Source organism: Ixodes scapularis, unplaced genomic scaffold (genome assembly GCF_016920785.2).
Source record: "Ixodes scapularis isolate PalLabHiFi unplaced genomic scaffold, ASM1692078v2 PGA_scaffold2__306_contigs__length_199485367, whole genome shotgun sequence".
NCBI classification, from domain to species: Eukaryota; Metazoa; Arthropoda; class Arachnida; order Ixodida; family Ixodidae; genus Ixodes; species Ixodes scapularis.
Genome location: NW_024609857.1, coordinates 145,521,243 through 145,593,331, shown reverse-complemented (window position 1 = coordinate 145,593,331; position 72,089 = coordinate 145,521,243).

Below are 72,089 nucleotides of genomic sequence, written 5' to 3'. Positions count from 1 at the left end.
TGTTATCCTCCTCCGACAGGTGGCGTCTCCTCGTTTTCAAAATGCCGCGCAAGCTTCAAAACAGGCGAACTTCTGTTGAACTTTTGTCAAACTTTCCGTTCAAATTTTGAAAAAGTCGAACGTGGTCAAGTTCTAACCTTGACAGGTTCGTGACATCCCACGAAAAGACCTACGCCCCTCGGCTGCTTGATCTCATTGAGCTTCGGGGTGTTTTGCCACTCGGGGCTGTTTTATTTGTCCTTTAAACAGAAATACTTGAGGTGACTCCATCAGTAACAATAATGTCAGGGGCAGGCCTGGTTTTCTCTGTGCTACTGAATCAGATTTGGTTTTAAACACTTGTGTATGAACTCGCGGAATGTTTTAGTGTTAGTATTTAGTTATCAAAGAAAAAATAATTTCTAACGAAGCTCCAATTGCACAATACCTTGTGTAACGATGTTATTTTTATGCCGATCACTAGTACAGCATGTAGTCTACCCGATTAGCTTTTCTTAAGAAAAAATCTAAGCCTTACTCAAATATAAATGTTCACAACCCATTTAATCATCAACTATGCTATATTGCATTAAGCTTTAAATTGTGGGACCATTAGATTTCATTTTACTCTCCTTTCAGGTTCCTCTGAAGACACCATCGGGTAGTTTAATCCAAAGAAAAACACACAAGTTGCTTGATTTTAATTCCAACACATTCTTAAAATTAGGGGGGAGAAGTGGACGAGTTCTGTCTTCACCATGTTTTTATCAGGTTCGGCAGACATTAAATGACGGGATAATCATCATAGTAAGTTGACTAATTGACTAAAATATCTTAATGAACTTTTTAAATATTGTTTTAGGTGTCATGTTGGAATTGCAGTATTGACGGTAATTGCAGTTGGGAGCCCAGACCAGTTGAAATAGTTTTATGGAAAGGCACTGGGTCTTAACATATTAACTGATCAATTTTTCCGTTTTTTCGTTCGACTCGAAAATTGCGCACAAAAAGAGCGCATCAAGCTTTACGCACATTGGCGTTTTGGAGCGTGCCGAAGTCGACGCAGTCGTTTAGGTCACGTAGTCACTTGTGTCGTCGGCGCACCCACCAAAGAAACGCAACCGAGCAAGTGACGACATGATGGAAACTACGACGTCACTTCACCAACCTTCACTGTGGGGGCAGGGCTTGTGACGGTCTTTAAGAGCGCTTTTTTTTAATCAGGCGAAGAAACGCGATATCTTTTTTATTAATATCTATAAAAGCCATTACTTTTTCGCAAATCCTTTAAATTGTCTTACCTATAGTAATAATTGCCGTCAATACTGCAATTTCAAGATGATCCCTAAAACCAGTAATTAAAGAGCTAATTGAGATATTTTAGTTCATTAGTGAACTTACCGTGATGATTTTTCCCTCATATAATGTCTGCCGAGCCAGATAAACACATGGTAAATACATATTTCGTTTGACTCTCGCCCTTTATTTAAAAAAAAATCTACTCGAATTGAAAATTGTAGCATACCTTGTATATTTTAACGACACTAATGAACGCTCTGTTCAAATAAGCATTAGATACACTGATTTTTTGTAATGTTAGCTGTGTGCATTGGATGTGGACTTACTTCCCACGAGAATATCTGAATGAGACCGAAGATGTTGCTCTGATGCCGAGACAGACGTCCAGCCATGATGACCAAGTCAATGGGCACGATGATTTCTGTTTCCACGGCCACGTCCTTCGCTTCACTTGTCGGGTTGTTTACGCTGATGGCCATGTCGGCCTCCTGCAAGCATTTAAATTTGAAGAGCTTCTTGGTTACACATTTATTTTAGTTCCTTTTGTTGATGTCCATGTAAAAACTCATTTCAGTGTGTCTAGTAAACATATGAGAACATATAAACCCACATAATAATCTATATGTGCCTTATATTTTTATGTTGGTTCTGATATGTTTACTCGACAAATCATATGTAATCGTTTTTCTCTCTTCAAAGAGATATTTCCAACGTTGCGATTGAAGGAATACTGCATTTTGTTCTTCAGCACAATTCGCCTGGTTCCCAAATTTTTTCTTTTTCTGCAGCTCTAAAAACTATTTTTGGATTCTACTGTTTATTTTATTTTTAAAAGACGTTGGACACCAAAATAAGCAAATCTAACACTGTTTTTTTTTTTCTTTTGTGGGTGTTTTAACGTCAAACATTGTAGCCGCCTAAAAACAATTTAGAAAGGTTGACTGTTGCATGCTTCGAATGTTCGTTAATTTTGTTTTTCACTCCACTTTACTAAAAAAAAATTAATTTTCCTCAGGTCATATTTTTAAACTTCCCTGATTATTTAATTGGTAGTCACATTTTGATATTGAAAACCCAGTAAAACATAACGGTTTATGAAGCGTACAAGAGCATGCAACTACGTTCAACGGACATGCTTGCAATCAGACGTCAGCTTCGCAAACTAATTGAATTACTAGTTCTTTTTTTCCATATACTCATGTTAACATTAATTGAAGAAATGATTCAATTTGTACAAAAGCGACAGCGCTCCGCTAGACCCCCCTGGTTCATAACAATTCGTTGATGACAAACGCCAACCTCATGTTATGGCAGATCGCTTATTGGAAAAAGAATGCATTGGTCTTCAGTGAAGTGTTTCAAAACATTTTATGAAGGTAAACATAGAGCATGTTTCAATTCTTGTTATTCAAGTACGCATCTAGCACTTTAAATGTACAATTCTGCACAAGTGAGTAGAAAAAAAATGTTCCAAATAAGCAAGGTCATATTTTAGGTTTTAATCAAGTACATTGGTGAAAACTCTTATAGGTATGAGCTATTTCTTGTTTAAATAAACGCCGCATGTCAAAAGATGCCCAGCTGGTCCGAATTAATCCTCAGTCCTCCACAGGGGCGTGCCTGACGCCCGTCATTGGTTTGGCACGTAAAACCCCAAATCTGGTTAAATAAACTCATATCATCAAATAAGATTATATAACATACAAGAACATGACAAGGACAATATAAGATTATATAAGACATTTTTTAGCAGTTTCTTATAATTTCGTGCATATTCTTTTATTTTTCTTATAAATGTTCTTATAGGTCTATCAGGTTATATGCTCTTGTATTACCTTAATTGATTATATCTGCTTATTAGACAGAGAAATGTCTAACACATATAAGATTTTGTCACTACGGGCGGTCACGCATAATTTTAATTTGAACGTACTTTTTTAAATGCGGTGCGAGTTATACGAGTTCCATCTTACAGTGTATTAGTTAGGATAGGCGGACATTATATGAGGGGATGATCGTCACCGTAAGTTTGCTCATTATCTTCTTGATTGACATTTTAGTGATTGGTAATAGAGTTCAAACCATAAATTATAGAACAGACCAAATTAAAAAAATGTTAAAAATTGCATATTTTTTTTAGATATTAATTGGTCATTTTTCAGGCTTTTATCCCGATTTAAGAACTGCGCGCAAGAGAGCCGTGACACCTTCCAACAGTGACGCTTGGAAGAGTGACGCTGTCGTTTCAATCACGTCGTCACTATCTCTCGGCAGCGTGACCTTGGTGGGAGCGCCGACGACACAAGTGACGACGTGACCTAAACGACTGTGTCACTCTTGCAAGCGTCATTGTGGGCCAGGCTTGCGGCGCTCTTTTTGCGCGTAATTTTTTAATCGGGGTAGAAAATTTGAAAAAAAATGTATTAATTAATACCTTAAAAATATTACATTACTTTCGAATTATTTTAATTGTTCTGGACTCTAATAGTAATTGCCACCTATACTGCAATTACAACATGACTCCTGAAACCAATAAATGAAAAGTTAATTAAAAGAATTTAGTTTATTACTCAACCTCCCACGACGATTGTCCCGCTATTTAATGTCCGCCGCGCCTGAAAAAAAAAAAAACGTGCTAAAGACAGCACTCGTCTAAGTCTCGCGCCCCTTTAAAAAAGATGTTCGAATTGCAATTAAACACAAGGATTCTGTGCTTTCGACAAATCCAAATAAACCTCGAAAATTAGCCCCCGAGGCGGTTTTACCGAAAGAGGAGAATACCGATGAACCCCGAATTCGATTTGTTTTAATGAACAAACAAGGTGCGGAAACGAGCTGGTGTAAATTGAACATGACATAAACCCCAAAACTCCAGCTAAAGAACAACACATACACTGAAAATTCCTATTTTGAGACCTTTCAGTGGATGTGTCTTTTTGTTTCTTACCTGCTGTCTCGGGGTTTATGTCATGAATATGCCCTTGAATAAGGAAGAACCCAAGCTTCAAGGGAAAAAAATCTTTTTCTGCGGCTTTACTTTGTGCTGACCCAGAACGGAGCCCCCAGTTCTCCGAGAGGCTTCTCCTTGCTTTAGAATCACACGTCGTATTTCTTTTCCCTTTCTTATTAATACGAGGACGGTTTCTATGTATTCGCATTATGCGTATGTTCTCTGCGGTTTGGGGACTCCTATGTCCGTCTCCTAATTCCTTTACAATTCGACCCTGACTACTTGCGCGAAAACAATGGTGGTTTCAGTATAAGCTGCAATACAGAGCGAGAGCGTACATCAATTCTGCGTCAAACTCGGCAAATCTGAAACAAAGTTCTTTGAGATGCTTCCGGCAGTTTTATGGCGAAAAAGCAGGGAGGTGTTCAAGGTGTTTTGAATGGCACTTGTGCTTCGAGAATGGCACAATATCACTGGAAAAAGAAGAAAGGTAAGTCGATCTTTCCCGATCTCTTTTCATCTTCCACTGGTGCTCTCCCATTCGTGAAGCGGGAGCACCACCAAAAACACACCACAGGACTCATTGTTTTTTTCTCCGTAAATCGGGAAACTTACATTTCAAGTTCTCCGTACGAGATTTTTTTCAAGTGTGACGAAAATTGTATGTTCGCTTTTCGCTCTGGTTGCAGTCCATGCTGAAATCGTCGATGTGCTCACACACGTGGTCGCAAAAACTCCTGTAGCGCAGATTCGAATGTTCACAAAACGACCCCCTTTGGCATAATGACACATGAACGTCCCCGCTTTCAACAGTCGCAAACAATTCATGCCTTTTGTTTTTACGCTACTAAACGTTTTGCTCACATTTAGTCGGCTATTAACACCCTACAGCTAAAAATCGCCATTACCCTGACCAGCAAATCAACAGAGTCCTTTGATTCACTCTATCAATGCTGCCAAGCACATTCGATGGATTCTTTTATCATTCAAACTAGAGCCCACGCGAATAAAGGCCCATTCACACAGCAGAGTTCGCTTGCATCTTACCTTACATTATGAATCACCAGAACATCCACTGTTCATACGAAACACGAATGTGCCGGTGACACTCGACGTAAGGAGACATGAGCTCCCGTAATATAGTGGAACGAAAGCAAACGGTTCTGTGTGGACTGGTTTTAAGACGCTAAACAAACTTCCGTGCTGGCGTCGGAAACTTTTGAAAAATGAGATCAGCAATACAAGTTCCGACTTCAGCGCCCGCTTTTCACCTTTGATAAGACATCGGCGCATATTGCAACCAAAGCACGACAGAAGGCCACTAGCGCACGCTGGAGGAAGAACTTCTGCTGATTTTATGCTGAAACAGGCTATATACCTCTCCAATGTTTACACATCCGCAGCCCAGCGTGAGATTTCAATAACCTAGCACGTGTTAGTGGGTTCGGAAAGCGAGCAAAGCACGTGCCGTAAACGCAGGAACTCTGAAGATGGCACTGGCCAGAGGCCCTTTTCTGGAATGGTCAACACTTGACAGGACAATAAGCGCTCCCCAATGTCCATCACACGGTCATTGCCGTCCGTCTTGCTTTCGCTGCTCGTGCACACTCCAAATTCACGAGAAAGTGTGAAGCACGTGCTACAGGTGGGACAACTCGTAGACCCTCTTCCTATCCTGTAAATCACTAGATATAACCCAAAATCTTTGCTTAATAATGGCCCTAGTAACGTAGAATAAATATGCTTACGTCCCGCTGGAGCATTCCCAAGACTCCAGTCCAGTTGCCGTCGGGCTTTCGCTGTCCCCAAAAGGAGTCCGTTGGAAAAGCGATGGTGTAGCTGATGCACATGGGTATGTTGTGAGCATAGGCACAGGTCACTATTACAACACTTTTCGCTCTGATAACATCTTAGCTGCTACTGATTCGTTTCATCAAAACACTACATTGAACAAAGCTATATCGGGTTAATGCGAAAGCATTAACTTTCCCGTGGAGCGAAGCCGACGTTGTCTGTAGCAGCGAAAAATGGCACCTAAATTCCGTAAGTAGCAGCGAAAAACGCCACCTAAGTTCCCATTGGCTAAGTTCCCATTGGCCTTAATCCCATTGGCCAACAGCACAGCAACTCAGATGCTTCGTCACGGAAGCCGGCGGGGCGCTCAAGGTGAAAGCGGACGCGCCTCAAATATAAAACACTAAGAAAAGCTCAGCAACGCAGATGCATCGTCAAAGAAGCCGTGGAGCCGGCAGGGGTGCCGCGCCTGCGCAATGGAGTGGAGTGATGTCACCGCCGGGGCGCCGTGTGAAAAAGGAAGACGTGGAGTGGGGCTCATAAGAATGCCCTGCGTGTAGGAATGCTTTCGCATTCCTACACTTAAGCAGTCTTAAGTGTCTTTGCTTAATTTGTTTTTTTACGCGTATTTTACACGCAGATTTGACACCCGCATTTCCAAAAGCCTTGTAACTTTAGATGCGGTGTCGTGACACGACGCAAATCAGTCTATAAAGCTGGTCCCAAATGTTTGCGTTTCCTTGCCCCGCAGGCGCAGCGGGTTGCGAACGAAACAGAAGCAGGATGTGGCAATAAAATACGGCGTTCCGACATCGATGACGTAAGCGGAGGATACTATTCAGCCAGCAGACACAGTAGTTGCTTTGCCTCGAGCACGCGCTCGTTACCTTCCAAATGCTGTTTGCTGCGCTTGCGACAAAGGCTTATCAAAGGCAGAAAGCTCCTGCTGAAGACGGAGCGTGTACTGGGTCCTTGACACGTCAACGACTATGCACAGGGTGTCCCACAAATTATTCACAGTGTTCTTCATCCCAAAAATACACTACGCATTGCCGAACGCTCATTATCCGCTCAAACGTAGCGCTAGCGGTCTGATACATATTTCAGTTTTAGAAATAGGGTGAGGCGGAGAAAAATAGGACATACATTGGTATGGAGGTCAGTAAAAATGACTCGACTCGAGTTAGTAAAACTTGTGGGAGACGAGGAAGCAAGACGACGAGGCTGAGGGCACGCGACAGGCGGTCGGCCGAAGAGACACGAGCTGGCACGAGACAGAGTGTGCTGCGCGAGCCTGGGGCCGGGCAGGAACGATGGAGCCGGTCTGGCTGGCCTGGCCCATGACGATCCCGGAGTGGTTCCGCAGCGAGACTCAGGCTGTGATAGACCTGGATGGCTAGCCTAGGCAACGCAGGCGTGGGAAGGACGATCGGCAAGCCTGGACACGGACGACAACCAAGGTCAGCGGGCTTGGACGGCCGGCTCTCGAGGACGGGCAACCGGTAAATACAGTGAACCCATTCGCTGTCTTCTCCGTGTGTTGTTCCTCTCCTTGGGAGGCGAGCGAAGCGCAGACGGATCGCGGACCGATTATGAATAGAGCGAGAATATTCCAAAGAGCGACTACAAATGGCGCATACAACGTGGGGCCCGGTCGGTGTGCCGCTGCTTCTGTTCGTTCCCAGGGAGTCCCGGATTCGTTGAGTGGGTTGTTCACTAACGCTAACGATGCCCGTTGAAACAAAGTCTGTTGGAATTTCGGCGACTTGTCTCACAGCAGAGCTCAGCAGGTGTCTCGTCGTGTCGTGTACCGAAAGGACTCGAAAGACGAGGTTCCGTACGCGATCTCTCGAGCACCCCAGAAAGCGGTTGGGAGGAGGTGAGATAACCGGAAGGTTTAAGAGGAATGCGGGAAAGATGTAAGTCGTATTCGGAGGCAGAGGAAAGGCACCGCAAGTTCGCTGGAAGGCAGGATAGCGACTGGCAGGAGGGGAAACAGTCAGGTCTCGTTGCAGGTTTAGGATTTGTTTTTATTAGGATTTAAGATTTAAGACGAGAAGACAGATCTAGGATATAGGCTTGGGGTGATGCGGTGAGAAAGTAAGCGCTTGTTGAGGCTCGGGGTGCAGATGTATTTTTCTAAGCAGGTCTCGGAAATATTACGGGAATAGCAGTTGACACCGGGAACACTGGCGGACGAGATTGTCGGCGGGTGTCAGAAAAATTGCGAGGATAGCTGTTGACGCCACGAACGCTGGCGGACGAGTTTGTTAGCGGGTGCGGGAAAAATTGCGGGGATAGCAGTTGACACCGGGAACGCTGGCAGGCAAGTTAATGAGCGCTACGATTCGTATCTGCTGGGCCAAGACGTCGCTTCTTGCTTCACATCATCCCAACAATCAACGAAGGGCAGAAGAGTGATTCCCTTCAAGGCGGGGGGGGGGGGGGGGGGGGGGTCGTTCCTAGAAAGCTACGGAGGCGATTTACAGAATACTTTTTCGACTTCACTCTGGCCGCTCGTGGCAGTGACAGCAAGAGTTTTAACAAATTATGTCGCGTCACGGCCTGGCGGGGGATGAAGCTGTAGACATTTGGGTGGGCTTGTGGCTGTCCAGCTTGCCTTAAGGCGCGAACGGTGCAAGCGGGCCTGCTCGCCGAGCTGCCGCCTCCTCCGAGGACCGATGAGTCCCAAGAGCCCGTATGTACGTGGAAGAAACGGGACACTGACGCTTACATCGATTCCCACACGGTATACGCGGCCGTTGAGGAGCGCGGGTATGGTATGGCCATCCCGCCCATGGCTTTGGAACCCTTCGCTTGCTCAATAGATAGACTCGATTTACACCATCGTCACCTGTCCTGAAGAAAACACACGTTTCGAGCAATGCAGCTAATGGTTTAGCCGCATCGCTTGCTCTGAGGTAAGAGGGCCCGAACGGCGTAAAGACACGAACGTCGTGTCTTACTGCTAGGCTTACTTGGTAAGATACAAACGAGGATTCTGACCCGGTTTACATCAGTGACTTGAAGGGATGCAACCGTCGCGATGGGGAAAGTGGTTAACATGAGGTCGCAGTAGGACACAGAAAATCCGCTGTTTGTGGCGACTCAGGAGCGAGCTCCAGAATGTGGAGTCGCCGAGTTAGCGGCACGGTACACGAATCCGTCGGCAAGCAATTTTGCAGTGGAGGCTATGGCCACTGCCACAATCTACGGCAGAGTATTTTTTCGTTGTGTGTTGTTTTAACACTTTGTTCTGCGCAGAATGGCTTCTTGGAAAGACTGCCAAAAACGGCGTCAACCAAAAAGTCCACCGGGAGGAAACATGGACCCTTCCGTTTTCCCAAGTGCCCAGGGTGGCTGACACTTGTTCGGCCTGACGAACGGTTCGAGCGAGCAGTTCTACGCCCGCGGCGACCTCCAAGCGGAACGGGGCAGGTCCGTCCGCGTCGGGCGGACCAGCTTAGAGTAGGCCCTCGGCTGCATCAGTGGGAGAGCCAGCGACGGACAGGTCGACATTGTCTGCCGGCTTCGCTAGAAGAGCCAGCTAAGGCCGGCACCAAGAAAGACCGACGCTGAGGGTCCCACCACTACCTACGCCACTTTCGGAAGCTGCAACGTGGCCACTCCGATAACACCCAACAGCAGCCGCCTCTCCGACACCTCACACGGCCCGACCAGAGAGTACACCTGTCTCCTCAGTCCATCGACGTGGAAGAACTTCTCCCTGAGGCCCGTGAAATCCCGTGTACTGGAATTTCACCGAAATCAGTATATACAGCGCCACAAAACGACAGGACAAAGACGAGAGTGAACAGGACGAGGCGCACTCGCAACTAAAGTTTATTTATTTACTTTACTTTTCTGCGAAATCCGGGCCTTGAGGGTGGGAGAGTGTGGGAGACGAGGGTGCAAGTCGACGGGGCTGAGGGCACGTGACAGGCGGTCGGCCGAAGAGACACGAGGTGGCACGACAGAGCGTGCGGCGCGAGGCTGGGGCCGGGCAGGAACGATGGGGCCGTTCTGGCTGGTCTGGCCCATGGCGATCCCCGGAGCGGTACACCAGCGAGGTTCCGACAAGGACCGGCGGGAGCGGCGAGCCCTGGCCACACCGGCCTTTGCCATGACGATCTCGGAGTTGTTCCTCAGCTATACTCGGGCTATGGTAGCTCGGGACATCTAGCCTACGCAGCGCTGGCGGCTGGCGTGGGAAGGACGGTCCGCAGGCCTGGACACGGACTACAAATGCGAGTTCTGAACTACAGGTGACAACCAGGTTCGGCGGGCCCGGACTGCCGGCTCTGGAGGACGGGCAACCGGGAGGTACAGTAAGCCCATTCGCTGTCTTCTTGTTGTGTGGTGTCACTCCCTGGGAGACGGGCGAAGCGCACACCGATCGGGCGCTGATTATCAGTAGAGCGAGATTACCACAAAGAAAACAATAAACTTCAAGGTATGAATCGTCAATGTTTCTCGTGAGCGTGCATGTTTTTGTTCACTCGCGCACTCATCAATACGTCTGGCAGCCCGATCAACTTTTAGTTCGGCTGTTAGGGATATGCAATGCCGGACTACATGTCAAAGCCCCCGAATCGCGGCAAGGCATATTATGAACTTATTGTGGAAGGCATCATGAGCCAAGCCTGCCTCCAAACTAAAATGTGGCAGGTATATCATGTCTAAAGTACGTTAGTCCCGCTTGTTCCAAATATATTTGGCACTCATTATGTTACATTTCCCAAATTATTTCAAAGTAGACTTCGAATAAAACAGCCAAAGGACTTCTTGAAATTCATGGAATCCCAGCAAAAGGTGTTTTCCAGCGAATTCATTACAAATAGAGCACCTTTTTTTGGCTTTTTTATTCTTATTTTACCAGCTTGCAACTATACTTGCCAAGTATCCTCGAATGTGATGCACTCACTCTAACGAAGTATTTGTACTCTACTCAAAATATTTCGTACTAAAAGTAACATGAATGATACTCTAAATATATTTGAAATTTTAAATTTAGTATGTTATCATAAATACTTTTGTTGAGTATTTGGCACACTGGACAGAACGTAGCAAACAGTTATCTCTCTCTCTCTTTTTTTTTGCTAAACTGTAAACGTGAGTTATGCGAGCGCGCGACACAAACAGTCAATGAACAGCCTCGCGTACTGCGTGCGCGTGTTTCTCCGACTTTGTCCTATTATTTTTGCACTTTTTGTGTTGATTAACCAACGAGCCCAGCAATCCACTGTTTTTTTTTTTTTTGTTTAGTTTTTTATTCCTTGAGTTTCTTTGCACGTCTTTGGAGTGCATTCTTAGGTACTCCGAAGTCTTTGACTCCAGAACGAATAACGCTGCTGGCGCACTTTCAAGTGCTTTCTTCACGCTATTTTCGTATCATTAAGCCCGGCCTGTTTTTTTGTTTGTTTTCTTTTTCGTACGTTTGGACCATTTTAGACAATATGTTAAAAAAGCCAAAGCTAAGGAACAAACATTGAACCCGCCAAAAGTTTGTTTACGCCTGTTGATGACGACATTTTCGCGATTTGCCCCTTGCATGTACTCTTATTTAAACAATTGTATTGTCATAACGACCAAAACCTGGAGCGATGGAATTTTACTCACAGTTAGCTAACAAAACACGCAAATAAAATAGGGGCTTATCTTGGTACAGCAGCTTTTCCAAACTCAGTTGCTCGTCTCCATAAAAGCGCAAGTGCAGAATTTTACCTCCTTAGACGGCCCACAAAATAACAGCGGTTTTTGTTTTTCTTTTTTCGACAGTGTTTTTATTAATTGCAGCAGATTTTCCATGAAGTAAAGCCTACAAGTGCTGTAACATGTCGGAAAAATTTTCAAGTCGATCACTTTGCAAACTTCAGGTACGAATGGCCCTGAAATAAAAATGTCGCCTTTTTCCCATGTCTACTTTTACCGCGCCTCACTCCAACTATCTATTTTTTCAGAAGTAATAATTAATGTTTAAAGCTTCTCTGGGAAAAAATGGCGGCCGACGGAGATCTCGAATACCTGAAGCTGAATGGCACCAATGATCTCAAATGGGCCTCATTTTTTCATTAAAGCTTTCTGAGAACCGTGTATACCTTTTGATTGAGATAACGATTCTGTCTGAAGCTTTGTCATCTGATTCGTACCGCTAGCGCTACATTAAGGCGAATACTAGGGAGTTTTAGGGAACCGTTTTTGCACATCCGATATGGTACGATGGACACTCCGGTACGAACTGCGCATGCGCTACCCCAGAAGACGCCCATATGCGCGGTTCCAAACGTAGGACCCATCAAAGCATATCGGATAAGCAAAAACGGTTTCTAATGAGCGTTCGGCAATCCCTAGTTTACTTTTGCAGCCAAAGAACCTTGTAACCTCTTCTTTTTTTAACGCCCTGTAATAGAATTCGCATGGAAGTATATCACAACTAGGGTTCCGTGTTTTCGCTGTATATCGATAAACCCCAACGAGTAAGCCCCCAGCCGATTTTATAAAACACTGTGGAAAACCTAAAACGTTTGAATTCGAGCTGTGGTTGAATGAGCAAAGCATAAGCTTCACAAAAAATAAGTTTTTATCTACTGTTTTATTTTGTGTTCACCCGAAACACAACTGGCGCTAAACTATCCGTCACACGTCACGTGAATGTTCCCCTGTAGGCTGGGCAATTCGCCCGCCACATTTTCTGTTATCTTCAACATACGCCGCGACATGTCCCGCAGAAAAAATAGACTCCGGCAAACACGCTGTCTGTATCAAGACTAAAACGCGTGGAAACACTTCAGAATTCAAAGAAAAAGTAAACCCGCGATAACACGTAACCCTAGTCATAACTCGAACGCATAGAAGATTTTTTTTCTCCTATTATTTTTTTAAAAATTATTTTAGGAATACTACTGGCTCCATTCAAGGAGCCATGGTAGGAGTGGGTACAAACATGTAAACAAGATGCAGATTTATAAATGAAAGCTCAATTAAGTATAAATTCAACAGCAGATACAAACTTAGCAACAGTTGTGTTGACGACGACATCATTGGGTAACTCGTTCCATTCTTGAATTGCCCGAGGGAAAAAAAGAACATCTAAAAGTCGTTTTTTGAGCCCGTATTGTTTTAACGCTCTTGTGTGGTTTAGACATGTGGACCCGGTCGATGATGGTTGTATATAGTTAGAGCTTTAAACATGAAGAGTGCCATTAAGGATATTGAACAGCAATATTAATTTATCAATTTTCGCTATAATTTGCAACGATTGACGCTTAGCTGTAATAACCATTTTAGTGGACGATGTTTCCCTACGATAATCGTTAAAAATAAACCCAGCCGCTAACTTTTGGATACTTTCGAGCTTGGTAATACCGTTTTGTGTAAAAGGACACCACACTGAACTAGCACATTCTAGCACAGGCCTAATAAAAATTTTATAAGCAATAAGTTTAGTGTAAAAATCAGCAAATATTAATTTCCGACGACACGCAAACAAAGTGCCCCTCGCTTTGTTAACCGTTAATTCTAAGTGCTGGTTCCAGTTCAGTTTATTCTCAAAAAGAAATCCTAAATACTCGTACTCCTCGACCCGCCTTACTGGTTGTCCATCAAGTAAGAAACTAAATTGAACTGGCTTTTTTTTTTTTTTTACAGGACACTGTAATGATGGCTGTTTCCAAATAATTTAGCTTCATTTGTCATTTTTTAATCCAACACAGTATCTCATCCAAAGCTTCCTGCAGTGCAAGATTGTCGGTATGGCTTTTTATTGTTTATATATAATACAGTCGAGAGCGAACAATCTAATTGGGACATCAATATTGGTTGGAATGTCATTAATGTAAATCAAAAACAAAAGTGGCCCAAGTACGGAACTCTATGGCACTCCTGAAATAACGAGCAGTTTGTCCGAATCAACTTTGTTATACTGAACATATTGTCTTCGGTTTGATAAATAAGCGGTTATCTAATTGATAATTTGTGAGTTTTTGAGTATGTTGGAAAGTTTTGCCAGCAGCTCTGGATGAGACACCGTGTCAAACGCCTTAGAAAAATCCAAGTATATTACATCAGTCTGGCCCCTCTCGTTAATAGCTTCAGCCAAGTCGTGCGTAAACTCTGTGAGCTGAGTTGTAGTCGAAACCGACTTCCTAAACCCATGCTGATTTCTATATATTAGGTTATGCTTATCTAAGTGACATGAAATATCTGTAAAAATAATATGCTATAGCAATTAGCACGTGGTGCTAGTTAAAGATATTTGCCTAAAGTTTGATGCTGTACTCCAGTCATCCTCGTTATGTATCGGAATTATTTTTGCTGTCTTCCAGTCATTTGATAATACTGCATGCTCAAGAGAAAAACAAAACAGAGCATGCAAATATTTGGATATCCATTCTGCGTACCTTTTTAAAAAAGTGTTTGATATCATATCCGGCCCAATACTTTTCTTAGCGTCTAATTTATTTAAAATTAAGTGGAAAATTCTCTCCTCAGTTATGAAAATGTAACTAATTACGTCTGCATCGTTTACTTCGAGGGTTGGGATAACTCCGTCGTCAGTAGTAAATACCGGTTTCAAAAAAGAATTGAACTCAGTCGCGGTAATATTACTTTGGACAGATGACTTATCCCTAGGTGAGATATAACTCCAGAACCTTTGTGGCGCACTTCTCATGAAAGAGAGGAACTTTATTCACAACTGTGTAATATACGCTGCATTCGCACCATGTGGAACGGGAGACAAGATGGAATCTCCAGGCAACAGAATGAACAAATGCTCATGGCTCTACACAATATCGGCGCTTTGTTTGAGAACGTTAACTATAAAACAAAATCGTTCTTCCTTTCTAGCTCTTGTCCGTACTCACTTTGTCCTCATAGATTGGAAAATGGCGCCCATGACTTTCCCGCAGATGCCATGCACGAGGGCATTGTGACCTGGCTTTGGAGTGACGTGGTACGGGGCATACTGCACATAAATAAATTCATTTGCTTATTTATACCTTGCACTCTGAACGGTACTAGACGCATCCGTACGTAGAATCGACGACTCCTCCAAATGGTGCACTAATACCAATACGCATTCCCTAAGTTTGACTGTGAGGGTGTGCTGAGAGTAAATGTGATGAAAAAATCAATGCTATCGTGTCACCAAATATTCTCACTATTCCTCAACTCCAAGAAGTATTACATGAAATCAATATCATGCGACGCGTTCACTGTATAAACGCATAAATATTTTTTTTCTAAAAATAACATTCTATTCTCATATTGTGCCCATTTGCTCAATCACTTCATCTTTATTCCAAATGCTGTCATTTATATAACGTACAGCTTGCCTTCCCATTGCAAAGTGCACACTACGCTTGCCCCATGAACGTGTTCAAGCTTTTTGTCCTAAAAATTTATAATCTGCAAACTAATACCCATTGAGCACAATATGTACCGATTTTCTTATTAATCAATCAAGATACCAAATGTTACATTTTTATACATTATTCCACTTTCTCCTCACTTCAAGTCGATAATTATCAGTGCTTTTCTCAGTGGGAAGCCTTCTTTCGTGCGTGACTTCAGTTTTCAAAACAGATGAGGGCTGGCTTTCAAGTGAGATTCAGATTTAGCTGGTATAAGGTCAATGTTAGTTAAGGTGGAAATTCTTTGTCCGGGAAGTCCAAGACCTCCTCGAGAGCAATCCGTTCAGATGTGCAGAACTGGGTTAGCCTGAATGGCATTAAGCTTAACTTTATCTTCGCAAACGTAGTTCTTTGAATTTCTCCAAATGTGATTGCGCTAAAACGGCAAATGATGTATTCTCCCTCGGGATTGTATTGGATATTAAGATAGATGACGAGCTTGCACAAATGCTTCATGCCCTTACGTTGAAGGTGGTGACCCTCAAGTTGTTTTCATTCGTCATGTCGAGCACCTGCGTTCGCCGCTTCGGAGAGAACCTTAAGAAATCACCGACTGTTCCTGGTCGTGAATTGCTACAGAATACTCGAAGGCTAATGATACATACGTACTCGCGCTCCGTAAATAACGTATGCATGTCAACATACTAGCGGCCGTGGTATGGAACATTCATATTTCGAATATTAATTAGCTTCGCAATGCTAAACTGGAGGCAATGCCTTTCTAATGCTAATTACATGGGCACAGAAAAACGACGCCCTCGAGTTTGTTAGCGGTGGCTCATTATGAATTTACGAATGTCAAGCGCGGGCAAATATCGCATATCAAATGAACAGGCTCTATAACACACTTATTGAAACACTGTCTCACAAAGCGTATGCGCGCTTCCATTAAAAGACATCCTTGATAATGGCACCATATAAACATGCTTGCCTATAAACAAAAATTCACTGCTGATAACGAGTCAATGCTTCAAAAATGTTTCGAGTGCACAGTAAGGTCAGACTAAGAGGACATATATTTACAAACAATAGTGCCGACTTCTTAATAATAATAATATTAATAATAGTAATAATAATAATAATCGTTCACTTTACATCAATAATACAGCACATTATTAATGGGGGCGAGAAAAAAAGCTGTTCATAGACAGCTTGACAAACCCTAGCCTCCCTTCAAAGGCACGAATTGTTTAAAAAAAAGTTTAAAAATGGATATACTGCACACAGTATAAACACACTCTATCGTCACGTTATAAACACTCAGTCAAAAGCACAAACAGCTTAAACACATTCTATCGTTCTATAAACGTAAGACGAAGTTCAGGAAATTATGATAATGCATTAATGCAAAAGTGCAAGAGAGCTGGACAAGGCTGGTAAAAATTCCTGAAGAAGGGGAACAAGGGGGACAAAGGACAACCCCAAGTCTTCGAACACAAATAGGTGACTGGTGCGTGACTAAAAGATATCCTCCTGATCCTAGTATCGAACCAGGGATCTCTCCATTTCCAGTGGAGCGCTCTTACAACTGAGATAACCAAGGAGTTTTTAGAGCACAGCTCTTAGGCGCCCGTTTCCGGATTCAATGGCGTCGCCATCGGCGTAACCGCGTGTGGCATTATGGGACGTTTCCCACAATGACGTCACACGTGACGTCACGAGGGTCACGAGGGACGTCAGGAGTGACGTCACGAAGGTCACTCATGAAGGTCACGGCTTTTGCAGTGACCTTCACAAGTGACGTGACGACGGACGTCACGAAGGTTACTCGTGAAGGTCACGACGAAAGTCACGACCTTCCCAGTGACCTTCACGAGGCCTTCACTAAGGTCACGAGTGACGTCAAAAGGATCACGAGGGAGGAGGGAGGGAGGGGAAGGAGGAGGGGAAATGAGGGGAGGATGAGAAGGAGACAAGGTAGGAGGAGGAGAGGGTACGGAGGAGGAGGAGAAAATACCCCCTCTCCGTACCCGCTCCTCCTCCTCCTCAACAGCTGCGCTCTAATTCGGCGTTACAGGAAATTGTAAGCGACTTTAATCTTTTTTTTTCTTCATTGAGGTAACCAGGAGTTAGACGTTAGGCCCTATGTTACACGGCGGGACCAATGGATCGGGAGAACGTCGTCTGCTGCGATAGTCACTGGCGTGGCGCTGATTAATCGCAGCAGACGACGTTCTTAAGGTGTCTTGGTTCTGCTTAGTCCCGCCGTGTAGCATGTGGGGCCCCTGGAGAGCAAACGGGTTTAACAGCTGCCAGCAGTCGAACACCAACAAGGGTGGGCGGCCTGCATTTTAAAGCTATGATGACAAGCAATTAATGCAAAGGCGCAAGCGAGCTGGACAAGAAGAACGATAACGATTTTTTCAGCCCATACAAAAATGATCTATGGACGTCTATAGAAAATCCTATGGTGAGCTATCACCTTCTATGGCCCTCTATGGTCAGCCATTAGAAACCATAAAACACGCTATAGCCACCTATAGGAAAATGTATATCTTCAAAGCTTTAGAATCTCGACCATTCCGATTTCTATACCTGGCTATAGAATAATTTATGACTACGCAGCTATAGACTCGCGACTATTCAATATTCTTTAGCGAGCTATAGAAATATGTACGTCCTTAATGCTATAGATTCGCGACTATTGAATGTGCTTTAGCCGGCTATAGAGTGGTGTATGTCCCTAAATCTATAAAATCGCGACCATTGAATTTTCTTTAGCCTACTCTATAGCGTTTTATGTCACCAAAGCTATAGGCCTTTGACCTTTCAATGTTCTTTAGCCGGCTATAGAGCGGTGTATGTCCTTAAATCTATAGACTCGCGACCATCGAACTTTCTTTAGCCGTCTCTATAGCGTTTTATGTCACCAAAGCTATAGGCCTCCGACCATTCAATGTGCTTTAGCCGACTATAGAGTGGTGTATGTCCCTAAATCTATAGAATCGCGACCATTGAATTTTCTATAGCCGACTCAAAAGTGTTCTATGTCACCAATGCTATAGCCTCCGACCTTACAATGTACTTTAGCCGGCTATAGAGGGATGTATGGCTCCCGAGCTATAGACTCGCGACCATTCAATTTTTTTAGTCGGCTCACTGGTTTGCTTAGGCTATAAGCCCGCGACCCTCTTTTTTTTTTTCTTTTTTACTGCAGATGTACGAAAGTGGAAGAGAGTCATTCATGCGCTCGATTTGGGCGAGCATTTTCTTCAGCCAGGTTTACGGGGCGTACGTCGCCGAGGTTATACGCCCGCGATCACAAAAGCGTCCTTAGCTGCCTATAGGACTATTGCAGTTTTGCCGGCTAATTTCCCTGCGCATTGCCTTATATCGGCGTTGACGTCATCGCAATCTTCCGTTTTTTAGCTCTAATTATCTGTCGTTTCCAGTGTATCTTGTAAGTATATGTATTTCGTAGCGCGCCTTCTACGTTGTCCGTGTCCCTGCCATGTTTGTATTTCTTTCTGCCTGCTGTGTTAAATATATTTAATGTTTTTTTGTGTATATTTCGTCGTTCTCGACGCGGCGTCAAGAACGCTGCTTACGCCACTACAGAGGTGAGCTTTACTCTTGTCACGACGGTTTATCGCGCTATAAAGCCGTCTATTGGACTCGTATAAAGTCTCGAGAGGGAAGTTTTGAATGCCGGTGCACATGTCATCGGTGTAGGCAGAGCAACGACGTAGCAATCGCGACGCGAGTGCTGACTGCGCCTCGATCTGGCCGGCCGCGCTCGCTCTGTGGAAATGTAAGCTTGGGACTCTCCAGCCCCGTTAGCTTACTGAAGATGCAAGACACTACTTGGTCGTCGCGAATCCTTTGCCCTTCGAATGGCTTCGAAGCCGTTCCAGCGCCCGGCGTATACCCCACGCAGCGTCCTCCAACAACCGTTCGCACAGCATCGGAACTCTCCGTCTGCGAGCGCCGGCGGTTCGCCGTCGCGGGGATTATGTTCGGGGGAGTTCATGTTCGCGGTGTTTCATGATCACCGCAGGAGTTCATAAAATGCTTCCATTCAAGTCGCAACGATAAATCGTCGGCGCTCGCAGACTGCCAGTAGGCTCCAGAAAGGTTGCGATGCTGCGCGGGCGGTCGCTGCCAGGCGCTACTGCCTAGGGTACGCCGAGCACTGGAACGTTTTCGCCGGCGTTCGCAGGACAAAGAATCTCAACGACAAAGCAGCGCCCTGCCTCATCAGCAAGTTAGCGCTGCTCGAGAGTCCTACGCTCGAGAGTCCCAAGCAGTCGTCTCTCATTTCGCGATTGCTGCGTCGTTGCTCTGACTAAACAATTCACAGTTCTCTCGAGGCTTCATGAGCGTTAAATCGACGCGCCTATAGCGCGATAGAGTGTCGTGACAACAAAAAAGCTTACCCCGGCAGGGGCGTAAGCAGCGGTGCAATGTCCGTCAACGCCCATGTCGAGAACGGCGAAATATACAAAAATAACGGCCGAAAAAAAAAATTAATATCATTAGGCACGCGCTACCCTAGGTGCGTCCTATTATCTTTCTGTTCTGCGAATTCAACAAATCAGCAAGCGCTGTGGCTAATTTTTCTTCTTTTTCTTTAAATTATGAGACATTAAACTCATTGGAGCTTCTTGGAGCACACATCCCCACCATGAGTCATCATGGTGCTCAGAGATTGTAATTGATGGCAGTGATATAGACTGAACTCACGGATGAAGAACGTATTACGGCACAAATTTCTTAAACCACACAATCATAGGTGCCACAATGGTGCAAAGATTCCCAAAATTGACGTTTAAAAATGCGAACCTAACAGTGTACACATAATTCAAAAGTGCTTGGTAAAATATATATATATATATATATATATATATATATATATATGTGTGTGTGTGTATATACATATATATATCTATATATATACATATATGTATATATATATATATATATATATATATATATATATATATATATATATATATATATATATATTTATTTATTTATTTATTTATTTATTTATTTATTTGTTCGTGTACATCCTGCGCAAAGAGAAAGTATTCGCCATTAATTATTCATTTTGAATGAGAATGTGGGCTAAAAGGCGTAAAATATGATATCTTCATACATGCCTCGTTTTGGGTCACTTCTGGGAAGTGCAGCTTTAGAAAGAAGTCCAAAAGCTGGGGGGCCTTCATGGAGCTGTCCTGTTCACTCGGTAATGACAGCAGAGTAGACGCTATGCGTGTTTGAGGCCAATCATGTCTCAGGTTAGGGTCCCGTGACAACTGTCTCGAAGCTGGTGATAACGCTGGACACGGCACCTGCCTTAAGCCCAAGGCCACACATAGCATCCACTGCACTATCAACCTTGGCTCGAACTGTCAACAGGATATAAGTGACACATTCTTTCCCTGTGTTCATTGTTGGTATGCCCCTGAGGATTAGTCTTTGTGATCGCACCCCCGTTCTGGCCTTGAAGGAGCTCTGCTTTTCAATTTTTCTGTTTTCTCTCTCTCCCTAAGCTAAAAGCATTGCAGAAGGTGCGGACTCGGCAAACCAATCAACCGTAGACTTTCTATCGCTTCACTCCGCTCTCTGTGCGCTTGTAACAGAAGGAGCGTGATCACGTGGTTTGACGGATGACGTAATAGCCGCTGCCAATCCCGGGATGAGGCTGCTTGCGGACCTAGTTTCGCGTGTCGTGCGGCCCGCGGGGCTGCTGTGGATTTCGCTTCTATGTTAAAAGGTATCCCGATCGAAAAGTCCTACCCGTATGTCGGCAACAAGCGATTACTTCAAAGAAGCCCAAGACATTCTTGTGATGCGTTCAGTGTTCGGTTCGGCAAATGACAGCTTGTGCTATATCGTGGTGAATCTTCACGGATCCCTTCCTTCTCAGTTTTGTGTTTGAGTGGTTGGTCTGCAGTGCCCGTGTCGACGTATATATCGGATTACATCTTTCAAGTCCGGTATTTTGAACGTAAGTGCGCTGCAACCTACTCGGCGACAATTGACCGTTCTGTAGTGTCTATCTCCTGGCAGTGCCTATCTTCTGACAGCTGGGAGAATAATTTCCCCGTAATTCTACCGCAGTCGCCTGCCATTAGCTCTCTGAAATCATGTGAAAATTGTAGTTAGAATACTGACATTCTTATTCTCTCTGCGTTTTGTGAAAAGACGTTTCATGGACACCTTTTCGTGGATAGACGCTTCATGGACACACGTTTAGTCGGCACTCGTTACGCGAATTTCGCGCTGCAGGGACATTTCGTCGTGCCTGTATTCCTGAGGCGTGTGCTCACCGACTCAGCCCACCCGTTCGCGCCACTTCTTGGCAAATCATTACAAAGAAAACAAACAAAAAAAACATATTTTGAGTTGTTTATAAACGTCACGTGTTGATGAAACGATCTCGATGAAACGTCTTTTGATAAACTGATTGCAGCGCCAATGAGTGGCGACTGGCATTAGAATTTCGGGGGGAAAGGGGGAGGGGGAATTCGGCCGGCTGCCGGGGGACTAGACACTACCCAGGAATTGCCTTTGGTTCTTGTTTGCTTTACAATATTCTCAGTTGTATAACAGCTCAGTAGTACCTCTTGACATAGTAGAGATTGCTTAGTGTGTGCTTGTCTACAGAATGGGCTGTGTGTAATAAACTTCTAGGAGATTTGAAAACAATACCTTGTGTCTGTTTACCTGTGCTTTTGCAAACACCCGAGTGAGTGCATTTGTTTTTTGTTGTTGTTTTGTTGAAATGTTAGCTCTTTGTTTTAAATGGGGCTATGAAGTTCGGCACGTCTCACAAGGTTTTTTTTAAAGATGTCCAGTGACAACAAATAATTTGTTTCACATTTCATACGATTGCGGTAAAAAGAAAAACTACAGGCAGCTATGTCACGATGGTAAAGAGACTCATAAGACGAGATATAGAAGAAGCTATAGCAAACCATACAGAGAGCAATAGGCAGCTATAGAAATAATAGAAAAAGCCATAGGCAGCTATTGCACGGTGTCTAAAAAGATCCATAGAGAAAGGCATAGAGATTTCTACAGCACACCATACAAGATGCTATAGGTGGCTAATGGAACCATAGAAAATTCTATAGGCAGCTGTAGCACGGTGGGTATAGAGAACCATAAGACGAACTTTAGAATGAGCTATAGCGGACCATACAAAGAGCAATAGGCGGCTAAAGAAACCATAGGAAAAGCCATAGGCAGCTATAGCACGGTGTCTAAAAAGATCCATAGAGTAAGCCATAGAGATCTCTATAGCAAACCATACAATATGCTATAGGCGGCTAAACGGACCATATGAAATGCTATAGAAAGCTGTAGCACGATGGGTATAGAGAACCATAAGACGAGCTATAGAATGAGCTATAGCGGACCATACAAAGGGCAATAGACGGCTAAAGAAACCGTAGGAAAAGCCATAGGCAGCTATAGCACGGTGTCTAAAAAGATTTATAGAGTAAGCCATAGAGATCTCTATAGCAAACCATAAAATATGCTATAGGCGGCTAAACGGACCATATGAAATGCTATAGAAAGCTGTAGCACGATGGGTATAGAGAACCATAAGACGAGCTATAGAATGAGCTATAGCGGACCATACAAAGGGCAATAGACGGCTAAAGAAACCGTAGGAAAAGCCATAGGCAGCTATAGCACGGTGTCTAAAAAGATCCATAGAGTAAGCCATAGAGATCTCTATAGCAAACCATACAATATGCTATAGGCGGCTAAACGGACCATATGAAATGCTATAGAAAGCTGTAGCACGATAGGTATAGAGAACCATAAGACGAGCTATAGAATGAGCTATAGCGGACCATACAAAGGGCAATAGACGGCTAAAGAAACCGTGGGAAAAGCCATAGGCAGCTATAGCACGGTGTCTAAAAAGATCCATAGAGTAAGCCATAGAGATCTCTATAGCAAACCATACAATATGCTATAGGCGGCTAAAGGGACCATATGAAATGCTATAGAAAGCTGTAGCACGATGGGTATAGAGAACCATAAGACGAGCTATAGAATGAGCTATAGCGGACCATACAAAGGGCAATAGACGGCTAAAGAAACCGTAGGAAAAGCCATAGGCAGCTATAGCACGGTGTCTAAAAAGATCCATAGAGTAAGCCATAGAGATCTCAATAGCAGACCTTACAAAATGCTGTAGGCGGCTAAAGGAACCAAAAGAAAAGCCATAGGCGGCTATAGCATCCTTTCTAAAGAGACCCATAGACTAAACCATACCGAATTCGATAGCGAAATTTCCATTGAAAAAGCTATAGACAACTATAGGGGAGACCATAGGGAAAGCTATAGACAGCCATAGAAACGGCTATAGCTAATTGGGCCAATTTGCTATAGCCGGCCATACAAACGATTTTCTATAGCCGACCATAGACCATTTTTGTATGGGAGACGCGCAGCAGTCACATAGCTCTGTTTGGAAATTTGTGATAATGTAGTGAGTGCGCAGGCGAGCTGGTGGATGTTAACCATTTTGTTCTTAGCCCGAGACTGAGGCAGGAGAAGAGGAAAGTTTCAAAGTAGAAGAAAAATGAACAGTCGAGGACACGTCTCTAATAAAAAAATAGAGACGTGTCCTTGACTGTTCATTTTTCTTCTACTTTGAAACTTTCCTCTTTTCCTGCCTCTGTCTCGGGCTAAGATTTGTGTTTGTCCTGCGTCCGCCTTCTTCTCCATCTCCAGGGATTATTGCGGTTATTCAAGAAATGAAATTGTTTCTATATTTATTTTTTATATTGTTTCTATATTTATTTAGCATTGGAACGAGTGGATTAGACTGGCATAGAACTCTGACGGCGGACTAATTCTGCCAAGAAAAATCTAATTTTCTTATTTATCCAGATTTAAAACAATTACTAAGCTCGTAGTTCTATATTTCTTTATATATCAAGAACTTGAAGTCGTTCGAATAGCTGTTCGGTATGTGCATAATAGGGAACGCTTAAAAGTATTCTCAATGACATTTTTTTAGTTCTTTAACGGATACACATTTTCTAAGTTTGTAAAAGTGATAGTACCCAAACCAGGTGCAAGTAGGTTACGAGAGAATAAAACTACGCGTTGTAGATTATTATTTTGAGAGAGGTTGGGAGCACAGACTGATGATATGTTAACTCTATGACGCGCGATAACTTAGAACTCACATGATGTATTTGATCATCCCTAACATGTTTTCCAAAAACAAATAACACATAAAGTCTTAAAAGAACTTCAGTTCGCATAGGACCAGGGGCGTACCCAGAAAACAATTTCGGGGGGGGTTTTCGGGGACAACGGCGGCCATTTTGAAAGTGTCTATTGTCTTATTTTCGCCTATGAATCATGTACATCGGTGGCATATAATGGAGAGTTACAGCAAACCGGAGAACCGGTCCCGGTTTGGTACCCGGTAGCCGACCGGCGCCACTGCGCGTGCGCAGAGGTGGAGATTAAAATCGGCTGGCTGCCAGTGCACCGACCAGGGCCGTACCCAGAAAAAAATTTCGGGGGGGGGGGGGGGGGGGTCAGAACCCCCTAACCCCCCCCCCCCCCCCCTGGTTACGGCCCTGCATAGGACCATTGCCCATGATGAATTAACCTGATACTGGGGTAGAGAGGAAATATCAAAACGTAGAAGAAACAGAGAATAGACAGAACAACGTCTCAAACTCAGCTAACTCGTTTATTTAATGCACCTTCTTGTATAGTCTCAATCTCAAGGTAATCTTCACCAACATAGAAGGACAAAGTCTATACAGTTCAAGCGCCACAGTCTCCATCACACAATGCAAGAATGTGGACAAGCTTACACGTCGGCGCGGTAAGGCAACATCCATCCACCTTCAAACTTGAACAAAAGGATATATTCTCATTCTATTCTAAACAATGTTCGCGTTTCTGACTTAAAAAACGCCCTCTCCAACTACTACAAAAAAAATCTATCACCGAAATGGTTTTTGGGTCAACACACGTAAAAACATAAAAAAAAGCAAAGGTGCTTTACAGGTCTGACGATCACAGTCGAGGTGGCAAATAACACAGTCCAAATATTATACTGTAAAAAAAAGATTGACATTACATCTTTAAAAATGATTTTTTTAATTGCTTCCAAACTATAGCAAGGCCGGACTTATACAGTTGCCTAGAGATTTTATTCGCACAGTCTCCATTACTACTTCCTTTACATCGTTCCTCTCTTTGTGTCTCATTTCAGTCTCTGACCAGAGCGCCATGCAGTTGTTACATTCATGAATATGTTTTTCGATTTCCGAGTTTGGTGCATTGCTTTTCACATTTCTTTGTATGTTCGTTTAACCTGTCATTGATGTAGTGTGACGTCTGTCCTACATACTTAAATTCACACTCTAAGGGTATTTTATAGACAACACCAGTCTCACCACAAACCTATTTTTCCCGATGGGCCTTTTTGCACCCACTCACACCTGTTTGAAATGGCGTCAATTTACTTGATCTAAAATTCGAACTAAAAACTGTGTCCACTCCAAACTTCCTTCAGGTTGTGAAAAACCTCATAAAAATATGGGATTACGGCAAAGCGGTTCCTTGATTTCTGTTCCGTTTCTCTTCTGCCTTTGATAAACAATTCCAATTGCCGTTTGATAAAACTGTCATCATATCCTACACTAATCAACCTTTTCCATTGCCTTTCGACCGAATCAGTGATATGATGGACACACGACCTTTCTAATGCATTCCTGACCACTGACTTTACAATCCCAGCCTTTATGATCTTCGAATTACAGTCCTTGTTTTCGAAATAGGGAACATTGAAAAGTTAAAAATAAACATTTGTGCAGTTCTGAATGCGGGTGAATTGAAGGATATAGCAAGATGGTATCACAAGCACAGCGAAGTAAACATTAAGCATCAAGTTTTTTCCTATAAGATCATAAGCCCGAAATGCCCCTTCGTGCGGTCATTAATGAGAGTGGGATATGGCAGAAAGTTGCCTCAAAGTTCCTACAACGAGGGTTGATTTATGCATGCTTAGAGAAGTCGATTTCCCTTCGAAATTCAAATGAATTGATTGACATTTCGGAGACCCATCATGGGAGACGTCGTTCGGTGTTATCGATGGATATTGGGGAGTTGTACTGTTCCTTAGAAAATTCTCGGTTAATGCAGGGAGGGAGGGAGGCACTGGAGATGAATCTAGTTAGGTTCCAATCGGGCTTAGGTAAATCGGTGGAAAGTTTCTTACCAATTCTGGAGATGTATCTGAAGTCAATGGTAGTGGAATACGAAGAAAGGAAGTATATACAAAAAGGTGTTTCTATAGGGTCATAAGTCGCACCGATCTTAACCTAAGTTTACTTAAACTCTTTGGATCGTGCAGTGCGCGGTAATCTACGGGGATTGTCCCAGGGTATGGCAACAGTGAGATCATATGTAGATGACATCCTAGTATGCACGTTACGGAAAGACTATCAGAAAGCATAAATCGTGTGATAAGATGAACGGCTCCAGAACTAAAGTTTACAGTGGAAAAACCGGAGGAAGATGTTCTGCAGTTATCTAGATTTACGTGTTCACGTAAATTGAGGGTTATGTTGGGAATACGGAAGAGGAAATGCGAAACCGGTTTTGCCAAGAATGAGTTTCCATTCGAAGACCGTAAAGGCTGGGATTGTAAAATTATTGGTCAGGAACATATTAGAAAGGTCGTCGGTCCATCATATCACTGAGCTGGTAGAAAGGCAGTCAAAATGGTGATTAGTTTAGGATGTGATGACAGTTTTATTAAACGGCCATTAGAATTCTTTATCAAAGGCAGGTGAGAGACGAAACAGAGATCAAGGAACCGCTTTGCTGTAAACTCATATTTTTATGAGATTTCTGACAACCTGAAGGCATGTGCGAGGCAGTTTGTAGTGAACAGGGTTTTTAGTTCAGATTCTAGGTTAAGTAAATTGACGCCATTCCAAACAGGTGTGAGTGAATGCAAAAAGACCCATCGGGAAAAATCGATTTGTTGCGAGTTTGTTGCTTTGTATGAAATACCTTTGGAGTGTGGATTTAACTATGGAAGACAGACATCACGCCGCATCAACGACATTAAATAAACATAAAAGAAATGTGAAGAACAATGCACAAATTCAGCCGACCCTATAGTATACTCCTGCATTTTGACCCCGCCCCCCAACCTCTCTCCGCACCCCGAGTGATGGACATCTCAGCCACCTCAGCCACCCCCCCCCCCGCCCCCCCCCCCCCCCCAAAAAAAAAAAATATTCTGGCTACACCACCGAAACATACACACAACCCAATTTTTTTTAATAGAATATGTCCGCTTGACGCTTGTGGACCCTTCCCGTATGAATAGTCTGATCGCTAACCTCGGTTTTAGATTAAGAGGTCAATCTCTTCCCCTTGTCATCCCCTAGCTCAGTGGTTCTCAACCATTGATGTTTTGCGAATCCCTTGTGGATCGGCGGAGAGTATGAAGGACCCCGTTCGTGGTGGGGGGAAGGGAGAGGTGTCGGTTAATTATGTTAATGATTTAATAAATGAATATAACTAAGGGCTGTATGAAGTAAATTTCTCTCATTAACATACACTTGAGAAAACTCACCTGAAAATTGGAGCGTTTCTTCTCAATCTAAAAAAAGACAACGTTTATTGCCGGCGCTTGACTGATCAGGCAGGACTTCGTGGACCCCCATTCGAGAACCACTGCCCTAGCTATTTGAGGCAGCGATGACGAACGCTGTCGTCGAAAAGGAACTATCATCGATTCTATCCCTTTGTTTTGTGGGATATGAAGAGCCGAAATAAACGTCGTATGGATTACCTGCGCGCCATATGGTATGTACACATTGTTATTAGTATACCATTTTTATTCCGACACGACGGTACGTCAACACTATCGAGCCAGAACAGTTCGTGGGAGCCACGCGATGCCGGTCCAGCCTTCCTTTGCCGAGTGTCACGTCAGCATCAAGTTGCAACAGTAAAAGATCGGTCCCGAAGCGCTTACAAAGACGCGATCCAACAGCGCCAATCCAAAACTTCGATTCACACTCGGAGCGTGCGTCCGCTCCGAGTGTGAACAGGTATTTACGTGGCTCTTGCTGACACTTTCGTTGTTCAAAACATATTTTCTTGGACGTCGGCTCGTTCCGGCATTTCCGGGGCAGCGAAAAACGCCGCCGCGATTTGTTTCGATCTACACCGCTTTCACAACGTGCAGCGCGGACCGCCTTCTTTTAGCAACGATGACAGTTGTGTTCACTTCGTAGCGATCGAGCTCGTAGCGGTCGACGAAGGCGGTTATTCCGGCCTCGGCATTTAGGCCCGTTTAAATCGTGTTAGCGTCGACATTTCACTGCACGGACACGAGCCCCCAGACCAGCGTTGGCGGAAAGGCAGCATGTGCTTGTTATTCAAAATCCACGTGCTCCGAAACATGCCGAGCTCTCCGATTGGTTGTTCGTGTTGCCGAAGACGCCGTCGCCATAAAAACAGCCCGCTCTCGCGGGGATCGGGCGGATCGGGAGCATTCCGGGACACCGGAAGTTCTAGTTTTTTCCGTACGAGAACGTCGCTTTCCTCCTCGCGTTTGTGAATACCGATTTCTCCTCTCCTTACGATCTTCTTACATTACGAGCTTGTCAGCTAAGAAATATCATCATAGCCTTCGGTGCCCACGTTAAAAAGAACGATAGAGAAACAGCGACAGAGTTCCCTGCACCCCCAAGCTGGGCCGACAACCCGTGAAGAGCTGGTGATTCCTGCAGAGTTCAAGGTAAACAAGCATCTTGTTTACAAGTCTTAGATCAACAAATATTTTTCAGTAGTCGAGTTAAACAAAAGAAATGATTTATGTTCGGTCCATCCTTTTATTGTACAGGAGACGTTTAAAGGAGAAGAATTTCTTTGCGACACCGGTGTGGACGAGGGCGCAAGGACAATAGTTTTCAGCACCGGCGCCAACCTCGAGTTTCCTATACCGATCTGGTCTGCCGACGGCACGTTCAAGGTTTCACCCTTTATATTTTATCGAATATATACACACCACGGTATTCACCAAGGAACCGTTGTCCCACTCTTCTTTAGTCTTTTGTCGAACAAGACAACAGCGACATTCCCGAAGTTAGACCTCATCTTGACACTGCGGGCCGGAGAAGCCAATAAGCTATTTCTTTTCCCCATGCATCTTTTAGGTTTTTCAGTTTCATTGCTGGAAAACCACAGCAGACAACCACCGTCCAGTCCGTTAGAATGGACTTCGAACAGGCAGCCACCAATGCCGCTCGAACATGTTTCCTGTGGGTGCAGGTGCAGTGCTGCTTTTACAGCGGAGCTGTTAAGGGCTAGTTTCCCCAGGATTGCGTCTCCCGCTATGAATTGAAGACACCGAGCTCTTGACACCTACCGCCATTTATGAGCGACGGCGGCAAGCCACGTATCTGGTTGCCGCCGTCGCTCATAAGTGGCGGCAGCCTTTCCACTCTGGCTTGCCGGCTTGTGGCCGGCCATTACTTTCTATTGTACAGCTCCGCTGGTCTGCCTTCTTCACCAGAGTGGAAAGGCTGAAAGTTATTTTCATCTGTCCTCATCAGTCCACCGGAACCTACAAAAGCATCGAGACCTACTCGGCGACTACTCCAAGGACGAAAAGCTTGTTGAGCTGGTGATCTCATTTTAAATGGTCGCAAGTTTGCGAATTAAAGTCGTTTACGATAATAAAACGCTGAATGTGCTAGCGGTGTATTCTTACAAAAGTCAGATTTCGAAATTCGATTTATTTTACGGAATTTGAAAATAATGCAATATTTCATCTCGAACTATACCTTTCGTGTGCTATTTCTGTTCGCTATTTCAGGTGGAGATGCTACCGTTGCTAGCCTTTGTGCCACCCGCTGATGTCCACAACGCCTTTGAGTGACTGGTCGAACTATTTCCACCAGAAGTTCTGCCGCTAGCGTGCTACTTCGAGGACAAACGAGGAACTCGGGCCCCTCCGGCGCTCTTACCGATGTCTTTGTGGTCCGTCTATGGAGTTGTACAAGGGATGCCACGCACGAAGAACAGCGAAGAAGCTTGGCATCGCGGCTTTCAGGTAACTTGCGACTTTGAAATAATGTTTGTGCGCACTATTTATGACAGACAAAATACTGCAAAGAAATACCAGATTCGTGGTTGCTGTTGCATAAACATTGGCTGCTATCCTAGATTTTCTGGCTGTCTACATGCGCCACTGTTCGAACTTTTGAGTAACCGCTCTTTCAACTCTCATTTTTTCAGGCAAACGTGAGCTGTGGTTCGCCCAGCATATGAATGTTCCTGAAATGCCTCAAAAAGGAACAATCACTCACGGAACTCAAGCTTGCGCAAGCATCCGGAGAACAAGTGCCGCCGCCACGCTTCGCAAGTATCAAGACCTGGGCACGCGTCTTTACAACCTAGTGTCATCCTATACTCGCCAGAGAATATCACCAGGTATCTGCGCAGTGTGGCACGTAGCGTGATTTTGTAGGCACTACATGAGAACTCGCGGGGCTATAAAACCCACCCGTTTGTACACCTGTTTGTGCGAGACTGGAACTCAAATTAAGCTATTTCTTGTTCACCATATCTATTCTCTTAGTTTTGAGTCTAGTCGCAGTCTCTGAAAGGCTGTATCAAACAGGCGGTTTACCATAATAAATTGTAGATTTATTTCCCATGTAGATCTTTGCATCGTTGTACTTTGACGAATATTTTTATGCAAATGGGCAGCTTCGACAAATTCTCTCTTTAACGAAGTGGCCTGGCGCGAATTGCTATACTCGACGAATTATTCTTCTACCAGTTGTCCGTCGACGAATTGGCTTCCGACGAATTGTCCTCGACCCACTTGGTATTTCGTTGGCATTTGGAGACTGGGCTTTGCTCGTGCCTTGTTTCCTGTTCTGTGTTGGCTCGCTTGGCTTCAAGTTTGCAAACGGTTCAGCTCTGTCTTGGAGTCTGACGATCCTTATTTGCGTAGATTTTTTCCGTCGAAATTTTTTTCCAAGGTTGCAAAATGTAATTGAGATACTGAGTATAATAAGAAATTTAATTAAGATAGAGTAGCAAATACTCTGGACTAGGTGTATTTGCAAGATACCAAAATACTACCAAAAGTACCTGTCCTAGTCGAACGCGATTGAACTGGTGCACCAACGATGAGGAGCGCGTGCACGGGGGGCAGCGAGCGCGTGAAGGGATTTTCGAGCGGCAGCAGGACAAGCAGTCGCTGATGGCTGGTCACCGAATAAAACTCAGTTATTATTCGGCGGTGTAGCTGTTGTGGGCACGAACAAAACAGTACCCTATTGAAAGATCTCATTTGTATGAGAAAGTTCTGTGCCCAATAAACACATATGAATCATACAGGATATATACGAACATATATGAACTATATAAAAACTAACAGATGAGAACCATATAAGAAACTTGTGAGAAGTTTCTTATATGGCTCTTATATATCTTTATGATTCATATGTGTTTATTGGACACGAGAAATTTCTCATACAAATGGCTTTTTCACTAGGGTATTTGAAATACAGTATCTTGGCTAGAGTATTTAAAATATTCAAAAGTCTGATTTCAGTTAAGGCAATTTGTCGGCCTTTTTTTCTACGTGGTAGGTGTCCTTCAAACGGCGACATATCTTTACGATGGGTAACTCGCCGCCAAATTACTTAGGCGATCTGCGCAGCCGGCGGCAGTTTATTTATTTATTTACTAATGAATACCTACAGCGCCTTTAAAGCCTTATTGCAGGGAGATGGTCTCAAAGAACTTGTCGGGCGAAGATACAGGTGGAACAAGTTCTATTTGAGCAGATTTCATTCTAATGCTATACGAAAAAAAAAATATTCAGAACAAGAGTTAACAGTTGCAATATTAAAATGATTGTCTACTCTTCCTGACACGTGAAATGGAGCTCGGATAAAGTTATATCTCGCGATATAGGTAGCACCATTATAAAAACAGAAGAAAAATTTTAGTCTTAGGTCCTTTCTTCTGCAAGAAAACAGAATAATGGTTAAGAGTTGAGCTTGTTGGTACATACCTGTAAATATATCAGCTTGAACTTTAGAAATAACTAAAACACAAAGGCAGAAAGGACAGGATATGACACACAGCTGACTACCAACGATGTTTTAGTGCAAACTTCTTCCTTGCGCTTTTGCTCCTTCCTTTTATTTATTTATTTATTTGTTTGTTTAGTATACCCTCAGGGCCAAAGGCATTAGAAAGGGGAGTGGTTACAATCAAGAAGAAATTAAACAAACAGAGTACAGCAAAAATGGTAATACAAATAAACAAAAAATGGCATATAATCATACAATGTTAGCTAAGGCGTTCTTGAAGTGATGGGAGTCTTCGATAGTGGCTATTGAAGCAGGAAGGCGATTCCACTCGTCAGATGTGCGTGGCAGAAATGACTGAAAGAAAGCGTTAGTTCTGGCTGATGGAATTCCAACCTTATTAGCATGATCAAACCGAGATGAGATGTACTGAGGAGGTAAAATAAGCTCGTCGTGCAGATGTGAATGGTAAAACAATTTATGAAAGAGACTGAGACGAAAAGCTTTACGGCGAGATGCGACAGATGGCAGGCTGAGGCTAGTCTTCATTGAACTTATGCTCGAGGTTCGGTTATAGTTAGAAAGTATAAAACGAACAGAATTATTTTGGACCATTTCGAGTGAGTTTATTAGGTTTTCTTGGCTGGGATCCCAAACTGACGCGGCGTATTCCAATTTAGAGCGAATTAGTGTGGTGTATTGCAGTAGTTTTAATGACGAAGATGCTCGGGCAAAGTTACGTCGAAGGTATCCCAACATCCGGTTAGCATTATTAATCACGTCTGTGGTATGGGCGGTCCAAGTCAGATCATATGACATATGAATGCCAAGATACTTGTATGAGGATACAGGGTCAAGGGGTATGTTATTGAGGCAGTATTTTGGCAATTGGCAAGGTTTTCTGGACACATGCATTAGTTTACACTTGTTAATATTTAATTCCATGCGCCATGCTTCGCACCAGACAGAGATAGCGTTAAGGTCAGATTGAAGGCAGATTATGTCATTATCGCAAGTTATTTCACGAAAAAGTACGCAGTCATCAGCAAACAAGTGAATGTGGGAGGAAACAGTTGACGCGAGATCATTAATGTAAATAAGAAAAAGAAGAGGACCAAGCACCGAGCCTTGCGGTACACCAGAGTGGACACTGCGCGGCTCGGATGTTAGATCGTTAGCTGAAACAAATTGTGAACGGTTAATAAGAAAGAATTCAAGCCACGTGAGAAGTTTGTGATCAAGGTTTAGTTGACGCAGTTTATAGAGCAGCAGCTTATGACAGACCTTATCGAATGCTTTGGAAAAATCTAAAAATATGCAATCTGCTGATGATGAGTGGTCGAGGATGATATTCATTTTATGCATGAAGGACACCAGTTGTGTTTCACAGGAGTAAGTTTTTCGAAAACCATGTTGCGCGAATGTAAAAAATGAATTCGATTCGAGAAAGTTAGCGAGATTGGAAAACAGAATATGTTCAAGAATTTTACAGGGGATACTGGTGAGTGATATGGGTCGGTAGTTGAGTGCAGAGGTCTTGTTACCTGATTTGTGGAGTGGAATCACCTTCCCGACTTTCCATTCCGCGGGTAGAAAACCATTGTCGAGTGACTGCTGAAAGATCTTTGTTAGTATGATAGAGGAATAAACACTTGTGCTTTTTAAGAATTTTGGATTAACTAGATCGCAACCAGGGGCAGAAGAAGGCTTTAATGATCTAAGTAGGTGTTCTACCCCAGCTGGCTCAATCAATATGGGAAACATTACTGCGTAATCGTACGAATGAACGAAGGGTAGAGAGGGATCCGCAGATTCTGAAAAGTTGCGTATAAAACATTCATTAAGAGTGGACGCGCACAGGTTAGATGGGATTACATTATCAGTATCGTCGATGAGGATTATTTTATTATCATCTTTCGGATTTATAACGCGCCAGAACTTTTTAGTGTCGGTTGTTAGCATTAAAGGTAACGTTTGCTGTTGAAATTCTTCCTTGGCTTTTTTTACTGTTGAGACATATTCGTCGGCAGCCTGTTTGTAAGGTATCCAGCGGTCATCATTTGAAGATCGCTTGGCTGATTTAAAAAGACGTTTTTTTTTTTGTTTGACAAACGCTTGATGTGAAGATTGTACCATGGTGCGTTACGATTATGACGAACAGTATAAGTAGGGATGTATTTATTGGTTAGCTCGTTAACTTTCGCCAAATATAGGTTCCAGTTAGCTTGTACGCTACGAAGATTGAAATCCTCTAAAGATATGTCAAGGAAAGCTGATAGTTCATTATTGATAGCTTCAAAATTAGCTTTTTTATAGTTTCGAAAAGTTTTCGACTTTTTAGGAGCTAAAGGTCTCGACAGGTTTACGTGAAATGAAAGGAGGGCATGGTCGCTTAAACCAGGCAAATAAGTAATGTCCGAAATGAAATCAGATCTAGAGGACAATACGAGGTCAAGGGTGTTAGCTGCCGACTGGGTGATTCTCGTAGGCTGCTTGACAACTTGTGTAAATGAAAAAACAGAGCAAAAGTCTAAAAACTCCTTCGCTAGAGAGGAGACAGGGTGCATCAGGGGTGGTTCACTGTTCCATGTTATGTTCGGGATGTTAAAATCGCCAAGCAAAAATAAAGGCAGCGTGGGAAAGCGCGATGAAACAATGTTTGTTGCGTCGTGAAGCTCATTCACAAATGTGGAGGAATAAGTGGGGGGACGATAACACGCACCAACAATTAATTTTTGATGAGTTAGCTCAATGAGAGCCCACACAATTTCAAGGTTACTGGAAATATGAATGCATTGCGATGGGAAGTCTTTGGAAATGGCCAGAAGGACGCCACCGCCCTGACGAAAGGTGCGGTCGCAACGATAAATGGAAAAATTATTAGCGCTCGAAAAAATTTCACAATCCCGAACGTACGAGTGCAGCCACGTCTCGGTTAAAACTATTACGTCAGCATTGCAGGTGTCTATGGCAGAGGTTAAGGAATCGTGCTTGTTAACAATGCTGCGAACGTTAGAAAAAAGAAATGATACAGACGCTAAGTTTTGTCCACTGCCCCTCGCGTTTCCCTACGTGGTGGCACGTGCCTCGGTGCTTGGATGACGGTTCACTTGTGCCAGTAGTGGCGCATGCTCGATTACGCTATCACTCAGCAGATGGTAGACGTAATGCTTGTTGTTGATGATAACTTTGTTGTAACGCAGCTGGAAGGTGGGTGCGCCCGGTTGGTTTTTCGCAAACGCGATTAGCTTCTTACGCGCGTGTCGCGTGGCGGGCGAGAAGTCTTCACTGACCGTTACGTTTGTTGCTTTCAATTTTGAAAGCAACGAACTTTTGAGTCCCAAGTGGAGCACAATAAACCTCTTATACAAATTACCCTATTCCACTAATAAAGATCATTCCCAATATTTACTCTTATGCAAAAAAAAATATACAAATCATTTGCACAGTATTCCTAGCAAATTATTGTTTTTGAACTAATCCGCCACACCCTGTTGGAAAATCTCGATGATGGAAAGATGACGGAAAAGGCTCATACAAGCGTAACCGTAATATGGGACATCCTATACAAGCGAAAAAGGCGGCTCCAGTATAGTGGAATAAGGCGGAACGATACAGGTGGGCGGAACCATACAAGCGTGTCGTATTATGGGACATCCTATACCAGCGTAGTGGATATAGGCGGAACCATGTAGGCGGACGGAACCATACATGCATAACGTAATATGGGACATCCTATACCAGCATGGTGGAGCCATATGGCTCTAGCGTGTTGGTTTCGCCTTTTCACTGTTGTACAGGGCGATTTAGTTTTAAGCTTTACATATATGTTTAGAAAGGTTGTGAAAGCTATATTAATGCGGTTTGTGCAGGCGAGTTATACGGCCAGGCGTACGTAGTATAGGGACCTAGTCGTAACGATCAGTCAGATAATTAAATACAATTTGTTAATCAACTTTTACATTAGTGAAAATGAAAATATGGTTTCAATTAGAAACTTGCTGAGTCATTGAAAACCACAAAATCAAGTTTTTTTAGAAGGATATAATTCAGGGGTAGCGTTTTATGCATTCTGTAAAAAGCTTTATTTGGACGAGTTTCTAGGTTTCAGTTTCATATCAGAGCTCATCTCTGCGCCCACGGTCCTGTTCCCCAAGGGCATAGACACGCAACACACATGCGCCTTGCTTCCCTTCATCCTACGAGGGAGGCGAGGGGGCGGCTCCGCACTGCGGTCACCGGGCAGCTGGACCGCAGGTGCAAAGATGCGCTCTGGTAAGAAACCGAAGTCTGGAAATGCGTCCAAATTGACCATTTTTTTATAACGCCATAAAATGCTACTCGTCTTATATCTTTACAAAGAAAATTGATTTAGTGTGTTTTGATGATGCTTAGCAGGTTTCTAATTGGAACCATGGGTCTATTTTCACTGATTAAAAATTTCACGAACATACTATACTTAGAGAGAGGCTGAAGCAGTTTTGTAATTGAGAAAACACTTTTAAATCTTCTTCATTCGACCTCCAGAATCTCAAATATCGAAATTATTTGCTAATTTAATTAATCAAGGCTGCATAGTCATTTTTAAAGCGCTGTGAAAGCACCTCCCTAGAGAGCGACGTCACAACAGCAGCTTTCAAAATCTTTACTCACGCATCTTCAGCGCCTATCAAAGCTATGCACGCACATGCTATTTTTTAAAAGGGCAGAAAAATGTGTCACGACTGGTGCCAGTGCCGGAGAATATACCTAGAAAACTTGCGATTGGACGCGCGGCCCTTAAGCGACACACGCTTGGCGGCCGAAAGATCTTCTTACGATGTCACTGTTGGTGGGATGTTTTTTGTGTTTTCTCACATTTAGTTATATCTTTGAGGAAAACGAACGGGATATTCAGATTCGCGGGATAAAACTACGCTAGAATGAACCTCCATCTAGTTTTCTGAAAGAAGTCTGGCACATCTCTGTAATAAGCCGACGGATCATTACAAATTAGCCTTTTATACTATGCCGCCCTGGCCATATAACTCACGTGCACAGACCGCGTAAATGTAGCTTTTACGGCTTTTTTAAAAAAAATCTGTAAAACATAGAAAAAAAACTTTGTAGAATGTCCCCCAATACGATACGATTGTATGGTTCCTTCCCCGCTTGCATTGTTCAAGAAAGACTTGTGGACATCCAGCGTTTCATTGGAATGCTGGATGTCAGCGAGTCTCTACATCAGTGAGTGGTTTCAAACAAGCATGGTGTTTGCACACCAGTAAGCTCTTATCCGAGGCTCACCAGGACCACTAAGAGCAGAGGCGAAATGTCGTGACCTGGTAAATTTGGTTGCAGGTATTTATTTTTACAAGAACTGCATGCAGCAAAGCTTAACTTTGCTTAAAAGAAGATTATTAAAAATTCAATACTGAACAATGGTGTCCCTTGAGCTGTCAGACCAAACTCCCACTCTTGCCACTCAGGAGTTCCTAACTTGTGCGTAGAGGATCAGCACAACCCAGATTTGTGCTGCGAGCGCATCTGCAATATAAAAGTTGAATAAACATGAGATGAAATATGAGACGTTTACAATTCTCTGTAACGTGAAATTAGAGCACAGATCTTGAAGAGGAGGATGGGAAGGTATGCCCCTCCTCCTCTTCTGCTCCCTCCCATTTAGCAGGAAACTTCCCTGAATTTAGCGGGAAAATTTCCCCACTAAATTTAGCTGGTTAAGTTTCCTACTAAATTTAGCGCAGAAATTGATGTCACATGACCTCAACACAAATGCAGTTTTTCCGCTAAAAGTAGCAGGGAAAATGACGTCGCATGACCGTGTCACGTCAGCCATAAAAAAATTCAGTTTCTCAGCTAGACTTAGCGGAAATATTAACGTCACATGACCACAACATTAATTCAATTTCCTGCCAAGTTTAGTTGGGTGGTTACGCCGACAGCGACGCCGCGAAATGCGGAAACGGGTGCCAAGAGCTGCGCTAAAAACTAAATGCATCAGGTGAAATAAAGTGAACATTAGAGATACTGTAAGAAAAAGAAGAGAATCTAAGATACCGTTCTCAGATCCTTCCTTTTGTCCGTTCTCAAATGTTTTCATTTCAAGAAATGTTTATCTCTTTATTCATACCCAGAGAACCCCTCCCAGTTTCAGCATGAATGCAATAAATGAATGCAGACAAGACCTTGTAAACTATAATCCACATGAAAATTAATGTTTGCCACATAGTCATGTATGAGTCAGTGGCTCAGATCTCTAAATACATTTGTATTGAGGAACATTCTTGAATAAAACTTCTGGGCTTCGAATTCAACAGTTTGTACTTCCATAAGGAACACTGTATGGCACTGATTTCTTTTTTTTTGTGACACATCAGAAACAGCACAGCACTGTCATCCTCGCATACCTAACAAGAATTTGTATTTTTTTTTTAGCATGGCATGTGCTATTCTAATGCCCATACAGCATCCTTTAACAAAATTTCCTTTGTAGAGCTTTTTATTGGTTCTTATTTAGCTCGCACGACAGATTCGGTACCTTGAATTCTCACTCGGCATCAACAGTTTTATATATTAATGTAATAGCGAAAGACAAGATGTATGGACTTGAGTACGGCTCAGCAAGCACAGATGTTGAGAAAAGTACTGAAGAAAACTCAAATGTCAAAATAAAAATAAGCTGGAATGTGGAATTATGGACATGGACATGAATACAGTTAGCAGATTCAATATGAAGAATATGTGTTAGACGCACGCTCAAAGAAACCTGTTGCATCTATATTCATTCAAATTACTTTGCAGAACCCAGCGCTGCAGTCTCAGGTGGGAGTTCGCTGAATGAGTCTACTGAAAATGAGTGTAGACGGAAAAAGCAGTTTGATCTGCGATAATGAACATTACATAAGTGACATGTCATTATTACTGTTACAGTGCCGAATGTTCCAAACTGTCAGTCGCATCATTCTGTGAGTTCCCTCCGTACATTACAGGGTTTGGCTCTCTCGAATGCTTTGCGAGAAAAATGATGAACTGGAAATATCTAGAGTAGTTCTAGAAAAACTATTTCCAGAATCTTATCTCAGCATCGCAAAGAATATAAAAAGTTTCTAAAGACAAGGTTAGTGCAGGAGTTGAATAAACTAAATACTTTGTTTTTCGAAACCATCTTGCCGTAGTAAACGTATGAAGTTCCCCTAGGTAGAGCTAGTCATTACGGATGATTGTGCCCATTGCGTACCATAAAAATTTAATTTGCGACCTACAATATTTACAAACTCAATTAACTCTGAATAAGTGGACCACTTGGCATTAAAGATTGGCCTCACCATGACTGTCTGCCAACATCTACATAATAATTTCCATGAACCTATGTATTTCAAGAAAATATTTGGTGCGAGCTGCTTAAAACACAATAGCACTTTTTAGCAAGTGCTGATTGTTGGGCAAGTTGGTACGGTACGTTAGAAAACATGATTGTGCTTTGAAGACGGGGACATAGGAAGGACAGACACCACAGAGTGCTAACTTTCAACTGATTTAATTCAATAACCTCGGCGTAGAAACACACTGCGTCACCGCACCACATCTCAACCAATCCGTGGCCCTGCCACGGACCGCAAGTACGCCAACTCCTTATCCGCCAAGTCAATTGACGCCACACTGACACAACACGTGCCGGAACTATTTATAGCATCAGCCTCCATAATCTCTCTAACAGTCATATCTTTGCGCCTAGCAAGAACAGTAGACTGAGCAAATAATGGTTTGCACTCGCAGTCATGATCTGTCGTGTCACTGTCATGACTGCGGGTGCAAACCATTATTTGTTTCGTCTATTGTTCTTGAGAGGCACAAAGATAGGACTGTTAGCGAGATTATGGAGGCTGACACTATAAATAGTTCCGGCACAAGTTGTGTCAGTGTGGCGTCAATTGACTTGGCGGATAAGGAGTTGGCGTACTTGCGGTCCGTGGCAGGGCCACGGATTGGTTGAGATGTGGTGCGGTGACAAAGTCCGTTTCTACGCTGAGGTTCTTGAATTAAATCAGTTGAAAGTTAGCGCTCTGTTGTGTCTGTCCTTCCTATGTCCCCGTCTTCCAAGCGCAATCATATTTTCTACCGCACTTTTTACCCTATTGGAAAAACGTACAAGAAACAAACCTGCTGCTTGTACAGCCCTGGTATGACACCATTATAATTTATTGTTATTATACATGCAGCTAGTTTGGTTTTGCGTTCTCCATAACTGGAGATACCGGCACCGCTATGGCTCCGGGTCTGTCTATACTGGCAGCCGGTTTGCTCGCCGATATGACTCGGTATGGCTGGTATGATTTTGCGTCCGATGACGTAGGCGACCGCCATCTTTCCAACGAAACGCCTATACCACAAGACCACCGGTATAACTAAACCATACATGCAGAAAGACGACCGCCATCTTCCAACAAAAACGTCCATCGTTTACCACCGGTATCGTTACATACATCATACATGTCGAAAAATAACATAAGCCGCGTTTACATGAATGCGACTTAGTCGCATTGAATCCAGTTGCCGCATTCAATATGCGGTCATGTAAACGGCATAATGCGCAAAGCGCATCGCATTAAAGTCGCTAGACAGAGGTGGATCGAGATGGCGAGTGCGCATTCATTCAGCCCATGTAAACGAAGATCGCATCGCATTTTGGAACGGGGAGGATTATCGGAAGGCGCTCGCTGCGGGAGCGAGTGAACAGCTGAGAACATGGTGGCGGCCAACCTCGTCGGCGGCGCGGAGAGCGGTCCCGCAATTTTTTTCCCGAGAACAAACGCAAGCTTTTATTGCGATCATAAGTAAGCGGAATTTAGCGGAGCTGCTCGGTGAGGGCGGCCCCGTCCAAACCTTTGCGAAGTACGACTTGCGCGTCCGAAGGGGTCACAAAGGCTTCGGTGCAAGCACGCATGACACCGAGAGCTCCGATCACTGTAGAGCACTGCATGGTTGCGCAGAACGAGCAGCTCCTTCCTCGCTGCCGTTCCTGGCTGCGCAAGAGCCTCTCGGACTCGGGGTCTGGTCGCGATCGGCGAGGTCTGGCGCGGCGAAACGTGGAGGCTTCCTCAAAGCGTGCACACACACGTCGCCTCTCGTTCAGAGTGGACCGGCGGCCCGGACTGGAGTCCTAAACGCCTTGGTTTTGATGCTTCTTCCGTCTCCCAACTTCTTCCACAGCACCGAAGACAGCGGGCGCGATCTTTACGTTCACTGAATGCGTCGAAAGGCCTCCACGTGCGATGCACCGGAAAACGTGGTGCGGCTGGTGCCGGAACGGAACTGACGGAACTGCATAACTTCGAGCTTTGAGTCAACGTGCACGGCAACAAACCGATCGTGACACTAAGCCGCGGATACCGCATCGCCGGTCGACAGGGGCAAATGGCCCGTTGCTCGTATCGTGGGCCGTGACTCGTACTCGGCCAACTCGGCGTCTTTTCGTGGCCCCTCGCGTCGTCGCAACCAGCCGCAAACATACCAGCCCGCGACCGTGGCCGATGTTGGAGAAAAGCGAAACCGAAACGTAAAGCTTCCGCCCAGTGGCTTCCGCTGCCGCGCCTTTTCTAACTTCCCGGCCAGTCCCGGTTTACACACTTCCGGTCGTCGCGGAGATGGCGACGCAGCCAGACGTAGCGGTTTTGGCGCTGGCTCCTTCTGCGTTTTACGGGACATGTTTTACGGTCCGTTTCTACTGCGTCTCTGGCTCTCAACTCGACGACGCCTCTCATGGTTCAACCAGGCGTGGTCAGCCGGGGTCAGCACAGCGCGGCCGGCTCAACTCGTCCGATCGCCGGACCGCAGGCGACTTCCGATTTCGGCCGTTAGGCCTAGGATCCGAAGGACTCTGTTTCCGTGAAGCGGTAAGCGAATCTCGTCCCGTTTTCGTTCTACTTTTAAATTAAGTTAGGTGCGCTACAGTGTAAGCATGCGTGCCAAGTGTTCGTGACAATTTTGAACTAGAATAATTGTGCTTCATTGCGGTTTGTCATTTACGAAAAAGTAAATCGAGCAATGAACGAGGAGCCATGCTTGAAAACGATGTATGTACGATGTTAACTTCTACCTGGGCGGCTTTAAAAAAAGTCAAGACTGGTTACGGTTGAATGCGAGGCTGGTCCCAATGCGGGAGGCACTCACTTGATCGAATGACGTTTTAGCGAACGCCCACGTTTCATCGAATGACACTTTAGCGAATAGTCGGACGCCGCGAAGCGGCGTTTTCAGGTGGGCCAAATGAGTTCATATTTTTGTTATGTGTTGCCGCAGACTGTCGCCGCGAAGCGGCGTTAAGCGCAGCGCGACGGATGGGTTAACGCGCGCCCCGGTTATTCGCTAAAACGACCATTCGCTCAAATGTCGCCGTTCGCTAAAATGTCATTCGCTCTTGTGATATGGACCCTCCCAATGCAATGGTAACCACTTAGAGCACCTTTCTGAACAGCATGTAAGCAATATAGCGATCAACGAGACGAGCGACGACGAGAAGCTACGAGTGCCGGCGCCGAGCGACGAAGATTTCTCACTCTCGCTGCTTGCGCCGCTCGGTTCCTGGGCTTCTAGAAAACGTCGCTCATCACCTTGATCGCTCGCACCAATCGCTTTCATAATGTGTGTCTCGTCGCGCAGCTGACTACCGTGTTTATTCAAATATATGTCGACCTTTTTTTTTTTCTTTTCTTTTATTTATTTATTTTTTTTTTTTCGGAAATCGTGACTAAAGAATTTCGACCTACATTCGCGACCAAATTTTGCGACCGTACCGGAGGCATGAAGCTATCGAGTCACCGAGCCGGCGTTGCCGTAGAGCTGCGCCGCTTCTTGTTTCCAAAAGCTTTTGTTAAACAACCGAAAACAACAGCGGTGGCCGATGCCGCAATCGCGCGCACCTCTTGGGGCATTGGATTTCGCCATCGCACCTCTAGCGTTCCCCTTGCTGGGCAATGGGGAAGGAGAGGAACGCGATGCGCCATGCACTTTGTCCTCCATCCTCGCAAACGCGCAAAAAAAAAGAAAAAAAAAAAGATGTTACTTTTGTTAGTTGCTTGAGGCGGCTCGGCTCGCGTGTTGCTCATGGCGACACGGCGGCTTTGTTTGCGTCTTTGTAGTTTGTCTTTCGTCGTTTCGCACCTTCTTTCGTTTCTTGTCGTCATTTTACAACGGTGTCAGTGAAGTATTGTGGCGGATTTGCGAGGATGTCTACCAAGCTGTGAAGTGATGTAAATAAAGGTTTCTTTCTTTTGCCCAAAATTTCCCCTGTTCTTAAAAATAAAAAAAAAGTCGACCTATATTTGAATTTTTTTTTTATTATTCTCGGTGGGTCCAACAAATAGAGTTCGACCTATTTTCGAGTAAATACGGTAACTTTAATTTTTATTTTGGGTTACGTCGGACGTAACTCGAATGCTTGACAGTTACGTTGGGCGTAACTTTAATTTTTATTTCGGGTTCCGTCGGACGTAACGTTAGACACTGCGTTACACTTAAGAAAAATAGGGGCTGATGGTTCATCATATAAACCAACCATTTGTGTTTAATTAAAGTGAATCACTGGCCTAAAAAAAATACTGCTGTCCTATAGGAATGTAGCGCTTCAGATAAATTTGTTAATTTTTGCTTTTAGTCTCTGCCCCACCAGATACAACATCTGGCCTAAAGCAGTGTTCCGGATCTCCTTCCAAGACCTCAGGCGGGTCGTCATTCAATCCAGGAGGCGGCGGCGTCTCATGGGCGTGTTGCTGGTGCTTCTTACTGGATGGTGCTACCGAGGGAAAAGTGGTCGTGCTTGGGAAAGGCAAGTATGGCCGCCGTAAGTATAGATATTGTTTTTACCTTTGCTCGAACCCACCTTTAAGAAATGCACAGTTCGCATGTGTGCATCTCTCAATGCTTCTACAGTCGGCTGTTAATATTTGGAGTGCTCCAACTCTGTCAGCGCTAGTTTCTCTAGATTATGCAAATGGGATGCAACACTAAACCACATATGCTCTCGCAACAAACAGTGCTCTGCTGAAGCACGCACTGTGGAATCTACTCTGGCTTTATAATGCCGCACAAAATAGTTGACGCCAAGTATAGCTACTTTTGTGACTCCGTTTTACCAAAAGCTCTGCCGAAATAAACTTGCCACCTTATATATATAGGTGCAAAAGAACCTCGCGTGCCTAACCTGGAGAAGGGCATTTTTTTCATAGGTCAATTTTTTCTTAAACCAATACCTTCAGCCTCCTTGAAATGTTAACATCATGTGACACTCAAAAGAACAGTAAACCCCTTAATGTTGGCGAACCTTTAATTTTCGCGGCCTTTAATTTTGCGGAATTCAGTGACTGCGATTATGTCCTCTGTGACCGACTCGAGAAGAAATAGGGGCCACCAAGATAAGGGGGTTTTACTGTCCATCGGAGGAGAGAGGAAGTCACCTTTGTTTGTTTTCAAGAGTAAAACCAACAACAACAATCATGGTGCCGACACTTTGTGAGCCTATCTGTGTCTATTGAATGATATCAATTTTGTTTTTGTTCGTTAAAAATTGTTGCCTGTCCACTGTGGGATGTCGTCTTCAACACGAGCAGTGGTTTTCCTCTGAAGCAGGCAGCATGGACGCGTGCCGCAGCACAACATAGTTTATTTGCAGGTGGTACCGCAGTTTGAAGGATGGTTCGCACAATATGGGGGAATCGCAATTCAATGTTCTACGTCGGGCGTAGACAAGATTTGCTCATTCTAAATCATTTTGTCTACAAATCGGGAACTTGCAACGAATGTACCCGCATGGTTGGAAGGGCCAGACAAGCCTTGCGAGCGCTTCGTTTTCTAGCCTCTCAGTCCTGAACCTACTCACGCACCACATGTGTAGATGTTCCGGTACGTGGGAGCACTTATTTGGAAAATGGTGAATGGCAACTGTTGTTATCTTTAAGGTGGACTGCATATTTGCAGTACTTTTCCTCACTTAAAAATATGTCTTACTAAAAATATGTAGTATAGCCGATGACAAAAAGAGAATGGCTGGGCGTCCTCCAGCACATGCTTGTGCTTTTCACCCCGCTTTAGACAGATGTGCTCGCTCCAGGCTCATCAGGCGCTGAAACGTCATCGAAGGTAGCAGAAGGGCTGGAGGTCGAACAACGGAGACTTCTCCCTGCCTTTCTGATGGTGTCAGTGAGCATGTACTTCTATACTCTAACTTAGCTTAACCTGCACAGAGCTGAGTAGAATAGGCTTGGCAAGTGCCCTTATTGCATATGCATTTGTACAGCTGAGGCACTTTCTAAATCAAGAACATTGTGTACCTTACCTTCAAAAACACATCATTTTGAGGGTGCAAAAGGAATTCTAAGGCATATTTTTGTTTGTATTGTCCTATTACGCATCGACTCCTTCAACTTAATGCGGAGTCGACCCAGCCTCTTGAAAAATTTAATGCTTGTCAGGTAATTGTTTTGCATTTAGTTGATATATCAGTATTCAGTTAGGTATCCCAAGTCATTAGTCGTTGAGGTGGAGTCTCTCTGTAAGTCAGTCATGTTTAACAGTCATAGAAATGCTTGTCAAATAATGGCACTGTCGAGGACATGTATTCAGCTCGAACAATCGCTGGGCACAAGCTGGTCGTGTGGTTACAGGCAGCAAACATCCCGGTTGGAACGTCCTATTTCGCAATGTAGCTGCAGACTAAATGAGGGCCCCACTCATAAACGTCTATACTTTTAGTCTCTTTAAGCTGGACCACTTTTGAAACTACAAGCCTTTGCAGCAAAAACAGCATGACGCATGATTATAAGCTCGACGTACCATGGCGTCCAACTAGAAGGTCACATGGCTTGCTTTGTGCACTGAATTTGCAAGGATGGCTTGAGGCTTCTGTCGTGGTTAACTTTAAGCTGAGATAGTTTAAAATAATGCTCTCAATTTTTAGTGTTGCCCGGCATGGTTAACAAGTTGGTGATATAGCGCTGCATTGAAAAGTCTGTGCACTCATGACTGTATCACGTTATGAATGCAAGCTACCTATTAAACTCTTCGTTTTTCAGAGAAATGAAATGCACTTTGCTTCCAATTGCACCCGCTTCTGTAACTTCATGGTATGAAGCACCTTATGGCTGCAAGCTCTGACCGATCTTGTTCTGTGGTCTGCGCAGGCCCATATGAGGGAGTCACTCCGAGAGCCTCACCAGAGTTTCCTGCCCGTGGTCGTTCTAAATGTTTTTGTTGTAGGTATGCATCCTTTCTGTCTTTCCCTTAATTGTACTCAAACGTCTTCTTTTCATTGTCGCCGATTTGCCTCAAAATTGGTTAAGCACACAAATGCACGCTGTACAACTATATTGTACATATTTTTTCAAAGGTAACTTTTCTTTGCCAAAGTTAGATTTTTTTATGAAGGTTAGTCTTTTTTTTTATTTTCAAATTTATGTGAGTTTCCATGGGCAACACTAAAACGTTATGCCAGAAGCAAGGACAAGTTCACTGCTCTAATTTGTTCTCAACTGATTGCAAGAAATTTCGTTAATGTCGTGAAACCTCCTTCCAGCGCTTGCTTTGCAGCATAAAAAAAAAATTATACATAGGACATACTCTTAAATGAATGAGCAAGCAGTTTCTTAAACTGCTTGCTCATTCTGCAGGTCTGCCTGCCATAGATGTCGTGCTACTGGAGAGCAGGCGAATTCGAATGCTGGTTTTGCCATTGCTTTTTTTTTTTTTTTAGACGTTGTCTTAGTAGTTCTTGTAAATTTGGAGATTTTCCTAAAAAGCAAGCCGGGAAGAATATTTAGTTTAGTTAGGAAGCTGAAAATAATGATTTAGTACCCCTTTGTCACTAAAATAGATACTGTGTGCCGCTGTTAGTGTCAAGCCGAGATCCACGCTTTTTTGGCATTTTGCTCAGAGTGGTACCCATTCTTATTCGTTAGCCTCTTGGTGTGCCAACTAAACTCTTTGTATACAGACACCTGCCCTCTGCTGGTACACTCTACCCTCATGTTCAGCGAGTGTATGAACCGGAGTTGTATCCACAGTCGACACTCGCTGAGCACGAGGGTAGGAAAATCTTTCCATTGCAGCAGAGCCATATATGGGAGAGTCTGGCAGTCTATGATTTCGCTGCCGTAACGTCTCCCTTCTGAGTGAGCTGATCAGCCCGCGGCACAGAGCAAGAGGCGTGAGCGCATGCGCGTGAACTCTAGGCTGCTCCCAGCTGAGCGGAGAGGGCCGCCATTTTCATTCATTCGCCCGGCATGGGATCGATATTCAAATTTCGGTTCTTTCCTTTTATTTGGCAGGCTCTGGCAATAAAATGATATAGTGTTATTCCTCGGTGGCTTAAAAACCTAAAGAAAGAAGTTCCTCCATGTTTGAACGCACTTTTATTTAGGCAAAAAAAATAAATAAGCCCGTAGCAGACGACACGTAGCCTCAACAGTGCTCCGTGCAGACAGCTTTGCGTCAAAATGGTGGTCGTCTCCAATTTGTTTCTCTGCTGCCTTCTCTCTCCCTCCTTCGGCGTTCTCCTCCCTTTCCTCCTCTCCGGCGCCTTCGTTGCCACACCCGCTGGCTAAACTCTCCCACTATACGGCTTTGCATTGCAGTAGTAGTTTTATTTGTAGTCTTTACAGTTGAATGTGAATATCTGACAGAAGTCTCTCAGGTTGGGGCGAAAGGGGGTTAAATGAATGCATTTGATCATTCGCCTAAATTCGGTACCCATCATTTTAACGCCTACGTAGCCTTGTCCTGGTGGGTGACTATGACTAAAATAAGAGGATCTATGTGCTGATCACGAAAGAATATGCTAGCCATTCTAATGTAGCTCTGCCAAGTACTTGATTGTGATTTGTTTTTATTTTCAGCTACTTGGGTGCCTCGAGATCTGGAGATCCTAGTGGCCACAAGCTTGGACTCAATCTTTTTCTGTGGTCTGGCCAGGACCATGGGGGAGGTAATCCCAGCAACAAGAGCATCGCAGTATCTCCCTGCCTGTGACTTTCGATCAGCGTCACGACAGGGGAGTCCTCGTGCCACCAGGCGTTAGGTATGCCACTTGAAATAAGCATTTTTCTTACCTATTAATAGAACAGCAAAAGCACTACTAAGCCTAAAATGCAAAAAAAAACATATTCAAATCTTGGGTTGGATGAAATTCCAATTACAAAAAGGAGTCTGCAGACATGATTATCATGTGAACTTAAAGCCCGCAGATGTAGGTTCGACGGTGTCACAGAAATAACTTCTCGCAGATCGCCTTGCTCGTGCTGTACCCAAACAAATTCTTAAAATAATCATTGTGTTTCGTTGGTGTCATCAATCTTATGTCCCTACCACACCCACCAGTCGGGACATGTGAAATATTGAAAAACAGGAACTTGCACATTGTCAGCTCTGCAAAGATTTATATAGTAAACAGAGCATAGCACGTTCAGCTTAAGAAAAAAATTTAGTGCAGGCCTATATTCATGGTTCACATATGTGTGATTGCTCTTTATAATGAAGTGAAAACTGCTTAAGTTGTGGCCCACTACAGGCTTTCCATTAGTGTTAAAAAGTGCGGTAGAAAACATGATTGTGCTTGGAAGACGGGGACATAGGAAGGACAGACACAACAGAGCACTAACTTTCAACTGATTTAATTCAAGAACCTCAGCGTAGAAACGGACTGTGTCACCGCACCACATCTCAACCAATCCGTGGCCCTGCCACGGACCGCAAGTACGCCAACTCCTTATCCGCCAAGTCAATTGACGCCACACTGACACAACTTGTGCCGGAACTATTTATAGTGTCAGCCTCCATAATCTCGCTAACAGTCCTATCTTTGTGCCTCTCAAGAGCAGTAGACGAAGCAAATAATGGTTTGCACCCGTAGTCATGACAGTGACACGACAGATCATGACTGCGAGTGCAAACCATTATTTGATCAGTCTACTGTTCTTGCTAGGCACAAAGATATGACTGTTAGAGAGATTATGGAGGCTGATGCTATAAATAGTTCCGGCATGTGTTGTGTCAGTGTGGCGTCAATTGACTTGGCGGATAAGGAGTTGGCGTACTTGCGGTCCGTGGCAGGGCCACGGATTGGTTGAGATGTGGTGCGGTGACGCATTGTGTTTCTACGCTGAGGTTCTTGAATTAAATCAGTTGAAAGTTAGCACTCTGTGGTGTCTGTCCTTCCTATGTCCCCGTCTTCAAAGCACAATCATGTTTTCTAACGTAGTCAGCACTTGTTAAAAAGTGCTCTTGTGTTTTAAGCAGCTCGTACCAAATATTTTCTTGAAATACATTGGTTCATGGAAATTATTATGTAGATGTTGGCAGACAGTCATGGTGATGCCAATCTTTAATGCCAAGTGGTCCACTTATTCAGAGTTAATTGAGTTTGTAAATATTGTAGGTCGCAAATTAAATTTTTATGGTACGCAATGGGCACAATCATCCGTAATGACTAGCTCTACCTAGGGGAACTTCATACGTTTACTACGGCAAGATGGTTTCGAAAAACAAAGTATTTAGTTTATTCAACTCCTGCACTAACCTTGTCTTTAGAAACTTTTTATATTCTTTGCGATGCTGATATAAGATTCTGGAAATAGTTTTTCTAGAACTACTCTAGATATTTCCAGTTCATCATTTTTCTCGCAAAGCATTCGAGAGAGCCAAACCCTGTAATGTACGGAGGGAACTCACAGAATGATGCGACTGACAGTTTGGAACATTCGGCACTGTAACAGTAATAATGACATGTCACTTATGTAATGCTCATTATCGCAGATCAAACTGCTTTTTCCGTCTACACTCATTTTCAGTAGACTCATTCAGCGAACTCCCACCTGAGACTGCAGCGCTGGGTTCTGCAAAGTAATTTGAATGAATATAGATGCAACAGGTTTCTTTGAGCGTGCATCTAACACACATTCTTCATATTGAATCTGCTAACTGTATTCATGACCATGTCCATAATTGTATCCACATTCCAGCATATTTTTATTTTGACATTTGAGTTTTCTTCAGTACTTTTCTCAACATCTGTGCTTGCTGAGCCGTACTCAAGTCCATACATCTTGTCTTTCGCTATTACATTAATATATAAAACTGTTGATGCCAAGTGAGAATTCAAGGTACCGAATCTGTCGTGCGAGCTAAATAAGAACCAATAAAAAGCTCTACAAAGGAAATTTTGTTAAAGGATGCTGTATGAGCATTAGAATAGTACATGCCATGCTAAAAAAAAAATACAAATTCTTGTTAGGTATGCGAGGATGACAGTGCTGTGCTGTTTCTGATGTGTCACAAAAAAAAGAAATCAGTGCCATACAGTGTTCCTTATGGAAGTACAAACTGTTGAATTCGAAGCCCAGAAGTTTTATTCAAGAATGTTCCTCAATACAAATGTATTTAGAGATCTGAGCTACTGACTCATACATGACTATGTGGCAAACATTCATTTTCATGTGGATTATAGTTTACAAGGTCTAGTCTGCATTGATTTATTGCATTCATGCTGAAACTGGGAGGGGTTCTCTGGGTATGAATAAAGAGATAAACATTTCTTGAAATCAAAACATTTGAGAACGGACAAAAGGAAGGATCTGAGAACGGTATCTTAGATTCTCTTCTTTTTCTTACAGTATCTCTAATGTTCACTTTATTTCACCTGATGCATTTAGTTTTTAGCGCAGCTCTTAGCACCCATTTCCGCGTTTTGCGGCGTCGCTGTCGGCGTAACCGCCCAACTAAACTTGGCAGGAAATTGAATTAATGTTGTGGTCATGTGACGTTAATATTTCCGCTAAGTCTAGCTGAGAAACTGAATTTTTTTATGGATGACGTGACACGGTCATGCGACGTCATTTTCCCCGCTGCTTTTAGCGGAAAAACTGCATTTGTGTTGAGGTCATGTGACATCAATTTCTGCGCTAAATTTCGGGGGAAACTTAACCAGCTAAATTTAGTGGGGAAATTTTCCCGCTAAATTCAGGGAAATTTCCCGCTAAATGGGAGGGAGCAGAAGAGGAGGAGGGGAGGGGGAGGAGGGGCATACCCTCCCATCCTCCTCTTCAAGATCTGTGCTCTAATTTCACGTTACAGAGAATTGTAAACGTCTCATATTTCATCTCATGTTTATTAAACTTTTATATTGCAGGTGTGCTCGCAGCACAAATCTGGGTTGTGCTGATCCTCTACGCACAAGTTAGGAACTCCTGAGTGGCAAGAGTGGGAGTTTGGTCTGACAGCTCAAGGGACACCATTGTTCAGTATTGAATTTTTAATAATCTTCTTTTGAGCAAAGTTAAGCTTTGCTGCATGCAGTTCTTGTAAAAATAAATACCTGCAACCAAATTTACCAGGTCACGACATTTCGCCTCTGCTCTTAGTGCTCTTGGTGAGCCTCGGATAAGAGCTTACTGGTGTGCAAACATCATGCTTGTTTGAAACCACTCACTGATGTAGAGACTCGCTGACATCCAGCATTCCAATGAAATGCTGGATGTCCACAAGTCTTTCTTGAACAATGCAAGCGGGGAAGGAACCATACAATCGTATCGTATTGGGGGACATTCTACAGAGTGTTTTTTTCTATGTTTTACAGATTTTTTTAAAAAAAGCCGTAAAAGCTACATTTACACGGTCTGTGCACGTGAGTTATATGGCCAGGGCGGCATAGTATAAAGGCTAATTTGTAATGATCCGTCGGCTTATTACAGAGATGTGCCAGACTTCTTTCAGAAAACTAGATAGAGGTTCATTCTAGCGTAGTTTTATCCCGCGAATCTGAATATCCCGTTCGTTTTCCTCAAAGATATAACTAAACGTCAGAAAACACACAAAAACATCCTACCAACAGTGACATCGTAAGAAGACCTTTCGGCCGCCAAGCGTGTGTCGCTTAAGGGCCGCTCGTCCAATCGCAAGTTTTCTAGGTATATTCTCCGGCATTGGCACCAGTCGTGACACATTTTTCTGCCCTTTTAAAAAATAGCATGTGCGTGCATAGCTTTGATAGGCGCTGAAGATGCGTGAACAAAGATTTTGAAAGCTGCTCTTGTGACGTCGCTCTCTAGGGAAGTGCTTTCACAGCGCTTTAAAAATGACTATGCAGCCTCGATTAATTAAATTAGCAAATAATTTTGATATTTGAGATTCTGGAGGTCGAATGAAGAAGATTTAAGTGTTTTCTCAAATAGAAAACTGCTTCAGCCTCTCTCTAAGTATAGTATGCTCGTGAAATTTTTAATCAGTTAAAATAGACCCATGGTTCCAATTAGAAACTTGCTAAGCATCATCAAAACACACTAAATAAATTTTCTTTGTAAAGATATAAGACAAGAGTAGCATTTTATGGCGTTCTAAAAAAAATGGTAAATTTGGACGTGTTTCCAGACTTCGGTTTCTTACCAGAGCGCATCTTTGCACCTGCGGTCCAGCTGCCCAGTGGCCACAGTGCGAAGCCGCCCCCTCGCCTCCCTCGTAGGATGAAGGGAAGCAAGGCGCACGTGTGTTGCGTGTCTAAGCCCCTGGGGAACAGGACCGTGGGCGCAGAGATGAGCTCTGATAAGAAACTGAAACCTAGAAACTCAAAATAAAGCTTTTTACAGAATGCATAAAACGCTACCCCTGCATTATATCCTTCTAAAAAAACTTGATTTTGTGGTTTTCAATGACTCAGCAAGTTTCTAATTGAAACCATATTTTCATTTTCACTAATTAAAAAGTTGATTAACAAATTGTATTTAATTATCTGACTGATCGTTACGACTAGGTCCCTATACTACGTACGCCTGGCCGTATAACTCGCCTGCACAAACCGCATTAATTTAGCTTTCACGACCTTTCTAAACATATATGTAAAGCTTAAAAATAAATCGCCCTGTACAACAGTGAAAAGGCGAAACCAACATTGTGGAGTGGTATCGCCTTTTTGCTGGTATAGGATGTCCCATATTACGTTATGCATGTATGGTTCCGTCCACCTCCATGGTTCGCCTTAATCCACTACGCTGGTATAGGATGTCCCATAATACGACACGCTTGTATGGTTCCGCCCACCTGTATCGTTCCGCCTTATTCCACTATACTGGAGCCGCCTTTTTCGCGTGTATAGGATGTCCCATATTACGGTTACGCTTGTATGAGCCTTTTCCGTCATCTTTCCATCATCGATATTTTCCAACAGGGTAACACTAATAGAAAGCCTGTAGTGGGCCACAACTTAAGCAGTTTTCACTTCATCATAAAGAGCAATTACACATATGTGAACCATGAATATAGGCCTGCACTGAATTTTTTTCTTAAGCTGAACGTGCTATGCTCTGTTTACTATATAAATCTTTGCAGAGCTGACAATGTGCAAGTTCCTGTTTTTTTATATTTCACATGTCCCGACTGGTGAGTGTGGTAGGGACATAAGATTGATGACACCAACGAAACACAATGATTATTTTAAGAATTTGTTTGGGTATAGCACGAGCAAGGAGATCTGCGGGAAGTTATTTCTGTGACACCGTCGAACCTACATCCGCGGGCTTTAAGTTCACATGTTAATCATGTCTGCAGACTCCTTTTTGTAATTGGAATTTCATCCAACCCAAGATTTGAATATGTTTTTTTTTCATTTTAGGCTTAGTAGTGCTTTTGCTGTTCTATTAATAGGTAAGAAAAATGCTTATTTCAAGTGGCATACCTAACACCTGGTGGCACGAGGACTCCCCTGTCGTGACGCAGACCGAAAGTCACAGCCAGGGAGATACTGCGATGCTCTTGTTGCTGGGATTACCTCCCCCATGGTCCTGCCCAGACCACAGAAAAAGATTGAGTCCAAGCTTGTGGCCACTAGGATCTCCAGATCTTGAGGCACCCAAGTAGCTGAAAATAAAAACAAATCACAATCAAGTACTTGGCAGAGCTACATTAGAATGGCTAGCATATTCTTTCGTGATCAGCACATAGATCCTCTTATTTTAGTCATAGTCACCCCCCAGGACAAAGCTACGTAGGCGTTAAAATGATGGGTACCGAATTTAGGTGAATGATCAAATGCATTCATTTAACCCCCTTTCGCCCCAACCTGAGACTTCTGTCAAATATTCACATTCAACTGTAAAGACTACAAATAAAACTACTACTGCAATGCAAAGCCGTATAGTGGGAGAGTTTAGCCAGCGGGTGTGGCAACGAAGGCGCCGGAGAGGAGGAAAGGGAGGAGAACGCCGAAGGAGGGAGAGAGAAGGCAGCAGAGAAACAAAGAGGAGACGACTACCATTTTGACGCAAAGCTGTCTGCACGGAGCACTGTTGAGGCTACGTGTCGTCTGCTACGAACTTATTTATTTTTTTTGCCTAAATAAAAGTGCGTTCAAACATGGAGGAACTTCTTTCTTTAGGTTTTTAAGCCACCGAGGAATAACACTATATCATTTTATTGCCAGAGCCTGCCAAATAAAAGGAAAGAACCGAAATTTGAATATCGATCCCATGCCGAGCGAATGAATGAAAATGGCGGCCCTCCCCGCTCAGCTGGGAGCAGCCTAGAGTTCACGCGCATGCGCTCACGCCTCTTGCTCTGTGCCGCGGGCTGATCAGCTCACTCGGAAGGGAGACGTTACGACAGCGAAATCATAGACTGCCAGACTCTCCCCATATATGGCTCTGCTGCAATGGAAAGATTTTCCTACCCTCGTGCTCAGCGAGTGTCGACTGTGGATACAACTCCGGTTCATACACTCGCTGAACATGAGGGTAGAGTGTACCAGCAGAGGGCAGGTGTCTGTATACAAAGAGTTTAGTTGGCACACCAAGAGGCTAACGAATAAGAATGGGTACCACTCTGAGCAAAATGCCAAAAAAGCGTGGATCTCGGCTTGACACTAACAGCGGCACACAGTATCTATTTTAGTGACAAAGGGGTACTAAATCATTATTTTCAGCTTCCTAACTAAACTAAATATTCTTCCCGGCTTGCTTTTTAGGAAAATCTCCAAATTTACAGGAACTACTAAGACAACGTCTAAAAAAAAAAAAAAAAGCAATGGCAAAACCAGCAATCGAATTCGCCTGCTCTCCAGTAGCACGACATCTATGGCAGGCAGACCTGCAGAATGAGCAAGCAGTTTAAGAAACAGAGTATGTCCTATGTATACACCAACTCATGTTTACAAACAAACCGGAGCGCCCCTAGCGGACGTCACCGGCGCCGCGCATGCGCCGTGGATGGTGGGCAAGAAGCCCGCCGTCGCCCATAAACAAACCATTGAACTGCGTTGTTGTCGGCGTCGGTGGGAGTCCCCGTGCTCTTTTTCGCGTTGGAATCGTTGATTCTACGTCCTCCTAACAATGTCTGACTACTTGAGCGGCTTCAGCAAAACTATCGAGGCAAAACTTTGCGTGAATAATGTGACTTGCGGCGATTCATTTCACGTGGACGCCGCAGAATGGGCGCTAAAGCCTGACTCCCACGTCGAGATTCTGCTCGCTATTTTCAGTCGCGACGTCGCTCGGACTGCAAAAGCGTGGACCGTAGCTTAGATGGTGGACATCGATACTGAAAACCTCAAGTAGAATCGGGCATTACAAGTCGGTGATGGCCACTGGTAACAATGATCAACAACTTCTTGTATCTGTTTACACTTAGCCGACTTACCCCAACCAACCTTCAAAAGTGTTTTGAGGCCTGCACTTAGTTCTTATCGCAATTACCGGGTCAATGTTTGGTTTACGAGCCGCTGTCGTTTGAACGAACTGACGACAAAAAGCAGCCAAGTTTGAAAGAGCAGACGACAGTTGGAACGCACGCGCAATGGAGTACGGGCAAGACGCACCGCGTCCCGCGTCAACAAACCATTCGAATGTCACGTTGTCGGCGTCTGTGTGAGTCTGCATACTCTTTTTCGCGTTGGAGTTGTCGATTCTACGTCCTCATCGCAATGTCTTACCACTTTAATCGCCTGAGCGAAATCAGCAAGGCTCGTTACGCTGCTAAACTTTTCATAAATAATTTGACGTGCGGCGATGTATTTGCATGACCGCCGCAGAATGGACGTACAAAACCATGATGAGACTCTTCTAGTTATTTTCGGTCGCGACGACCCTCGTGCTGCAAAAGTGTAGAAGGTAGCGGCGATGATCGACATCGATACTGAAAATCGGAAGCGGGGACAGACAAAGCGTAACAAGTAGGTGATGGCCACCGGTACCAATGATCAACATCTTTTATCTACTGTTACACCGAGCCTACTTAAGTCTTTTGAGGCCTGCAATTACTTCTTATTGCAATCACCGGGTCAAAGTTTGGTCTACGGGCCGCTTTTGTTTGAACGAGCAGACGACAAAAAACAGACAACTTTGAAAGAGCAGACGAAAGTTCGAACGATCAGGCGGCCGTGTGAATTTGAAGACGCACTGAATCCGTGGGTGGTCCGGACAACTTGGGGGTTTTCTCTCGGTCATGTTGGAACAAAGCAAATACATCTGGCGACTACAAATTGTGGCCCGCACACGCAATCGTAGTTCGACAGCGTCAGGTTTGCCCTTTTCACGGCTGCTATCGGCGTTCTCGGACGAACGGAGGGTGCAAAAACACATGAAAACTGATCTTCAAACCTTCCCAGACTCTCTTTGTAAAGCCCCCATCGCAGCATTTTGACGAGAAGCCAGGTTTTTTGTCTCGTTTCTTCCAAAGGAACACAGGAATGCATGTCTGGCACGGCGACTTCTGCCCACCGCCCCAGACCGGAAGTGCGTCCGGCGCGCCACCACCGCGGCGTGACGTAGGAGAGTTGAGTTGGTGTATAATTTTTTTTATGCTGCAAAGCAAGCGCTGGAAGGAGGTTTCACAACATTAACGAAATTTCTTGCAATCAGTTGAGAACAAATTAGAGCAGTGAACTTGTCCTTGCTTCTGGCATAACGTTTTAGTGTTGCCCATGGAAACTCACATAAATTTGAAAATAAAAACAAAAAAGACTAACCTTCATAAAAAAATCTAACTTTGGCAAAGAAAAGTTACCTTGGAAAAAATATGTACAATACAGTTGTACAGCGTGCATTTGTGTGCTTAACCAATTTTGAGGCAAATCGGCGACAATGAAAAGAAGACGTTTGAGTACAATTAAGGGAAAGACAGAAAGGATGCCTACCTACAAGAAAAACATTTAGAACGACCACGGGCAGGAAACTCTGGTGAGGCTCTCGGAGTGACTCCCTCATATGGGCCTGCGCAGACCACAGAACAAGATCGGTCAGAGCTTGCAGCCATAAGGTGCTTCATACCATGAAGTTACAGAAGCGGGTGCAATTGGAAGCAAAGTGCATTTCATTTCTCTGAAAAACGAAGAGTTTAATAGGTAGCTTGCATTCATAAGGTGATACAGTCATGAATGCACAGACTTTTCAATGCAGTGCTATATCACCAACTTGTTAACCATGCCGGGCAACACTAAAAACTGAGAGCATTATTTTAAACTATCTCAGCTTAAAGTTAACCACGACAGAAGCTTCAAGCCCTCCTTGCAAATTCAGTGCACAAAGCAAGCCATGTGACCTTCTAGTTGGACGCCATGGTACGTCGAGCTTATAATCATGCGTCATGCTGTTTTTGCTGCAAAGGCTTGTAGTTTCAAAAGTGGTCCAGCTTACCCTGTTGGAAAATATCGATGATGGAAAGATGATGGAAAAGGCTCATACAAGCGTAACCGTAATATGGGACATCCTATACAAGCGAAAAGGCAGCTCCAGTATAGTGGATTACGGCGGAACGATACAGGTAGGCGGAACCATACAAGCGTGTCGTATTATGGGACATCCTATACCAGCGTAGTGGATTATGGCGGAACCATGTAGGCGGACGGAACCATACATGGATAACGTAATATGGGACATCCTATACCAGCGAAAAGGCGATACCGGCATGTTGGAGCCATATGGCTCCAACATGCTGGTTTCGCCTTTTCACTGTTGTACACGGCAATTTAGTTTTAAGCTTTACATATATGTTTAGAAAGGCCGTGAAAGCTAAATTAATGCGATTTGTGCAGGAGAGTTATATGGCCAGGCGTACGTAGTATAGGGACCTAGTCGTAACGATCAGTCAGATAATTAAATACAATTTGTTAATTAACTTTTTAATTAGTGAAAATGAAACTATGGTTTCTATTGGAAACTTGCTGAGTCACTGAAAACCACAAAATCAACTCTTTTTAGAAGGATATAATGCAGGGGTAGCATTTTACGCGTTCTGTAAAAATGCTTTATTTGGACGAGTTTCTAGGTTTCAGTTTCTTTTCAGAGCTCATCTTTGCGCACACGGTCCTGTTCCCCAGGGGCTTAGACGCGCAACACACGTGCGCCTTGCTTCCCTCCATCCTACGAGGGAGGCGAGGGGGCGGCTTCGCACTGCGGCCACCGGGCAGCAGGACCGTAGGTGCAAAGATGCGCTCTGGTAAGAAACCGAAGTCTGGTAACGCGTCCCAATTGACCATTCTTTTAGAACACCATAAAATGCTGCTCTTGTCTTATATCTTCACAAAGAAAATTGATTTAGTGTGTTTTGATGATGCTTAGAAGTTTCTATTTGGAACCATGGGTCTATTTTCACTGATTAAAAATTTTAGGAACATACTATACTTAGAGAGAGGCTGAAGCGGTTTTGTATTTGAGAAAACACTTTTAAATCTTCTTCATTTGACTTCCAGAATCTCAAATATCAAAATTATTTGCTAATTTAATTAATCGAGGCTGCATAGAGTCATTTTTAAAGCGCTTTGAAAGCACTTCCCTAGAGAGGGACGTCACAAGAGCAGCTTTCAAAATCTTTGTTCACGCATCTTCAGTGCCTATGAAAGCTATGCACGCACATGCTATTTTTTAAAGGGGCAGAAAAATGTGTCACGACTGGTGCCAATGCGGGAGAATATACCTAGAAAACTTGCGACTGGACGCGCGGCCCTTAAGCGACATACACTTGGCGGCTGAAAGGTCTTCTTACGATGTCACTATTGGTAGGATGTTTTTTTTGTGTTTTCTCACGTTTAGTTATATCTTTGTGGAAAACGAACGGGATATTCAGATTCGCGGGATAAAACCACGCGAGAATGAACCTCCATCTAGTTTTCTGAAAGAAGTCTGGCACATCTCTGTAATAAGCCGACTGATCATTACAAATTAGCCTTTTATACTATGCCGCCCTGGCCATATAATTCACGTGTACAGACTGCGTAAATGTAGCTTTTACGGCTTTTTTTTAAATAATCTGTAAAATATACAAAAAAACACTCTGTAGAATGTCCCCCAATACAATATGATTGTATGGTTCCTTTCCCGCTTGCATTGTTCAAGAAAGACTTGTGGATATCCAGCGTTTCATTGGAATGCTGGATGTCAATAAGTCTTTACATCAGTGAGTGGTTTCAAACAATTATGATGTTTGCACCCCAGTAAGCTCTCATCCGAGGCTCACCAGGAGCACTAAGAGCAGAGGCAAAATGTCGTGACCTGGTAAATTTGGTTGCAGGTATTTATTTTTAGAAGAACTGCATGCAGCAAAGCTTAACTTTGCTCAAAAGAAGATAATTAAAAATTCAATACTGAACAATGGTGTCCCTTGAGCTGTCAGACCAAACTCCCACTCTTGTCACTCAGGAGTTCCTAACTTGTGCGTAGAGGATCAGCACAACCCAGATTTGTGCTGCAAGCGCACCTGCAATATAAAAGTTGAAAAAACATGAGATGAAATATGAGACGTTTACAATTCTCTGTAATGAGAAAATACAGTACAGCTCTCGAAGAGGAAGATGGGAGGGTATGCCCCTCCTTCCCCTCCCCTCCTCCTCTTCTGCTCCCTCCCATTTAGGGGGAAATTTCCCCACTAAATTTAGCGGGTTAAGTTTCCCAATAAATTTAGCGCGGAAATTGATGTCACATGACCTCAACACAAATGCAGTTTTTCCGCTAAAAGTAGCGGGGAAAATGACGTCGCATGACCGTGTCACGTCATCCATAAAAACACTCAGTTTCTCTGCTAGACTTAGCGGAAATATTAACGTCACATGACCACAACATTAATTCAATTTCCTGCCAAGTTTAGTTGGGCGGTTACGCCGACAGCGACGCCGCGAAACGCGGAAACGGGTGCTAACAGCTGCGCTAAAAACTGAATGCATCAGGTGAAATAAAGTGAACATTAGATATACTGTAAGAAAAAGGAGAATCTAAGATACCGTTCTCAGATCCTTCCTTTTGTCCGTTCTCAAATGTTTTGATATCAAGAAATGTTTATCTCTTTATTCATACCCAGAGAATTCCTCCCAGTTTCAGCATGAATGCAATAAATCAATGCAGACTAGACCTAGTAAACTATAATGCACATGAAAATGAATGTTTGCCACATAGTCATGTATCAGTCAGTGGCTCAGATCTCAAAATACATTTGTATTGAGGAACATTCTTGAATAAAACTTCTGGGCTTCGAATTCAACAGTTTGTACTTCCATAAGGAACACTGTATGGCACTGATTTTTTTTTGTTTTTTGTGACACATCAGAAACAGCACAGCAGTGTCATCCTTGCATACCTAACAAGAATTTGTATTTTTTTTTTTTAGCATGGCATGTGCTATTCTAGTGCTTATACAGCCTCCTTTAACAAAATTTCCTTTGTAGAGCTTTTTATTGGTTCTTATTTAACTCGCACGACAGATTCGGTACCTTGAATTCTCACTCGGCATCAACAGTTTTATAGACCTTTTCACCCTCCACCGCATGGGCGCTGCCATCTTGGAATCACGTGATGCGGCCGCCATTAGGTTGCTTCAACTTGTTGCTCCGCTCTCCCGTCCGCGCCTTGGCGGATGCGTTGAATTCGTGTTTTCGTCGCGCTTCACCGCGTCTCTTGCCTTACTCCGTAAAGTGTCGTCCGGTACTTATACTTACGATGCAATTGCATTACATCATTGTGCGCGCAACTTCTGTAGTTAATTTTGCATCACGTTTTGAATATTTTTTTTTACCGTCGGCGCGCGGGATACGTGTGAAAAGGCTTTATAGGAACAGGAATCAGCGTTAGCACTTGCGCACATTGACTACATATATGACTTGAAGAGAGCCTCGACGGTTCAAATACCAATAAAGTACGAGAACTGAGGTTTGGTTACCAATAAGGGCGGAACATTTGCAGTAGGAAGCCCATTGTTGTTACATATATGAGTGAGTATTGGTGTCAAGTGAGGAAACAAAAACACTCAGCGGAATTAGCCACGTGTTTTTCCTGAAAGCATGGTGTTTTGTAGTTACAACAGATCCAAAACAGTTTCTTTTGATTACACTAGGGAACTTGTGGACAAGACGCGGGAACAAACGTCTAGTTTGAATTATTTTTATGCTATAAATAATGGCACATTAACATTAGGCAACTTGTTTGTTCGCAATATCACACCTATATCTTTTTTACGTTCTTAATCGCGTGTGTGATATAAGCATTCGCTTTATCGGTATATCTGATTTCCACGGAATGGTATACCGTGCTTGGTCCCATGTCCATAGTCTTGCAGTTGCTTAAGTCATTTTTTTAATGTAAACATGTAGTTTGAATTAATTTATTTCAACATAAATATTTGAACTCCCCGCGTAAGAAACTGTCACAGACAACTTGATAGTGCCTTTGATTCACAAAATGTGACGCTCAGAAGAATCCTTCTGCACGGAAATCACCCGAGTGCAGCCGGTTGTCGACGGCGAATAGGGAGTTACTTTCAGTAGCTGGCGACGTAAAAATGTGCAAAGCGCTTCGTTTCAAATTAGTGAACAGCTTTCTACACAGGTTCATTGGGTGGCGCCTGGCGTTCGACTTCAGCCAAACTTATCGGAGATCATTTCTTTTGCGCTCTTCAATTTCATTTGGCAAATTTTAAGGAAGATGAATATCAGACTTTATTTGAAGTCCGGCATTTACTTATCTCACCATTCTCATACCTTGAGAACGTCGTAAGCAAATGTCCATATAACAAAAAGTTTATTTCATAAGGCCGATATTTTGAAATGCTGTTAATGATTACTTTAGTAAAAGAAATTTTCTAGTCAACCTACGCTGGTCTATCAAAATATTTCTCGAGCGCTTAATTTTTTTAAATAAAACAGGCAGGGACAATATCACTTTTTTATATTATCTACCTGATTATATGAAACTTTTCTAGTCATTACAAAAGACGTTTCCAGTCTCGAAGTTAGAAAAGGTTGGTGTACGGAAACCAAACATTGAACAGTAAACTCGTCAGTTCATCCGTTTTTGGTGATTCAGCAGATTGTTAATCATGTTGTCGACCTGCTTTTTCACTAAGCACTGATGCAATATAGTCTGTTGCAATATAAAGGCCGGTTCTCACATGCAGCGAAGCGCTGATGTAGCGCTCCTCAGGTGCCGTCAGCTACTTATTGTCTGCCATGAGCAACAGTTTTGACGGTGCAATATAAAGCTGGTGAACGCTCCCGTCAGCACGCGCTTAGCGCGAGGTAAGCGCTCTGCTTGTAGCGCTCCGCTGCATGTGTGAACAGGCCTTAAGATGATCAGTTCAATATCTGACTTGAGCGCGAGCTATCTACCTTCCGTACCGCTCGGTGCACGCACAGCCAAGGCACGACTGCAGGCAATGGCCGCACGCTGCAAGCGGAGCTTGTCCTGCTTTTTTTTTTTTTTTTTTCTTCTGGAAATTAGTGTCCGCGGGTACGGTCGTGGACAATGGTACTCCTTCCTGTGCATCAGCGCGGTTGTTTCACCGCCGAACCCGGCCGAAGTTAACGATGGACGGAACCAGACGCACATAGTGTTCGTAAAAAAAGATCGCAATTTAGGCTCGAAACCCCTTCGTGTTTTGCCAAGTGTCTCAACACTATTGTTTCATTCGTTGTGTGCTACAAGAAAGAAATTTATATCTAAAAATTAATCGAAAGTAACATGAAACAGCATCAAAATCGCATGCACGTTGAAACCGAAACCGACCAAATTGAAGCAACCTAATGGCGGCGAGTGCGCCAGCGCCCTCTTCCCGCCGGTCAGGCAACTACTGAAATGAAAAGGTCTATATATTGATGTATTAGTGAAAGACAAGATGTATTATGGTCTTGAGTACGGCCCAACAAGCACAGATGTTGAGAAAAGTACTGAAGAAAACTCAAATGTCAAAATAAAAATAAGCTGGAATGTGGATACAATTAAGGACATGGTCATGAATACAGTAGCAGATTCAATATGAAGAATACGTGTTAGACGCACGCTCAAAGAAACCTGTTGCATCTATATTCATGCAAATTACTTCGCAGAACCCAGCGCTGCAGTCTCGGGTGCGAGTTCGCTGAATGAGTCCACTGAAAATGAGTGCAGACGGAAAAAGCAGTTTGATCTGCGACAATGAGCATTACATAGGCAAGTGACATGTCATTGTTACTGTTACAGTGCCGAATGTTTCAAACTGCCAGTCGCATCATTCTGGAATTCCATCCGTATATTACAGGGTTTGGCTCTCTCGAATGCTTTGCGAGAAAAATTATCAACTGGAAATGTCTAGCGTAGTTCTAGAAAAACTACTTCCAGAATCCTAACTCAGCATCGTAAAGAATATAAAAAGTTTCTAGAGATAAGGTTAGTGCAGGAGTTGAATAAACTAAATACTTAGTTTTGCGAAACCATCTTGCCGTAGTAAACGTATGAAGTTCCCCTAGGTAGAGCTAGTCATTACGGATGATTGTGCCCATTGCATACTATAAAAATTTAATTTGCGACCTACAATATTTACAGACTCAACCAACTCTGAATAAATGGAACACTTGGCACTAAAGATTGGTCTCACCATGACTGTCTGCAAACATCCACATAATAATTTCCATAAACCTATGCATTTCAAGAAAATATTTGGAGCAAGCTGTTTAAACTGACTTAACACTTTTTAACACTAATAGAAAGCTTGTAGTGGGCCACAACTTAAGCAGTTTTTACTTCATTATGAAGGGCAATAACAAATATGTGAAGCTTAAAACTAGGCCTGCACTGAATTGCTTTCTTAAGTTGAACGTGCTATGCTGGGTTCAATATATTATCTTTGCAGAGCTGACAATGTGCAAGTTCCCATTTTTTTTATATTTCACATCTCCCGACTGCTGGGTGGGGTAGGTACATAAGATTGATGACACCAACGTAACACAATGATTATTTTAAGAATTTGTTTGTGTATAGCACTAGCGAAGCCATCTGCGGGAAGTTATTTCCGTGACTCTGTCGAACCTACATCCGTGGGCTTTAAGTTCACATGTGAATCATGTCTGCAGACGCCTTTTTGTAATTGGAACTCCATCCAACCAGAGATTTGAATGTTTTTTGCATTTTAGGCTTAGTAGTGCTTTTGCTGTTTCACTTCAAGAAGAGGTAAGAATGCTTATTTCGAGTAGCATACCTAACACTTGGTGGCATGAGGACTCCCTTGTCGTGATGCTAATCGAAAGTCACAGGCAGGGAGATACTGTGATGCTCTTGTTGCTGGGATTACCTCCCCCATGGTCCTGGCCGGACCACAGAAGAAGATTGAGTCCAAGCTTGTGGCCACTAGGATCTCCAGATCTTGAGGCAACCAAGTAGCTAGAAATAAAAACAAATCACAATCAAGTACTTGGCAGAGCTACATTAGAATGGCTAGCATATTCTTTCGTGATCAGCACATAGATCCTTTTGTTTTTATACTTTGTACGTGCACCTATTAAAAAACTGCTCCTTCACAGCCACAGTCATAGACACACCCCAGGACAAGGCCACACAGGCCTTGAAATGATGGGTACCGAATTAAGGCGAATGATCAAATGCATTCATTTAACCCTCTTTCACCCCAACCAGGGAGATTTCTGTCAAATATTCACATTTAACTCTAAAGACTATAAAAAACTACTACTGCAATGCAGAGCCGTATAGTGGGAGAGTTTAACCAGTGGGTGTGGTGACAAACGTGACGGAGAGGAGGAAAAGGAGGAGAGCGCCGAAGGAGGGAGAGAGAAGGCAGCAAAAAGGAGACGACCGCTATTTTGACGCAACGCTGTTGGCGCGGAGCACTGCTGAGGCTATGTGTCGTCTGCTACTGGCTTAATTGATTTTTGCCTTTATAAAACTTTGAGTTTAAACATGAAGAAACTTCTTTCTTTAGGTTTTTAAGTCACCGAGGAATAACACTGTATTATTTTATTGCCAAAGCCTGCCAAATAAAAGCAAAGGGCAGGTGTCTGGATAGAAAGAGTTTAGTTGGCGCACCAAGAGGCTAACCAATAAAAATGGGTACCACTCTGCGCAAAATGCCTAAAAAGCGTGCATCTCTACTTGACACTAACAGCAGCACACACTATCTATTTTACTGACTAAAAAGTACTAGATCATTATTTTCAGCTAACTAGTCAAAACAGACAACGGCTAAAAAAAAAAGCAATGGCAAAACCAACAATCGAATTCGCCTGCTGTCCAGTAGCACGACATCTATAGAAGGCAGACCTGCAGAATGAACAAGCAGTCTAAAGAAAAGTATGTCCCATGTATAATTTGTTTCCATGCTGCAAAGCAAGTGCTGGAAAGAGGTTTCACGACATTAACACAAAATTTCTTTCAATCAGTTGAGAACAAGTTAGAGCAGTGAACTTGTCCTTGCCCTTGGCATAACGTTGTTGCCCATGGAAACTCAAATAAATTTGTGAATAAAAACAAAAAAAAAAGACTAACCTTTATAAAAAAAATCTAACTTTCGCAAAGAAAAGTTATCTTGAACAAAATATGCGGGATACAGTTGTACAGCATCCATTTTTGTGCTGAACCAATTTTGAGGCAAATCTGCGACAATGAAAAGAAAACGCCCGAGTACAATTAAGGGAAAGACAGAAAGGATGCATACCTACAACAAAAAAATTTAGAACGACCACGGGCAGGAACCTCTGGTGAGGCTCTCGGAGTGACTCCCTGCAATGTGCCTGCGAAGACCAGAGAACAAGATCGGTCAGAGCTTGCAGCCATAAGGTGCTTCATACCATGAAGTTTCAGAAGTAGCTGCACTTGGAAGCAAAGTGCATTTCATTTCTCTGCAGAATGGAGAGTTTAATAGCTAGTATGCATTCATAAGGTGATACAGTCACGAATGCAGATTTTTCAATGCAGCACTATATCACCAAATTGTTAACCGTGCCGGGCAACAGTAAAAACCGGGAGCATTATTCCAAACTATCTCAGTTTAAAGTTAACCATGGCAGAAGCTGCAAGCCATGTGACCTTCTAGTTGGATGCCATGGTACGTCGAGCTTATAATCATGTCTCACACTGTTTTTGCTGCAATGGCTTGTAGTGTCAAAAGTGGTCCAGCTTAAAAGAGATGCAAAGTATAGACGTTTGTGAGTGGGGCCCTGACCTAGTCTTCAGCTAGATTGCGAGGTAGGATGTTCCAACCGGGATGTTTGCTGCCTGTTACCACACGACCAGCTTGTGCACAGCGATCGCTCGAGCCGAGTACATGTCCTCGACAGTGCCATTATTTGACAAGCAGTTTTATGAATGTTAAACATGACTGACTTGCAGAGAGACTGCATCTCAACGACTAATGACTTGGGATACCTAACTGAATAGTGATATATTAACTGAATGCAAAACAAATTACCTGGCAGGCATTAAATTTATCAACAGGGTGGGTTGACTCCGCATTAAGTTGGAGTCGATGCGTCAGGCACGTAGCCAGGATTTTGTTTCAGGGGGGGGCCCCCTCATGACAAAACGCTGTATGAGGGGGAGGGGGGAGAGGAGGACCCATGCAAAATGGAAAATATCGGGGGGGGGGGGGGGGCGGGCCTCATAAGCTTCCCCCTGGCTACGTGCCTGCGATGCGTAACAGGACAATACAAACAAAGATATGCCTTACAATTCCTTTTGCACCCCCAAAATGATGTGTTTTTGAAGGTAAGATACACAATGTTCTTGATTCAGAAAGTGCCCCAGCTGTACCTCGGCTATTCTACCTCAGCATATGCAGTAAGGGCACTCGCCAAGCCTATTCTCCTCAGCTCTGTGCAGGTTAAGCTAAGTTAGAGTATAGAGGTACACGCTCACTGACAGCATGAGAAAGGCAGGGAGAAGTCTCCGTTGTTCCACCACCAGCCCGTCTGCTACCTTCGATGACGTTTCAGCGCCTCATGAGCCTGGAGCAAGCACATCTGTCCAAAGTGGGGTGAAAAGCACAAGCACGTGCTGGAGGACGCCCAGCCATTCTCTTTTTGTCATCGGCTATTCTACATATTTTAGTATGACATATTTTTAAGTCAGAAAAAGTATTGCAAATATGCAGTCCAACTTTGACCATAATACAGAAGTCTGATAAAGATAACAGTTGCCATTCACCATTTTCCAAATAAGTGCTCCCACCTATCGGAACATCTACACATGTGGTGCGTGAGTGGGTTCAGGACTGAGACGCTAGAAAATGAAGCGCTCACAAGGCTGGTCTGGCCCTTCCAACCATGCGGGTACATTCATCGCAAATCCCAGATTTTTAGACAAAATGATTTAGAATAAGCAAATCTTGTCTACGCCCGAGGTAGAACATTGAATTGTGATTCCCCCATATTGTGCCAACCATCCTTCAACCTGCGGTACCACCTGCAAATGAACTATGTTGTGCTGCGGCACGCGTCCATGCTGCCTGCTTGAGAAGAAAACCACTGCTCGTGTTGAAGACGACATCCCACAATGTACAGGCAACAATGTTTAACGAACTAAAACAAAATTGATATCATTCAATAGACACAGATAGGCTTACAAAGTGTCGACACCATGATTGTTGTTGTGGTTTTACTCCTGCATACAAACATAAGTGACTTCCTCTTTCCTCCGATGTACAGTAAAACCCCCTTATCTTCGTGGCCCCTATTTCTTCTCGAATCGGTCACAGAGGACATAATCGCAGCCACTGAATTCTGCAAAATTAAAGGCCGCGAAAATTAAAGGTTCGCCAACATTAAAGAGTTTACTGTTCTTCCGTGTGTCACATAATGTTAACATTTCAAGGAGGCTGAAGGTATTGGTTTAAGAAAAAATTGACCTATGAAAAAAAATGCCCTTCTCCAGGTTAGGCACGCGAGGTTCTTTTGCACTACCTATAAGGCGGCAAGTTTGTTTCGGCAGAGCTTTTGGTTAAACGGAGTCACAAAAGTAGCTATACTTGGAGTCAACCATTTTGTGCTGCATTATAAAGCTAGAGTAAATTCCACTGTGCTTCTGCACAGCACTGTTTTTTGCGAGAGCATATGTGGTTTAGTGTTGCATCCCATTTGCATGATCTAGAGAAATTAGCGCTGACAGAGTTAGAGCACTAAAAAAAAAACAAAAAAAAACAGCCGACTGTGGAAACATTGAGAGATGCACACATGCGAACTGTGCATTTCTTAAAAGTGGATTCGAGCAAAGGTAAAAACAATATCTATAATTACGGCGGCCATACTTGCCTTGCCCAAGCACGACCACTTTTCCCTCGGTAGCACCATCCAGTAAGCACCAGCAACACGCCCATGAGACGCCGCCGACTCATGGATTGAATGACGACCCGCCTGAGGTCTTGGAAGGAGATCCGGAACACTGCTTTAGGCCAGATGTTGTATCTGGAGGGGGCAGGGACTAAAAGTAAAAATTAACAAATTTATCTGAAGCGCTACATTCCTATAGCATAAACTCTAGGATAGCAGTTTTTTTTTTGAGGTCAGTGATGCATTTTAATTAAACACAAATGGTTGGTTTATAACTTTATATGATGAACCAGCAGCCCCTATTTTCCTTAAGTGTAACGGAGTGTCTAACGTTACGTCCGACGGAACCCGAAATAAAAATTAAAGTTACGCCCAACGTAACTGTCAAGCATTCGAGTTGCGTCCGACGTAACCCAAAATAAAAATTAAAGTTACCGTATTTACTCGAAAATAGGTCGAACCCTATTTATTGGATCCACCCAGAACAAAAAAAAAAAAGAAAAAAAGAATTGTAATATAGGTCGATCTTTTTTTTTTATTTTTAAGAACAGGGGAAATTTTGGGCAAAAGAAAGAAAAAAACCTTTATTTGCATCACTCTCAGCTAAATCACGGGGCGATGCCAAACACTTCATCACCGTCAGAACTTCTGGACATGTTATCATCGTCCCAAGCTTCGTCAGCTGGGTAGACATCCTCGCAAATTCGCAGCAATACTTCACTGACACCGTTGTAAAATGACGACAAGAAACGAAAAAAGGTGCGAAGCGACGGAAGACAAACTACAAAGACGCAAGCAAAGCCGCCGTGTCGCCATGAGCAACACGCGAGCCGAGCCGCCTCAAGCAACTAACAAAAATAACATTTTTTTTTTTTTTGTGCGCGTTTGCGAGGATGGAGGGTAAAGTGCATGGCGCATCGCGTTCCTCTCCTTACCCGTTGCCCAGCAAGGGGAACGCTAGAGGCGCGATGTCGAAATCCGACGCCCGACCGGCCACCGCGGGCGGCGAGCCATTTCGGCAACCAAAAGCTTTTTGAAACAAGAAGCGGCGCGGCTCTACGGCAACGCCGGCTCGGTGACTCGATAGCTTCATGCCTCCGGTAGGGTCGCAAAATTTGGTCGCGAATGTAGGTGTCGAAATTCTTTAATCACAATTTCCAAAAAGAAAAAGAAAAAAAAAAAAAAAAGGTCGATTTATATTGAATAAACACGGCAGTCAGCCGCGCGACGAGACACACATTATGAAAGCGATTGGTGCGAGCGACCGAGGCGATGAGCGACGTTTTCTAGAAGCCCAAGAACCGAGCGGCGCAAGCAGCGAGAGTGAGAAATCTTCGGCGTTCGGCGCCGGCTCTCGTAGCTTCTCGCCGTCGCTCGTCTCGTTGATCGCTATATTGCTAACTTGCCGTTCAAAAAGGCGCTCTAAGTGCTTCATTGCATTGGGACCAGCCTCGGTTCCAACCGTAACCAGTCTTTTTTTTTTCTTAGCCGCCCAGGTAGAAGTTAACATCGTACATACACCGTTTTCAAGCATGGCTGCTCGTTCATTGCTCGATTTACATTTTCGGCAAATGACCGCAATGAAGCAATTATTCTAGTTCAAAATTGCTACGAACACTTGGCACGCATGCTTATACTGTAGCGCACCTAACGTGATTTAAAAGTAGAACGAAAACGGGACGAGATTCGCTCACCGTTTCACGGATCCTAGGCCTAACGGCCGTACTTGGAAGTCGCCTGCGGTCCGGCGATCGGACGAGTCGAGCCGGCCTGACGCAGGCTGACCACGCCTGGTTGAACTATGAGAGGTGCCGTCCAGTTGAGAGCCAGAGACGCAGTAGAAACGGACCGCAAAACATCTGTCCCGTAACCGTAAACGAGCCAACGAACCCCCACACCGCTCTATCTTCGCCATCTCCGCGACGACCGGAAGTGGAAGCCGCGAAGCTAGAAAACCCGCGGCAGCGGAAGTCACTGGGCGGAAGCAGCGGAAGCTTTAAGTTTCGGTTTCGCTTTTCTCCAACGCAGGCTACGGTCGCTACGGTTTCGGGCTGGTGGGTTTGTCGGGTTTGTGGCTGGCTGCGACGACGCGAGGGGCCACGAAAAGACGCCAAGTTGGCCGAGTACGAGTCACGGCCCACGATACGAGCAACGGGCCGTTTGCCGCTGTCGACCGGCGATGAGGTATCCGCGGCTTGGTGTCACGATCGGTTTGTTGCCGTGCACGTTGACTCAAAGCTCGAAGTTATGCAGTTCCGTTCCGGCACCAGCCGCACCACGTTTTCCGGTGCATCGCACGTGGAGGCCTTTCGACGCATTCAGTGAACGTAAAGATCGTGCCCGCTGTCTTCGGTGCTGTGGAAGAAGTTGGGAGACGGAAGGCGTTTAGGACTCCAGGCCGGGCCGCCGGTTCACTCTGAACGAGAGGCGACGTGTGTGTGCACGCTTTGAGGAAGCCTCCGCGTTTCGCCGCGCTAGACCTCGCCGATCGCGACCAGACCAACCGGCCCCCGAGTCCGAGAGGCTCTTGCGGAGCCAGGAACTGCACCGAGGTAGGAGCTGCTCGTTTTGCGCTACCATGCAGTGCTCTACAGTGCTCGGAGCTCTCGGTGTCATTCGTGCTTGCACCGAAGCCTTTGTGACCCCTTCGGACGCGCAAGTCGTACTTCGCAAAGGTTTGGACGGGGCCGCCCTCACCGAGCAGCTCCGCTATATTCTGCTTACTTATGATCGCAATAGGGAGTTTTCGTAGATCGTTTTCGCCGTCCCGCAACGCCCTCCGCAACCCGCTACGATAGCGGGAACTCCACAGTCAAGGCTATCGGCGCGCAGGCGCAGTAGCAACTTTTTCGTTGCGGAACGCCTAGCGGAGGGGGCAGCGCGGTCTACGAAAACTCCCTAATAAAAGCTTGCGTTATCGGGAAAAAAATTGCGGGACCGCTCTCCGCGCCGCCGACGAGGTTGGCCGCCGCCATGTTCTGAGCTGTTCATTCGCTCCCGCAGCGAGCGCCTTCCGATAATCCTCCCCGTTCCAAAATGCG